This window comes from Rhipicephalus microplus, chromosome 7 (assembly GCF_043290135.1).
Source record: "Rhipicephalus microplus isolate Deutch F79 chromosome 7, USDA_Rmic, whole genome shotgun sequence".
Taxonomy (NCBI): Eukaryota; Metazoa; Arthropoda; class Arachnida; order Ixodida; family Ixodidae; genus Rhipicephalus; species Rhipicephalus microplus.
The window spans coordinates 98,376,367-98,437,314 of record NC_134706.1 but is presented as its reverse complement, the minus strand read 5'-3'; the positions used below and the strand labels follow the sequence as shown (position 1 = coordinate 98,437,314).

General features: G+C 43.7%; 1 long non-coding RNA gene across 2 annotated transcripts; it reads right to left on the bottom strand.

The window, feature by feature from the left end:
* Nucleotides 1–479: 479 nt before the first annotated feature.
* LOC142767021 (uncharacterized) lies at nt 480–27,941 on the bottom strand. Of its 2 annotated transcripts, XR_012884714.1 has the most exons (7): nt 27,653–27,941; nt 17,441–17,529; nt 15,069–15,175; nt 13,056–13,204; nt 5,545–5,616; nt 1,396–1,608; nt 480–889 (listed from the first exon to the last, which is right to left on the bottom strand). It is a non-coding gene; the product is annotated as an uncharacterized LOC142767021 (long non-coding RNA). The 2 variants fall into 2 exon arrangements; XR_012884713.1 differs by lacking the exon at nt 5,545–5,616.
* Nucleotides 27,942–60,948: the final 33,007 nt, after the last annotated feature.

The window sequence follows — 60,948 nt, the reverse complement described above, 5'->3', positions numbered from 1 at the left end:
CTTTGCTGTAAACGTTGAAGGCAGTTCTGGCTGCAGCACTATAGGCGCAGGCGATGACCAACTTTCGCAATAATGTGGAATTCTCGGTCTTCCGAGCATTCAGTGCAAGATGCTTTTCATTGTGCTCCGATTTGATGCAAAAAAATGGTTTTCTAATAAATGCCAACTTTTCAAACTTTCAAACTCGTTTTTCTCATTTTCATTTTTTTTCACAATTTCACATTTTCCGGGCAGCATCTCAGACACTTCTATTAATGTATAATAAAAAAAAACCTGGCACGCATATTTTTCAACACGTGAAGAATGTAAATATCTACCTGAAAGTTCAATGCCTACCAGAAATAGTTGTGAAAATATTAGGTTATTGTTTCAACTTAGATGGAAAATGATTAGTCATTCAATAAGACTTCTTTCCTTGGTTCCGAAATTTCTGTGATACAGATATTAGCGCTTTAAAATCTACGAAGGGTCAAATGAGATCAGAGACAATTGCTTTTATTGAAATTTAGGCAATTTCATGAAAGAGTACCCGCAAAACATGCAACTTTTTGCTACTGTGCATGGCGTAACCTGATCCCTATAGCAGAAACACAAAAAAATGTTTGCATATTTGAAATCTTCATGAAAACTTATATTAACAACAAAACTTTTATGTGTTTATATATGACAAAAAATAAAGAAAACGTTTTTTTCGCGAAGCGTTTTCCCCTAAGACATCATTTTCACTTCTGAGGGTAAAAACAATTAAAAATCATAAGCGCGTCAAGTTAGCAAATGCTTTCTTTGGCCCAAATGGCCAATCTCTGCGAAAAGATTGCGCAGAGATTTGCGGCTAAGCGCTATCTTCTTCGCCCCCTCGACTTGGCTATGGCAAGATTTTCGAAGACATCTGCAAGAATCAGAGAGTGACAAAAAATAAGTCAAACTGAGTACTGTTAAATTATGCACACTAGAGTTGTGCTAATTTGCAATTAGTCAGCTCAACTCACCCAAAGGTGTCAGCCAGCAGCTTATACATATTGTTGATAAGAAACTGTCTTCGATTTCACTGTGCAACTAAGGCCTTGCTGCTCTTAGGTTACAGTGAATTTGTCATTAAACTTTAAAATTTTCGACTTTCAATTTCCCTAATACTATTGTCAAAACAAGGCCCCGAATGCATTTATACAAACTCATTCAACTCTTATGCAATGTTTCATTGTTGAGAAAGTTAGTAAATTTCACCAGCAATATAATTGAAGAAGAAACCTAACCACATCTGCAAGAAAGTGTGGCTGCACAATTGTTATTTTCATTTTTTCCAATGTAATCCATTTAAAATATCAGACAATTAGGCTTAATTATGATGTATATTATTTCTGTATTATTTCTAATGAGAAAGAATATAAAGCATACACATTATTTCATATGCCTTCTCCGGCGTGACTTGAAGCTTCGCTACGCTGTCTGCCTGCCGTCGGCACGGCTGCCCCATCAGGCTCCTTAGCTGCATCTCTGCAGGCGTCCAGAAATATCTCGCCATCTCCCTTGCCACCTTCGTCTCATTGAGGCTCCGCATAATGAAGCGAAGCTTCGCGGCATTGACAAGAATGCCGGCCCAACGTGAACCTGGAGAATAAATTTTCAAGGCTTACTAAAATGTTAGTGGCAGTTCAGTAAACCATGCTTTATTTTTTCATTGGTTGTTGTGTAGAGTAACCTGCTCAAATAATATTTCTAAAATGCAATGCAGTCCTGCTATATTGTCTTAGTGAATGTAAGCATGCAAATTTCACTGAATTTGAATATACGTATCTCAGTTTACGAACACACCGCACGATTCACCAAGTTCCATTTTCTTACCATTGTGTTTATACGACGAATCTGGCACTGTGATCAGAATGCCATATATTTTTGTGATGGCGCATAAAATTTCGTCTATGTGGCTGATGCTGATTGCATTGATCAGGAGGTTAATGAACAATGCCCACTGTGTGTTCTACGAATTCAGTTTTATAATGCAAGAAAGAAATGTAGATTGTAATAGCATAGTTGCACCCTGTGCGCATCGTATTCTTGATTGCTATACTCAGATACAAGACAAAAACAAGGCAGCTTCTTGCTGTCTAAGGGTTCCTTTTCGAACCAATGGTGTTGTGGCCGCTTTGTAGAATCTCTTACGTGCTGCATTGTGATTCTTCTCTTGAGCACAGCGCAGTGTGCCTCTGATTTGCCATGACACGACGATGTCACTGGCTGAGGAGGGGTCCTTTCATGGCTAAGAAGTCGCACTGCTCCTAACTTGTATCTGAGTGTAGCTTGGCTATATTTCTCCGTAGACACTTAGGTGATGACGCAAGCAAAAGAATATCTGTGAGCGTGGAAATTGGCCCTTTCAAGCTAATGTATATTGCCGTATATAGGTTGACTTCTGAACCCCAAATCTGTAAACTAGAAACGCAAATAAATTATTTTGAATTACGAGCCACAATGATAAAAATAATTATTGCCTATAAATTACAAGTTTAAGCATTTATGTTGCAGTTGTGAGCACGCACTTAAAAGCTTTGCACCTCATGCTGCTGGCAGCCCACACGAAAAGTCACACACCGACTCTGGCAAAGTGTGCAAAGGTGCCCGCTTTGCATGCTTCACCAATGTCCGAGGCTCGTTGTCCTGCTCTATTTAGTATTTGTCAAGTGCCCTTACCTCATCCCTAAATGGCTAGTTAAGTGCCAAATTGAGTGGCTGCAGCACAGGAGACAAGCTGCCCGGGATGATCGCCAACTAGCAATCCGCACCGGCCACGGCTCTTTACACACGCTCCGTCATGTGGCCACAGAACGAGTCGAGCACTAGCATGCTCTGGGTGCTGCAGCCAGACGAGGCAGGACAAATCAAGTACCTTCTCAGTGAAAAAAAAAACCTCTTGTTCACGTGAATGATTACTTTCGGGGAGAATTTATTCCTAGGCATTGTGGTGGCAGTTTGTGGCCACCGGCGATGCAGCACATCATGGCATAAATTGGTTTTGCTCATTGCCCATTTTCTTCCGGTCGCTTACCACTGACGTTTAGCTGACATAGTCCATGCGGAGGGCATGTTGAACCAGACAGGTGTCTGATCAGCATCGACAATCTTGTCAAACGTGAAGGTGTCTTACACCTTCTGATCGCCAACGAATGCTTGAAAGGCCTTTTTCTATCATACTCTAGGGTGACTTTTGGCAAACAGTAGAACGCCAACTGAGACTTAGCCAATTTCCTCTCATAAAGCTTGTCACCAAGTTCTTCAAAATATTAGTCACTGTACGTGATTTCTGTTCGCAACACTACAAGCTTTCACCTGACTGTCCTCATAGGACACACTAAGGCCTTTGTCCCACAGTCTGTTAACCCGTTGGTGAGCTGCTTCTTTGATGACAAAGTAATGACTTTAAGTCCTAGAACAACTTTCGCCAGGCTGCGCACACGAAACGTTTATCCTTCAGTTGACGACACCTTCACACACATTTTTCCCGACATGCTGAATTGATGCTCTGCAGAATGCTGGCATATTGATTCGTCGTAAGAAGTCACTTTCTGTTTAAACATGACATTGTAGCTGTGCTGATGAGCTTGTGTCATTTTTGTGAGGTTCTGTCGACGATGGCAAAGCTTCTGAGAGATCTAGCAGAGCCCTTGATAAGCCCTTGCAGAATCAACGCGCACCAATGCACTCAATCACAATGCCACAGATTATGAACCTATCCACAGCCATATAGAAGCTCTTCATTTCCAGACTTTGAGCTTCGAGCGTGCAAGAGTGGATATCAGTAGGCTGCATTTGCTCTGCTGCTCCATTGTACGAATAAGCTGCACATCCAGAAACACTAGTTTTTTTACAAAGCTGCAGGGATGTTGCTCCAGCTCTATTCTGTCATGCACCACCTCAATAAAAATTTACAAATGGTGTTTTACAAGCAAGTGTACAAACAGCAGTGGCACTTAATTGATATTAGTTTATATATATGATTATTTGAAAAGAGTAAACACAAGATCCGCAGGATCAAAGCACAGGAAATGTAACCCTTCAGTGTAGTAGCAATGCTCTCTTCACAGCAATAATTTTATTCCTTGGCATTGAACACGTTCCGAAAAATCACAATATTATCTATCGACACCGCCAGGAGGGCTCTAAAAACTTCAATCATTTAGTGTTCTTAAACACGCTGCAACATCGCACACTACACGAGCCCTACCATTTTGCCTCCACACAAGTGCATACCCCACAACCGGGAGAAAACCCACGACCTTGGGCTCAGCATTCAAGCAACATAACTGCTACACCACTACAGAGAACCTTTTATCAGTAAATACTGAGGTATCAACAGTGCTTCAAATACTGACACTAGCATTTAGTGTATTACGCTATCATAATAGACATAAAACAAAAAAACAGAATATTATGAGGCCCAACTGCCACAGCATGAAGAGCTTATGAAACTTGGCTAGCTGAACCAATGCAATACTTTTTTCTACATGAAGGCATAAATCGGCAAAGGTAATACACTCAAACCTGATTACAACAAAGTTGCATCTTAAACAAAAATAAGTGTTTTTTCAGAAAATTTGTCATAAACACAGTTTTGAATAATATATATATTTATTTCAACCCTAATCTTCTTTGTATTTTGTTATATCTCACTTTATTATATCGAGGTTAGAGTGCAACTTAGAAAATTACCAAGCCAGAAGGATTACTCTGAACAGATGCACAAATTTTTTAAATGTGTTACGAAAACAACACTAAGAGGCGGCGCGGAGCAAAGGCACACACCTTTTCAATCCTTACACGTTTTCCAACTAAACTGTCAATGTATTCCAGTCACACACATAGACATGTTTGCATTCTATGACAGATGATTATTCAATAAATTCGCCGACTCTATTCGAACACTGGAAGTTTGGACATGCCAGTTTATTCGAACACCTTAGCAGCATTTACACTCGTCCCATTAAAGCAATGCAAACTGGCAACCGAAAAATTCAGATGCCTCATTGTGTGAAGTTTAATTTCTGGAATTCAGCTTGGCTGATCGAGTGCGGTGTCGAATGCTGTGACCTGGCCAAACATCAAGTCAGTGTAAATGTCAATGGAGATAGTGAAAATTGTGTGTTTGGCTACTACTAATGATTGCCTGACAACTACAATGACTGTGTTGGCAACAATATGACACTGACAATGGCGAGAAAAGCCGTAATTATTCGCCAGATAGAAGGCAGTCGACCTCAATAAGATGCTCCTCCAAAGGTCTCACCGAGTTAGGTGATGATGAGATTGTCAGTCCCCGAACTAGAGCACGTGAACAGTTACTTAGATAACGCACCGGCAACACTGCTGTTATCAAACGCAAATTTAGCAAAGGCTGTAACAGCGCTACAACCTAAAGTTCTGGCTAAACACTGCCTGAAATACAAGCCGATCTGGTGGTCTGTTTTTTTATTCCCCACAAACAATACGCATGTACATCATGGCTAAAGAAAGAATGAAAAGGACAAGAATGATTAGGCTTCATGAACTTACTTGCCCTGTCCACCCCATCTGGAGGAAACTGAGACAAAGGCGGCGATGGCCCAAGTAGCAAGGTGCTCTCATCTAAATTTATTACAAATATAAAAATATTGAGCACACAATTGTGACGCCAACCGTTACGAAGCAATCTTTCAGCATGTGAAGGTAACCAGCGAGCTGTTTACCAGCAAATTTATTACTTCAGTGGTTCTCGAATGGGGCGCACGCAGCTATTTCTATGATCCGCGAAACCCTCATTTTTTAAGTGTGACTGTGCCAAGAATTGATCAACTATCCAAAATGAAGCAATGTGGCACGTTTATTGATGACTTCGGTAGCAATAAAACGCCCCTGTTGCATGCTAAAGTTGTATGATTGACTTTTTTATCGAAAGAAAAGTGGTAGTGCAACCTTAAAAGACAAGAAAAGAGCAGAGTGAATAAGGAAGCAAACCGGGATTAGGGATGTCATAGTTGAAATGAAGAAGAGGAAATAGACATGGGCCGGGCATGAAGCACATAGACAGGATAACCGCTGGTCATTAAGGGTAACTAGCTGGATTCTTAGAGAAGGCAGGCGGGTTTGGCGAAGACAGAAAGTTAGGTAGGTAGATGAGGCCTAGAAGTTTGAAGGTATAAATTGGCAGCAGCAAGGACACGACAGAGTTGACTGGCGGAACATGGGAGAGGTCTCTGTCGTGCAGTGGACGTAGTCTGGCTGACGATGGCCCACTTACCCCCCCTCCCTCCCCTCCGCTGCAAGGGGTCCCCCGTCATTTCCACCAGTTCACAAGGGGTCCTCAAGACATGCATGGCTGAGAACCACTGCATTACTTCATATTTCATCACATCTAACTAGCATTACAAAAACACAAAAGTCATCTTTGCAGAAGCTGTATGTCACAGTTCAAGATTAACATTTTTTCTACTCTGTAATGAATACTATTCAAAGCTCAACTTAAGATACAATTATTTACACAAGCGTTTTTGCGAGGATATGATATAGTACCCAATATTTCTGCAATAAATAACTAATCCATACTTTTGCAGAATAGCAATAGTTATAACAGATGGATATAACAGAAAATATGAAAGTTTATTTGGAAAACGTTTGGCAAAACACAAATGCTTGCCCTGTTTTGCACAATAGCAGATACTGCTTATTGCCTCACCAACTATTAAATTCTGCACTTGGAATACAGTGACATCTCGGTAGAACGAACCCCAAAATAATGAATTTTTAAGATTAACGAACTTTTAAAAATCCCACACTGACTGCAAATAGTTTTAATGCAAAATTATTTCACTACTGTGTACTTCAGAATACCGAACATTTCAGAATCACGAGCGTTAGTTTAGTTCCACGTTATATTAACAACGCCTCAGTACTACGAACTTATGTTCTGAAATCCCTCGCGACCACCGGAGCGGTACGCAAGCAGACAACAAAGAGAACGGACGCTGCTTCTCAGAAGACGTGCGACAAGGTGGAGGGGAAAAAACAAAAGACGAATTCCTTTTCTTTCTTTTTGTGTAAACGCCGACGCTGCAGGTTTACAAGCTAGCGCAGAGGCAAGGGCAACACTGGAGGGCAAGGTCAGCGAGACAGAGTGGGAGTTGCGGAGCAGGAAGCATGGGCGCAGAAAACCTGAGACAGCGAGAGAGCAGAAAACAAAATGCGAAGAATTTTCTTTTTGAGCACTTTTTTTCATCGAGAAAGCGATAACATCCGTGATGCCTCGGGTTTTTTATTGGAGGCCTTGTTTTTTCAGTTGTGTTCGTCTCTTTTCGGTGATTACTCATCGGGTTCGCAGAGCAAGTCGGCGTTCGCGCTGTGGTGATACTACAAATGAGTTCATCTCTGCTTGCGAAGCAGTTTTCGCCAAGTAAGACAATAATACTCTTCAGCAGCTGGAAGGCAAAAAGCAGGCTGTTGTAACCAAAGAACCTAATCGCACCACAAGAATGTGGATCAGATGGAGGCCTTCGCACTACAAAGCTTGTGCTACTCGCGTCCAAAAGAAAAAGAAATCACAGATTTCTTTAGAGTAAACATGCATTTTTGGTGTTTACTTGTGCATTTGTTTTTTTTTTCTCGTGAAAAACAAGTTGAAGGACCCACCGTTGTAAAGGTAAGTTGTTTTGGTCAGTGAAAAATAAGTATTTAAGGTTAATTTTTGGGCTTTCACTATTACGACCTTTCAAAATAACAAGAAAACTTTTACGGTCCCCTGAAGTTCATTATACCAAGATTTCACTGTACTAAGCACCTTCTAAAAAACTATACACAGTAAAAAAACTTTCCTTTTTATTGCCTTCTGCCAGCACTTTATATTCTACTGGCTTAGCACCTGTGTAAAAGAAAGCAACTGGAATGAAAAAAGCACCACCCTGAAAACATTTGTCTGAATATAGTGCTGTATCTGCTCCGTCTCGTTATTAAGAATTTGAAAAAATTGGCACCTGAATATGCATGTAACAATGAGGTGAAAAACCAATATTGTGCTTTCGCAAGCTCAAATTACTATAAGAGATAATATTGCTGCTATTGTGACCACAGGGTATGGGCAGAAGTTGCCATGAAAGTTGGCATGACAATGTGCTGTATATTCTGAAAGAGACCCGGGAATACAAATTAAACATGCCCTTGTTAACCCTCCTTCAGGGCACGTGGAATGCTCCAATATTTTGTGCAAGACACATCGCCAGAAACAAACCTGTTGTAAGTTTACTTCAATGGAGAAACTACCTTGATTTCGAATGACAGCAACACACAACTGTTTTTGTGATTGTAAGGGTATCACCTGGCAGCGGCCACAATGGCTGCGCCGTTTGAGCACCATGACATGACAAGGTGCATGTGATACTCATATAATCCCAGCAGGAGTGCAACAACCAAAATTTAACTCGGAGCAATTTTCGGAGCAGCAAAATTTCACTTTTAGAGGACGAAAAGCAAGTTTGGAGTAGGTTATGAGAAATAAGTTATCTATTTTTGATGACGAAAGACCACATCTGGAACAAAGAAGGCTTACGTTTAGAAAAAAAGAGTATGATCAAGCAATTTGACACCTAAATCATGCAGAGTAAACATGAGCACTGCTGTCTCAAACTAGTATTTCGATTTACTCCACCAAGCAAACAATGATAAAATACACATTACCACTTGCAGCGACTGTCAAATCCTTTAAAAGAATCCGTGAAATAAAATGTACATCTGCCAAGCTGCGACCTTGAAATTTAAGCGATTCGTGAAACTGAAAAGTAAGGGCTGTTCGACGCGGTTCCCGCACAGCCACAACACAAGTTCCGGAACCCCTACCGCACGCAAGTGGGGACGAATAAGCCATTTGGTGACGCTGCGGAGGGTGAAAGAGCCTCGCTGATTGGCTTATTTGTGTCCCGCTTGCATTCGGTAGGGGTTTCGGCTCGTGCGTGGCGGCTGTGCGGGAAGCGTGGGGAACGACTCTAAGGGTATCGAAAAAAATTGGCAGATTCCACGTATTTTGGAATCAACTTTATGCGAAGCACGCGGAGGGAAGGTGGCCGTGTTGTATTTTTTTATTAAGAGACACGCCATTAAATGACGGTTAGTATATGTGGTAGTGTACACGCAGAGACATATGTTGAAGAGTTGCAGATAGTTATATAACCAGTTTTTCACTTGCACAACGATTTCAGCTGGAAATGTGTTTTAGCAACAACAGAAAGTGATATGAAGCTCTGATGCTCGCGAAGATGGTGACCCTTGAAACTGCTATATAAATCAATTTCAGTGCATGGCGCCTCACCACAATTGACATTAACCCGACGTGATGGCTGTATGAAAGGAGCACATATGTAATGTTTATAAAATTGGTTAGGGAACACTGCAACCACTATTGACATTTCACGAAGATTAACGTCTATTTGAAAAGTAGTTCTGAGACCTGACATAGCTCTGTGGTAGAATGGATGACTACCACGCAGAATGCTTGGGTCCGATTCCTGCTGGGACTTAGAAATTTATTATTTGCATTTCTCGGGTGGCAAACGTTGCTTGCGTCAGGTTTTTCTTAACACTGCCATTTCTTCTATGCCTTGGTTGGGTCAGTGCTACCGATGTCACCTATTGCTTAACGTTCACGCGTTAAATTGTCCATGTGTATTCTCGTCGTACTTTGGTAGGTACTAAGTGTCCATCGGCTGTGTTACATAACCGCTTACCAACGGCACATACCCGCCCGTGATTATGAGCCACTGTGTGATGGGAAGTCTTTGGCGATGTACGTGACATGACTGTGACATTATTCATGTCCTGACCAGCACGTCCTATTCGTCAAATCACCTTACCCTCTTATGCTAATATGGTTCACGCCAAGTTAACGGGGTGACCACGAAAGCACCCAAACGTAAGCAGCTGGATAGACAGACAGACAGACAGACAGACAGACAGACAGACAGACAGACAGACAGACAGACAGATAGATAGATAGATACGCTCAAAGTCAGCGAAGTTCGATAAGAAATGCTTCGCATTTAAAAAGTACTTGTGCACTTTTTGTGTGTTCTTTTTTAGGGTGGCACAAGTGTCACACCCTGCTCTAAATGATTGCCAGTAATTTTTCAGACGTCAGCAATCATGCTAGTCCTCACACATAAGTGGTAGTACACACGCATAAGTAATTGAACGAAATTTGCTGCCCAGTGAGCAGTGCTAACAGCTTCTTCCTAATCTTATTACGCTTTTTCATACGGCATGCATCAGTGTATTGCGGCAAAGGTTGCTTAAGCAGCGTTCTGCACCGGTTAGGATAAGGCCAATAAATTTTCGAACACCACTACGCCCCCACCCCTTCTTTTTTTCGATGGGGGTTAGGTTCAAGGCACAACATCTCGGCTTACTTGCAAGGCGTGTTCTACCACATAAAGCAACAGTGGCGCACGCCTGTTGAATGACGACAGCACCGGATATCTATCACCAAGACGACGCAACTAATGCAACTTCATAACAGAAAAATGTGTGTGCTGTGGCTACGGCAACCAACGTGGTCACTGGCAACGCTAACGTTCGCAGCACGTCGACTTTGTTCATGCGCAGAAAATGCGGTATGCGCTCCCTGCTGTAGATGATAACATGCCATAGCCGCTATCGCTGACTAGGAAGTTCATATTTCCCGCGAAGAGTTCATTGCTATAGGCTGATATTTTCGTCTGATGTTGTGTTGTCCCGCCTATAGGTATCCATCGTGATCAGCGGACCGATGGGCGCACGACTTGGTTATTTCATCTGGTCAATGACATCTTGCGAGTGTCCTGACCTAATGGGATTAAGGTTAGCAGGGTTAGGTTACTGCGGTTTAAGGTTAGAGTCTGCACACTTGGATTGACTGATGACTCAAACCGGAGGTGGGCAACGTACGTGGCCTCCATTTCTCGCTGAAATTAGTTCAACTGAGAAAACTTTGAGGCTGTTCGGGCATTTTGGGGCATAAGGCGCAACTTCAGCAAATCTGATGGTTGCACAACTCAGCGCAAAAGTGGGTAATTATATCAAATTTGCGCAGCTGTTGCACCCATTGGTCCCAACTAGGCCACACTATTCCATGCTAAAAATTATATAATGCAATTTTTACACTTCAAGGAAAGTCTCTTTTTCAAGACAAAAACTTGAAAACTGTTGCGACATGATGCGCTTGTGCAATAGCCACCAAGACTTTCAGACATTTGGGCAATGATTGCAACCAGCCTTTGATATCTGTGGTAGAATTAAATGTGAAAAATAGTATGTTTTTCTTATTCAGCGGAGTTGTGAAGTTTTCAGACTAGTATCAATTATTCCTGTGCACCAAGTTGCTAATTCTTCATGCATTCATCTCACTATTCAACCGTACACAGTCCAGTGCTGTAAATGCAGACGAAAAACTCTGCAGAGCCGCTTTAAGATAAAACAGGCGACGTTGCGCACTGAGCTGAGAGTAATGAAACTGCTCCATGTGCTCTAGATATTCCAAAGACTTATTCCAAAGTCAGGCACTAAGACTGCATCGACATAAGTCCCCATCCATTTTGTTTAAAGTACTCAGACTACTCTTCTAAGCAACACAAAATATCAAAACCATCAGTCTTTCAAAAAGACAGCGTGCAAATAGAGACATAAAAAAGAACTTGACACCACAAACACCACAACATTTATTTCAGAATGAAAAATTACAAGCCAGCCTAGCTCTTTTTTATTCTAAGCAGCATCATATTGCACTAAGGGCATGCTACATTCTATGGTTGAAGAATAACACATTAAACTATACAAAGCATTTGTCTATGCACGACCGGGCTAGACTGCACCTGTGCGCGCTTCTTTCCTTACAACTTTTTCACCCATCACGAAAGAAATACGAGAGTTTCTGAATATGTTTCGCCAACTATCGGCGATAGGGGCGCTGCGACCCTTACCTCGCATTTTCTGCACCACACGCATGGCGTAAGAGTGTTGCTCGAAGTGAAACCGCAGTATGGTGGTTCTCGACGGAGAGGGATTATTCAAAAAGTCCGGGGTAGGGACAGCCTTTCAAAAAAGACTAATGTTATCAGACTTCTCGCCGCCTAATGTAGGTATCCATGTACTCATGAATAATACCAGCTGAAGCTCAGCAAAAAAAAGAATAGGCTAGCGTGGCACAATGCAGGAGGCATAAAGCACTGGCAACAGAGACATCAACAATCCTGCACCTTTTCTGTCGAAAGAGAGCGCCAAATACCTTTAGCCCTTGGTCTCATTGGATAACAAGGCTGAAATTAAGAGAGGCCACTTACAAAAATAACAAGCAGGCATTCACAATGCTACCTATTTTCTATTTATTTATTTTCTTAAGTATGTTTGGAGTGGTTTCCAGGGCTAAAATCTGCAGTTTGCAACATGACGGCTTTTTGAAACACATACGTCAGTTTTATCATTAATGGTCACCAATGACTGCGTAAAGAGAGAGATAAAGTAAAAAAATAGAAAGCACTCTTGCTGCTGAATAACCCTTATGGACAGCATGCCGAGATTGGTGGTGTGTATTGTCATTGTCGAGAGTGGTGGTGTGCATGACCGCTGCGGCGGGGCGTGTCATCCTTTTGTGTATGTGCTCTTTGCGTAACATGAGATGTGCTGCCTTATGCTGTAGTGTGAACCAAAGATACGTATATTCTTATTTGGCACTTCTGTATAATTGGTTCCAGTTCATTTTGAGTAAAGGTATGTTTTTTTTCTTTCAGATGGAATCGGAGTTGGCATAACATGTGGAATTGGCCTAAAACTACGTCCCATTGCCAAAGTTTTTAATCGTTTCTACTGAAAGTTTGGCAGGACCAAACTGATTCATCATGGAATGCAGGTCAGCACAAAACCTGGGAACGTATAAGCACTGTTCCACTGTAAACTACTGCAACGGTTTTTGAGTAGATAAGGCCACTAAGCTATTTCAAAGCATAACTACTATTTTCAGTGCAAATTAAAATAACACCAGAAACGTTTGCATGAAGTGCCAACAACAAGCTTACCTAATGCCAATCAAAGTAGCAGCACCTTCAAAAGTACAAATGTAACAACACAATCCAATCTTGAGAAGAGACTTCTGGCACTTGTAGCTGAGCCACAAGATTCTCGCCTTGACGAGGCTTTGTGCAGGTGCAGGCAGTGCGAGCTACTTCTGTGAAAAAAAATAGACAACATTAAGTACATTTTTGTACAATGACAAAATGTTAAACACGAATGCCACATATCCCCATTATATTTTTATTATTATGAGCAGGATGATTCATTTTTACTACACACATTTCACATCCCTTTAAAGATTTCAATACTTATTTGTTTACCCACCATAGAGGGCACTATATTAGGACTTCTATAATCTCGGTTACTATAATCACTGTCCCCATCTGCTTTTCCATGAAATGGTGCTCTTTGGCCGTCAAACGACCTATGTGCCATAAAACACCACACATCATCATTAAATCAAACGGCAAATATTAAAGATAAGAAACAATAGTGCTACAAAATGAACCCCCTCAAGTATCACTTGGTGTAGCCTTTTGAAATTGCAACTAATGCTTCATTTATCATCATACAAGGTCAAGTAAAGAATACAAAATATAAGTTTTTTTGTTGAATTAAAATATTGGTGAAATGGAATCGGACAAAAAACTAGCATTATCCACAGGATGTCTGCACACTATGACACTAGTGTTTGCTGCAATGTACAAAAACTCAACTAATATCTAAACTATTGAAGATCCCTCTTTCATTGCACTCATAGTTCTAAAACATGATCACAAGACAACACACTACATTATATGCCTGTACTGACCAATTTATCAAGAAGTACATCGCACAATCTTGAATTGCGCTGCCGCTCTTCCTCAAACTGCTTCTCTAGCTCTTCCACTTTCTTCCTATAGCTGTCCAGCAGCTTATCAGTGGTGCCTCTCGCTTCGCCCTCCTTTGTAATAGGTGCAGATAGCTCTGCAGTCAATTTTGAGAGGCTTTCCTTGCTTGTCCCATAAGATTGGCCTTCCCCATCAGCATAGCCTTCTCTATTAGAATGACCTTCTCTATTAGAATGACCTTCTCTATCAGAATGACCTTCTCTATCAGAATGACCTTCTCTATCAGAACGACCTTCTCTATCAGAACGACCTTCTCTATCAGAACGACCTTCTCTATCAGAGTGACCTTCTCTATCAGAGTGACCTGCTCTATCAGAGTGACCTTCGCCTTCAAAATTGTAGTCTTCGTCGTCTTCTAAAGGCTGGTCCTTGAGCTGCAAATAGTTCAAGCTTCCTTCTAAATCTACGCGAAGTTATTGTATGCATACTAACGAGTGCCTCTCATTACTGAACACTTATTTATTTCATCTTTACGTACCTGAAAGCTGCCCATAAAGCACCATTGAGGCCTCACTAGCAAAAAGAATGAAGCATTCCAATAACATAGGCTATGCGCCACCAGGCAATAAGAAATGTAAATACTAGGTCCACAAAATAAGATCCCAATATTTTTCAGGGTAATGCTGATGTTTTAAGCAAAATCACAAACTGGAGTAATGAGAAAATATTGCACAAATACTGTTGCTGTAGCCAAATGGTTTCATTAAACGGGTATTTTTTTCATTGGGGCAACTGCGTTACTTAGCTGTATTCTGATTTCTACATAGCTCACTCCCACATATCCACTGCAGCAGGAAGACTAACATATTCTATGGGAAACGGTGAGCAAACTATGACAAGGCTGGCACTGCCAATGTCATGTCTACTTTTTTTATACCAGCGACCTTGCACTGTGAAACAGATGACACTGCCATTGCTCAAAAATCAACTGACTTAAGCTTGTTGTAAAATTGTATCTGTACATTTGCTCTTTTATTCATTCACTGTCAAGTAAGGTAATGTCAATTATTGCAGCCCCCATGGTGGCTTCCAACCACATGATGCTGAGATACGCACATGAGTAGTTTGGCACCTTGCTGAAAAATATAGAGACAAATTACAAAATTCTGTAACAGAGGCAATACATACGAGGTTACTGTCCTTGCCAGTCTTAAGGGCTTTCAGTATCTGCCCAAGACTGTCCCTCTCTGCTTGCCGCTTCTGCTTCATCTTTATCCTGGCAGTTTTTTAGGGACCTTGGAAATGCACAGAGACACAAAACACAGCCCACGCTAATGAATGCCTAACTTCTCCACATAAACATACCTCAAGTTGATAAAAAATGGTTAAACGAGGAATTTGACTGGAGGCAACATTCTGACAAGAGAACTTGCCTTCGTAGGGACACCACTGTTCAACAATTTTTAATCACTTCAAGCATCTCATCTTTCAGCAGGCTTGTGTTTTGCTTGCTACACTATTCGATTTATCAACTTTTTTCCTGCTAATGACTGCAACCAGATAACATTTGCGCTGCCCATTTTGTTGAATCTGATTTTCATACGTCTCCCATTTTATACTGCAAATGTATGTTTTAGTTCAAAACCTGTCGAATTAGATTCACAATGACCAGCTTTTATAAAAATAAGGTTCCCTTTTGACAGCAAATGTCAGCTTTCAATTGATGTGGTCGAAATGTGGTGTGCCTAGTTGTTAAGGCAGTAATCATTGTTACAACATGTGTGCCAAATTACTACCGTCCTGCAATTTCTTGCTTCAAGAACTTTTTTTAGTGAGAAAAATATTCAACTTGAAGGGCACATAAAGGAGCCAACAACTGCCAGTACTTGCAATTACATCTTGGCGAAAAAGTACGAGCATAAATTATAGTGCCAGATTCAAGCATCCGTTTTGCGATATAAGCAAAGTTTATATTTTCGAATCACGTCCAAAAGTCATAAAACAAGATCAAAACGACGGTCATGGAACCTTGCAGAAGGGCCTTCAATCTGGATTATGGAGTCACCCACTTAGGTGTACGTGATCTGAAGCAGTCTGTTCCACCAAAATTTCTAGCCACTATTGGGGTATGTGTATTATTATTTAACTCTATTCTATTCTGTGCTGCTTTCAAGGTGAAAAATTCAGCATGAGGCGGACGCAGTTCTCCTTTCGCGTTAGCTAGTGTAACATGAGCTGCGGCACATGTACCATGTAGCGGCGCATGTAGAAATCTACCACACACAAACGTGAAGCACTCTTGGGCATAAATACCGCTGTCCGCAGCATGTGTTGCATGTATACAACTTTGTTTTTCACAGAGAGAAAACTGCTCATAAATGTTTCATTGCCCTTTCTGCATTAGGAGACAGTCTGGAGGAATGAGAAACTAGTGGAATGAGACAACGCATCTATCTCTACTGCTGGTATTTCATATATGTCAGCCAAAAACTAATGAAATGGTGTTGAACAAACAAAATGCATGGCTGTAAGTGCTGGTGTCTTCAGCGGATCGAGCTTTCTGTAACTGTTAATTGCAGTTTTCGCACCTCCGAAGTAAAGCTTTTCTATCAGAATTGTAACGCTCTCACACTCAAACCACTTCCTAGATGCCAATATTAAGTTTTTTCTGAAAACACACATAAGCACTATACTTTATAAAAAAGCATTACGAGTTAAAACACACATAAGGACTGTACTTTATCAAAGAAAAGCATTATGAGTGAACTTGTTCCAATGAAACTTGTTTAACTTGGTGAACATAGTTTGGGAGGATTACGACAGTTAGAAAAAGAACAGGACACTGTGCAATTATTCTCTATCCTACAACCATGCCACATCACACATTGCAAAAAAATAAAGTCCCTACATATGCTCTGCGGTAGCATACGATTTAAGAATGCACACATGTAGCATGACAGTTCTAAAACGGGAGCGCAGTAGCGCCAATACTGCCACCACACCCATCCAATAAAGACGTAGCATTTGCTGAAAGATTAGTTCACTTTAAGTGAAGGCACACTGTTCATTGTTGCCTTTGGCGAGTTTGAGAAGACTTGTCTTGTTTAGATAATGACTGGCGTGAACTACCGTCCCACTCCTTACAAGTGATGTTCCATTCCACCCTCAGAGTCGGGTGAAAAGAGACGTATTTCCACCATGACATTTTATTTTTTTACAGCTGCACCAGTTGTAGGAACCAGAGCATCACAGAAGTTTTGCAGCCGATTTAGACCTGTATCATAATCAATCAAACATTGTTCACATTCAAGGTGACTAAAAGTATAGAGAAAATTGTCATTATCTTCCGACTTCCCCCTATTGTTCGGACATTACACAATAACCGATAAGCTTTTCATTGTGCTGAAGCAAAGAGGTACCACAAAAATACATTGTCGGTCTTTTAAAACCTTCTGGGTAAACATAATGCAAATATTCATGACAGCATACACCACTCATGCATTTGACGTATACAAGAAAGGTATTTTTCGTTATATGAAAAGCTGTTGAAAAATTCTTACAAAGTCATTCCTGGAGATCTTTCCCAGGATGAGTCTAGGAACGGGGGACCTTGATGTCCTGAAAGTCGCCAACAGCTGTTCGATCCAGTCTGATGGGTGTAGAAAAAAAAAAGAAAGTCCACATAAAGCCTTCAACAAGCATATTTCATACCATTGTTGAATTTTAAGCGCAATATTATTGTGCTTGACCATATCTATTCACGTCGGAATTCAGTGTTCAACGTACTGTAACAAAGCACACACACTGTAAGATACCACATTCGTTCATTTCGACACTGTTGTTGTTTGACCTGTACCAATTAGTGCAATTAGCTCTATCTACTCTGGTCAATGAGCAGACTGACACATTCTCTGTAAGCCAAACACGTGCTTGCAGAGCATGTCTGGCTCAAGCACGCTAAGTGAACTTGTCACAGCTACATGCTAGGCAAGCTCCAGGTGCTATAACGACAAAATAAAGTGTATACCTTAGCCACTATTGGATCTAAAAGAAGTGTGTACAGCATAGTGTCCTAACAATGTTTAGTGCATATCTGCATGCAAGTCAAATTGGTATGCGACTGTGCAGTTCTGATAAGCATGCTTGCTGAAAAGAAGGATCTACCCACGCATAGAGACTCTGCGACCAAAGAGATAAAAACATTTCTTGCTAACAAATAACCTCACAGACCCTGGTAGTATGGGCTCGGTCGACCGGGGCCTGTTGGTACACTAGGCGAGAGCAGGACAATATTACCTCCACTTTGTTGTGGCTGGCCGATATGAAATAAAGTGGCTGTCTGAGGACATAATTTACATTACGGGTTGTACACAGAAGAATGCAACATGGTCAATACACATCGTTCCTCTGCTGCTCCTTCCACAGCGCAACTTTTCGCTCACTAGAACGATCCCCAGCACCTTAAACAGCAACACATTCGGCTTAGTAGATGCAATACACCAAGGCTGATCCAAACTCAAATAAGGCCGCTGAGGTCGCGTGGCGACAATTACAATATTCTGAATGAGTAATCATACTTTTCAAATGCAATGCAACGGAAGGTCACCTGGCGACCACTATTTCTGAAATGCATGCGTTCCATTTTTTAGCAGCGTATGCATCGATATTTTCATTGCCAAAGATAGCTACATAGAAATGAAAAAGAAATAGCGTGACGCAAGCAGAATATCGAAGCATGCATGTGAAGCGTCCATTTGTTCTTTGTTCGTTCTGAATAAAGTACAGCTCTAGCACAGGACGGAGACGAGACGACACGAACACGGCGCTCCGTCCTGGGCACCAGTCCTGTTCCAGCACTACGTACCAACTAGCCTCAGTCGAAACGCTAATACAGTGATCTACTCACCTGCGAGTGCCGTCATTTCTGCAGTATAGAAGTTTTCGAATTCTCCGTTCTCGTCGACCCGGTACGCAGAATACTCGCGATGTTTCTGGTCATCGCCAAAGCTTTTCGCTTTCAAACCAATGAATAATTTTACGGACAGAGGAGCTCGCTCGTCTTCTTGCATATACCTAACGCACGTGTACATGGCCCCGAGGTTGTCGCATGTGCACACATGAAGACAAGGCGCAGCAGAAATACGCGTGTAGTACGAAGAGCACCATGAGCGATGCTGGTGTAGCCAAAGTTATTCAATTATGTGATTTGTGAAACTCCCCATAGGCTTGATGTATCAAAATTTGGACACATCGATCGCGAAATAACAATGTGTCACGCCACCTCTTTGTTAAAAGACATTCATAAATAAATTCACCACTAATTTTCTGTATTTTACTTCCTAGATGGTGCGACAGTCGGCTAACTTCGAAAATTGGACGAACTGCGTGTTTGGATTTTGGAACGTAGTTATGCGGTAGTATGACTGATGCGAGTGCTGCCAGGAGAATTATCACAGCAAAGGGCGCTGCTATTCCGTTACTACTTTGATTGTCATGACATCATATTTTGTAAAAAATATCGTTCATGGAAATGCAATTTTCTGCACATTCGTTTTATTACTGGCACCTAAGTGCGAAGTTTGCATTCGCAGGCATGCCACGCTAGGCCACAGCCGCTTGTGGCCTGCAAACTAAAGTCGACATTATCTCTGATTTACCACAATAAAACAGTGAGCAGAGCAAAATATAACTGAGGTTGGTTTGTAAATGTGTCCTTCGCAATAGTTTATGTATCTCACTAAGAGAATAAAAACCATAATCAAACATATTGGCCTATGAAAAACGATGCAAGTTTCATGTACGTTCCCACAAAGTAGACGCAATGAATTTGTCGGGCTGGTCTCGAACTGTCTGATCTGTTAGAGTCAGATCCCAGCCTTCTCCCCACCACTGATAGAAGGAATTCACAGCGATTTAGGCAAATGTTTTTCGCCTTGTGGTATTGTTTCCATGGCACCCAGTTTCGAGTAAAAAACATCATGCAATCTCTAGGTCACTGACAGTCAATTCGTGGTGTACTTGGACGAGGTTCGTGTAAAACACAGGAACATATCGTTTGAAGTTAATTTCAACATCGTACTGGTTTGGTCGGCCGATCTCGGTCCCTGCATACCAGCGGCAAGTTGAACGTTTTTGTCTATGAAACAGCACAAGAAATGTTCCGTGTATACCCCCTTTCTTATCGGCTAAGTTTTAATATTGCTACGAAATTCAGAGACATCCGAGGTGAAATCCATCGCCTTCGACAGCCGACAATATCAGTATACAAACGCCGCAGAATAAACCTTTACATTAATTGCGATCGAGACGTGAACAAATTAACTATATTCTCTCGAACATGTCATTTCTTTGCAACTTTCAATCGTTGCACTAAGAAACTCTAAATATGCAAATCAGCCCTTATTTGCACGCCTGCCCAGCATGTAGCTGGATTTACCATGAGATATGAGAGAATGGTTCACTTTTCGTGCCGGTCGAAATGTTTGAAATTAGCGTACTTTATATCAATGACACACATACAAATGCTCACGCGAACATATATAAAATGTGTTTGAATCGGTGCCACCTCGACAAGTGGCTTCGAAAAGAGGAAAAGGGAAGAAAAAAGCGCAGTCCTGTTACTGCCTCTCTTAATCCAGGTCACCTCCACAGTTATGCGCAGGGAAGGGGGAAAAGGAATTAAAGGCACAGAAGAGAAGAGGTAAGGGTAGTGTGGTGAAAAGCATTCGATCACTCGTATCGCGCACGCGCGCAAGAACCAAACGCGGCAGGCGCAATATACAGAAAGACCCGTCGAGAAGGCGGGGGTGAGGAGATGCGCCCGTCAAGGGGAAGGGGAGAAAAAAAAGATTGAAAAATAAAAGAAACCACTTGACTAGTGGAAAGAAGTTAGTGTGCTCCCGAACAGATAGTGAAGGGGAGAGAGCGTCTGCTGCAAATGCTGAGTGCGCCCATGTAGAATAGGAAAGGAAAAAAGAAAAAAACAAAACAAAAAGAAAATAAGAAAAAGCCATCAGGCAGCTCGGAGCAGCCCACGTAAACAAGGACGCGTGGAACTCGGAGCTGGAAGAAGGCGTGGCACGCTGCGCGATGTAGCATAAGGAAAGATAAAAAATAGAAAGAGCGGCATAGGCGTACGTGCGAAAGTGTGCGACACGCAGTCGACTGGGACTTACCACCAAGAAGGCCAGCGGCACAGTGATGTGCACGACTTATAACGGGCAGGAGCAGGCTTCTTGATAACCAGGGGAATTTTACAGGTTGATGCCAAACTGTTGGGCACGAGCCTCGAAGGTGAGGAGGGCCACAGAAGCGAGATTGAGATCATGGCAATCTGGCAGGGCCCTGAGCACCACTCGAAGTTCTGCAGCAAGAGCGGTCAGGAGCTCATTCCTTTTTTGGATCTCAGGTTGCTGTGAGGTTGCAGTAGCGGGCTCCGTCGTCGTGCTCCTGCTGACGTTGACGGGAACTAGTGGTTGCTAAAAAGTGCGCGGTGTCTGCATTACTGTCGAGTGCTTTTCGACAACAGTAGGGGCAGGCTGAGCTGTGGACGAGAGCGGGGCTGTCGTCGTTGTGGTGGCGACGACAGGCGCACTTGTTGCAGGACAAGGGGCGGCTCCCGAGGTCGCGTCGCCGGTACCGGCGAGCGCATCCCGGAAGGAGCGACCCTTGATGATGAAGGCGTTGCTGCCAGGGGTCCTAGCGTGCTGCCGGGCTTGGCGGCGAGTCACGATGCCGTCAGTTGAGGCCATGATGACCGCGGCCCTGCGATAAAGTTGACAGCCTGGACAGCGGGGCTTGGTTGCAGGGTGCTTCCCGCTTCAGTTTAGGCAACGAGGGTGTACTGCACACAATCCTGGGCCGTGCTTGAGGCTGCAGCGCCCGTTCATCCCGTTAGCAGGTGGCGCTTGCGCGCCCAAAGCGGCCGCAACTGGAGCACTGCAGAGGCCGGGGCTGGCGAGGTCGAACTGGGCGCCTTTGCTTATAGAGCAGTATACCGGGCAGGACGGTAGTCCCAGCAAAGGTGAGGGTGAAGCAGTTGTTTCTGCGTAGACCGGACACGATGGGCGCAGGTGAAGCAATGTTGTCGGCGAAGTGCTCGGGGGTCCACTGCAAAAACCATGCCAACACAGGTGTTCAAGTCGAGTTGGTTGGCTCGAACCTTGGTTGCAGAGATCGTTCCAACCCGCAATAGGGCAGTGAGAAGGCGGTGGGGTAGCTGTCCACAGCAACAAGGATGCGCTGAAAATTCACCCGCACTCTCGTGGTGGCTGGGAACCTCGAAAGGAAGACGGCAATCGCATCCCTCGAAGCAGACAGGAAGTTTGCCTTCTCGACAGGCAGAAAGATGATGGTGGCCGCACATTCAATCGGAGGAAAGTCGCCAAAACCGTGGAAACCGTCAGAACAGGATACGTGCTTGGGGGCACGCCGCGCTCGCTGGAGGCGGACGCCGTTTGCTGGGAGGCTGAAGTAGTTGGAGATGAGGAGTAGGTGGTGCTGCAAGGGGGGTATATCTCGCGGATAGCCATGACCGTGGCAGTCGACGAGCAAGTTCCGGTGTGCGCGTTCACTTTTCTCGAAGCCGGGGAGACGGCAGCAGTGTGATTGCTGCGGAATTTCTGTGGCTGGGCTTTTTTATTTTGAGCGCGCTGGCTTGGCTTGGGCCTGCTGCTGCTGCATAGGTTGGCACCGATGATGATGCTGAGGCTGCCAGGACGGCATCCTGCTGCGTTGTTTTTTTTTTCGGGTGCCTCGCTGAGGTGCCAAATGTAGCCCTTAAAAGGGCTGCGCGCGATCAGCACGGAGGGAAGATCGGGGTAAGGATGGGAGCGCAAAAGCACGCATCCTTCTTGTTTGAAATCTCATCCGTCTTTTTTCCAGTGTCACCTCGCTCACGCTATTGCATACCGTCTCGTATGTTTTAAACTGGGAAACCGAGCTGTATGGCAGCCTCTATTGGAAAACTCCCGAATTTTTCTCGAATTTAGTTGAAGCCTGAAAACCTGCGTGCCCTAAAAATTTCGCCAACATGATCGAGTAGCGTATGGCACCATGTAAAGGAGACGGCCAAAAGCAGAAGCAGCACATTCTGCGTGGTACGCTCTTCACTGCAAATCATTATGCCAGGTTTTATGATTACAAGTTGTACCGATTCTCTCTTTATGATACGCCACAACCAGGGGCCACCGAACAGTGATCGTTTTATTTTCAAGTGCGTACATTTTAGAGCCAGACGTGATGTCATACAGGCGACAATATCTGTGCTGGCAGTATGCAATGCACGTTATCACATTCTTTCCTCTCACTTTTTGTAAGATTCTATTGCACGGTCTTTGTGCTAGAAATGATGCAGTGGTTTGCGGGTTCGTATGCGGCGCCGTAACGGTTGACTTACCGCTGACGGCGAAGCTGACCGTGCCTCCGTTTGTGACGTCGGAGCTGCTAGCTCTGGCGGGCAGTCCACGTTGACAGGTGGGATAGGCTGTTGAACAGGAGGCGTCGGATCAGTAGCCGCCTGTTTACCTGGAACGAACGTTCTGGCTGAGTTTCCTGCGGCCGGTGATTTCTTCTCTGGGAGGTCGCTGTGGGGCGTTAAAGGGTGTCCAAGTCCGGACTTAGGACTATGGCTAGGTGTCAGGTCAGCATGGCGTGGTCGCATGTGATCGGCATGCGTAAACTGGAGTTCGCGCACTTTCACTTCGTATATCAAAACACTCACAAGCTGATGCACCACACCTTCCTCCCAAGAGGCAAGCTCACCACGCACAGTTTTCATGAACACTTTATCACCAACGTCAAACAAACGCTCACGCCCGCGACGCACATCCCTCTGTTCTTTGAGTTTCTGCTGCTTCGTGTGCATCGATCTCGAAAGGTCTTGTTTCAACAATGCAAGAAAAAGCTCGGCAGGTGTCTTTCCCGTCATGCTAGTTGGTGCGTTGCAGTATGTCATCAAGAAACTATACATATTTTCCTGGAATGAATGACGCGAACCTAACAATTTGCTTTCCAACAGTTGCTTCGTCTGTACGGTCGACCGTGAACCGTACAGACGTTTCACAGTCTGTACGGTTCGTTCAGCCGCACCATTCGATGATGCATGGTAGGGTGTAGTGTGAATATGTTTCACGCCGTTGGCGGCCATGTAATCCACGAACTCGGCCGAAATAAATTGAGGCCCATTGTCGCTTACTGGTGCTTCTGGGAATCATTAAGCGGCAAAAGCACCTCAAAGCTTTTCAATTGTTTTTGCTGTTGAAGTAGAGAGCGTGGGCCACACTTCGACTCACTTGGAATTGGCATCCATAAGGACAAGAACACATTTGCACTTGTCTGCGCAAAGTCTATATGGACGCGTGACCAGCATCTTGCTGGATAAGTCCAGGGTTTAAGTGGTGCTAACGGAGCTGCAGGTTGCACTGCTTGGCATATCTTGCACTTTTTTACATAATGTTCTATGGCTAGGTCGATTCCTGGCCACCACACAAAACTGCAGGCTAGTATTTTCATGCTGCTTGCCCCAGGATGTTCAGCGGGCAGAATATCAAGCACGCGATGTCTCCGTACTTCAGGAATTACAACGCAAACTCCCCGTGTTAAGCACCCCTGCTCCGGTGACAGTTCGTCGCTGCGTACGTGATACGACCTCAGGTCTTCCGGGCATTCGCCAGCCCAACCACTAAGAGTGAAATCAGCTATACGACTTTAAGTCAGACATTGCCTTGACGCTTTGGCGATTTCATCGGCTGTCAGTGGAGGACACTGAAACACTGACAGGAACTCGGCTGATTCTACTCCAGCTGTCACTGCTCGAGGCAATCTGAATAAGGCGTCAGCTACATCCATGTTCTTGCTCTTACAGTACTTACGGCGGTACCTGTATGCTGCTAAAGTCATTGCCCAACGTTGCATGCGCGCTGCGGCCAACGTTGTTATAGGTTTTCCTTCACCTAAAATGCCAAGTATTGGCTGGTGGTCTGTGTAAATTGTGAAGTCTACACCATTAGGAGAGCGGTGAAACTTTTTAAGACCAAATATCAGCGCAAACGCTTTGCGTTCACACTGTGCGTACTTTTTTCCGCTGCCATAAGGGTTCGCGAAGCGAACGCGATAGGCCTTTCTTCTCCGCCAGTTTCTTTGAATATTACCGTGTCTAGGCTTCTCTACCAGTTTCTCGGAATACTACCGTGCCTAGGCCGTAGGAAGACGCGTCACAAAGCACTCTTATCGGTTTGTCAACGTCATAGAAGGTGAGGACTTTGCTGCTAACGAGCAGCTTTTTTTTGTATCCGCGAAAGCATCGCTACATTCCTTTGTCCACGACCAGTTCTTATCTTTCTTTAGCAGCTGATACAGTGACTCAGCAACGGTCACACAGTTTCCCAAAAGCTTTGATTAAAAATTCAGCATGCCCAAATACGTTTTTAGTTCAGACACGTTAGTGGGCTCAGGCACGTCTACAATCGCCCCGAGTTTCGCTTTCGTGGATTAGATCTTTGCTGCTGTAACTGTGTGGCCCAAATACATTACCAATTGTTGAAAAAAACGGCATTTGTGGTTGTTCAAAGTAATGTTGTAGTCCAATAGCATTTCAAAGACCTTCTCTAGCGTTTTTTGGCATGAACCCAGATCAGATCCAGCCACGATCACATCACCGATATAGCACCCTACATGTGGAATGCCCTTTAGCACTTCGACTATCAAGGACTGGAAGATTGAGGGTGCTCTAGCCACACCATATGGAAGGCGCTGAAATCGGAACAACACCAAACTGTTGTTGACCGTCAAAAAAGATCGTGACTTGGGGCTCAGTGGTACCTGCTGATACGCCGCCAAGAGGTCAAGAAGGCAGAACACCCTACCCCCTGTAATTGCTTAATATAGGTCTTCTGGCCTGGGCAGGGGGTAATGGTCTGTTTGAAAAACCGGATTAATTGCTGGGAAGAAAGATGTTGATCTCAGTATACAAGTATACTGAGATCAACTCAGTATACTTGTATACTGAGTTGATTTTTTTCTGTGAACAATGATACTTAAACAGAATCGTTTGATACCAAAATTGTTTCCTGTTTATGTAAAACATATTCTGAATGTATATCATGTAGAAATAAGCTATGTAACTAAATAAGATATGTATAATGTCACTTATTTGTATATGTATGTTACTGATGTGTGAATATGTGTAATATGGCACTGATGCAGACTGTATCAGGAGGTCAAGACCTCGTCAGGCTATTTAGCCTTTAGTCTTTGCCTCCCGCAGGGAAGTTTTTGTATTTTTTTTTCCTGCAAACTTTGAATTGTAACTTTGTAGTAACCGCAAAGCATAAGGGCGCCATCTTTTTTTTTTGGATTACGACCAGTGCTGTCGCCCAGTCGCTATGCGATACCTCCTGTAGCATGCGCGTTTTTACCATCCCACGGAGCTGTTCTTCCACTTTTTCTTGAATTGCAAATGGAACATACCTAACTCAATAGATTAATGGCGTAGCATCTGCATTGAAAAATAATTTTGCCTCAAAACTCTTTACGGCGCATAATGTCTGTGAAAAAACTGCAGCGTACTTCTTCATCATTGACATGGCTCTGTCCTCGGCGGTTACTTCACCTAATGAGCTCCAGTCAAGCTTGAGACGCTCAAGCCAATTCCGGCCAAGCGATGCTGGCAGTCTCCTTCCGTTATCCTTAACTACTACTACTGGAAGAATTATGCTCTGCCCTCTCTACACAACTGAAACCTCGCACTTTCCCTTAAGTGGCTTTTGTTCGCCGGTGTACGTGCGAAGTGTCACTTTGGTGGGCTTACATGTAACATGAGCGAAATGTGAATCATAAACATACCACGGCACTACAGTAACAGCTGCTTCTTTGTCCATCTGCATGTTCAGGGGTTTGCCTTCTACTTGAATGTTGACATCGTACGAAGAGCGCGTCACATTTTTTAAATGGTATATTTCGTGCTCAAAGTCCTTGTCCGAACATTCTAAGGCATTTTTTCTTTTTGTCTGAGCAGCTGTGCACATTTTTCTCAAGTGTCCTACTTTCGAGCAATTACGGCACACAGAGTTTTTATACCAGCATACGCTTGAAGAACGCCCTCTGCCGCGTCTTTCACGTCGCTCTTTCTTGGTAACGGGGCTCTTTTGAGCCGTCTCCATTCCCTTCATCGGCTGACTCCTAACCGCATTTAATGACTCCTCTTTGTTCTTTTCTTTCATTAGCGCTGCCTCTCTTGCCGCCATTTCTCAGTCCAAGGCAATCTTGCAGGCGCTGTCAAAGGTTAGGCTTTCTTCCGCGAATAAGGCTCGCTGCGTCTCCTTATTGCGTACACCTGCTACTAGCCTGTCGCGAAGTGCATCTTTTAAAAAGTCAGCGTAGTTACATTTCCTGGCAAAGTGCTTCAGCTCGACTATAAAATTTTCTACGCTTTCCCCTTCGTGCTGTCTGTGCTGAGTCCGACTGTTGTACCTCCAGCGCTCAGTGATTACTGAGCTCCATGGGCTGTAATGTTCTGTCAACATCCGCTTTGCTTCCTCGTAAGTTTTCTCACGTAGGAAAGTCGGCACTACAAGGACTAAGACCTCATAAGCTTCTGCCTCTATTACAGTAAAAACAACCGCTAGCTTCTTTTCCTTTTTTTTTTGTCGTTCGCGTGCACAAACAGTTCAAAGCGCTCCAGGTAAGACTCAAATATCTGTGACTTAGGATCAAACTCAGCGATCTTCCCTAAGCGCGATATTCCTGTCTGCGAGTAGAAAACGTTGACTCACTTCTGTGCGGTCTTTTTTCGTCCTTGACTCAGGTTGGTCTCGGTAACCCTTCAGCCTGAAGCTCCGCTCGCTGTCACCACGTCAATGCTGTCGGTGCTTGTGTGGGGCGTTGCTCGAGGGGCGTTGCTGTCTGCTCCACGTTGCAGGCTGCGGTGTCGTGCTCCGAGAGCATGTTACATGAACCAATGGCTTTTTAAGTCGCCGAAATGCGCCTACGTTTGCGCCATGTAGTTCCTTTGCTGCGCCTACCTACGGCGTTCGAGCTACCTCGTCACCAGTCATAAGCCAGTGGCCACCAAACAGTAATCCCTTTGTTCTCGAGCGCGTACATTTTATAGCCAGACGTAACTTCATACAGGCGATAACATCTGCACTGGCAGCATGCGGTGCACGTTATCACACTTTATTGCGTTACTTTTTTTCTAGAGCGTATCTATGTCTTGTAGAGCAGATCAGCTAGCGATTTTTTCTTTTTGAGCTTGTTCTGTCAACATATATAAGGTAGCCTGGCTTCTTCAGTAGAACTATTACCGACATTCAAGCTAGAGCATCAAGTATTCTAGTCTAGAAGCTTAATTTCAATGCTTTTATTATGACAGATTTACACTAATCTAATTGTTACAACCAGGAGAATGAAATGGATCTGTATTTCGTGCAAAGCAATCCTTAAATGGGTGAGCAAAAAAATTGTTGACGCACCAAAGCGCGTGTTTAGTTGTGTGACATTCCCCCGGCCAGCATGCGTATGCCACAGGCTCATGGATCTACTCCACTCTAGTGGAGCATGAACTCTGTTGCACCCAATGAATTTTGAATAGCAAGCGAATATTTTTGGTAGATTGAAATTTTATCAAATGTAACATTGGTATATCAGAGAATTGATTGTCTTCACCAGTAATCCAAATTTTCTATCTATTCGCACTAATAGCGAGCCAACCTACAAACCACAACAGCTAGCCCATCAGCTCACTTTAAGTTTGCTCATGTGCATTGTGCGGTGCGAAGTTTTAGAGAGCCATGCCACGTATCACTATCACACAATTGCACCAATGTTCTTTTTGGTTTCCCAGGGTAATAATTTAGGTTAGCGTACTTATACTCAGTTCATTTACCCACGAGCATACCCATGATCATCACCATGAGTCACTTTTCTCCCAATACTTCAAGCCTGAATACCAACATAATCCTCCACGGTGGATGGAAAGGACCTTTTCTTTCTCCGTGCAATCATCTATGGACCCTAACTTGGATAGAGATCATGGAAGATGAAATAGGCTCCATGCCCATGGCAGACCTAGTTGAGACTTCAGGCGAATAGTATTGCGAGCATCACTTATGGTGAAAAACCAACCAAAAAGACTGCGCAAAGAATATTTGCACCATTTTCGCAGATTTGCCCTCCCAAAGTCTACTTACTGTGCCGCCCAAGAAAGCGGTGAAGCTGACGCGACCGAGGCAACGGCTTCAACCAGTGGGTTTTCATCAGCCGACGGAGGCGAGAGACGATCGCCTGCCGTCAAGAACGACGTTGATACACGACCGCTTCTTGCCGATGATGACATCGACGAAGCACTCTTGATCGAGGGAAGGTGCGATTTTGACGAAAGTGGTGCAGAAAACACTGCCCACAAAGAACTGCGCAGCGAGAGTAAGATAGATGACCCTCAGGATGAACCCACCCTGGAGGATGTTGTACAAGGCGTCACCGAAGCAGAAATAGTGGCACTTTCATTTTCCAATATGAGCGGCAAAAAGCTTCCAAATATCGGCACATCTCATGTCGGGGCCGTTAACATGGCACTGTCGTTTGCCATTACTCACGTGCTTACGTGGCCCGCATTGGGTGATCTCGCCGGCCCAATAAATAACATTGTGAGAGTCGATGTGCTGCCACGAAGCGAACATGTATTTCGCAAACTGTGAATGGATAAAAGAAATGATATGACAAAATATTGGTTTTTGTGATGGCTGCGTCAGACTTATCAGCATGTCGAACGATCGTGGCTACTGCATTGTATGCAAAAGGCAAAAGAACAAAAAGAAGCTGCTGTGTCAGGGTTGCTTTGTTGTCACAATGGATATGAAGACGCAGATCCGCGCAATAATTAAGCGCAACAAAGATGCGCTCGAGGAAGGGCTTGCGCGACGAAACTAAAAGAGCGGTGATGTAACGGACATCACCACTGCTGCATGTGTTCAAGAACTGCATGAAGAAGAGAACCTTCAACATGAAGATTTGACCCTCACTCTAAATACGGACGGTAGTCCTGTGTTTAAATCATCTAAAACGTCTGTGCGGCCCTGGCAGTTCACTCTAAATGCCCTTCCCTCAAATGTACGTTTCAGGCAGCCCATTTTGTCGGCGCTTTGGTTTTGCGGGAGACACCCAAACATGCAGACCTTTCTTGGGCGTTTTGTGCAACAGATGGCAAGCGTGTGGCTGAGTATGTGGAAAAATGTAACTATGGTGCACAAGTCGCTTGTGTTTGTGTTGTGTTGCGCTGTTGATGCGCCTGCCCGGGCATCTGTTCTTAACATGGTGCTGTTAAATGGAATCCATGGATGACCATGGTGCCTAATTTCTGCTCAATATGTCGAGGGTAGGCAGCAAAGGTTGCACTGTTTTCCTATTTGATTAGCCATTTGCTTTATGTGCACTGAACTCACTGTATAATTCACGTATGCTGCTGCCATGTTGCACCAGCGAGGTGGTCCAGACATTTTAGAAAGAAAATGTGGATTGGCCACCACAAGTGTACTAAGAGAAAAATATTTGTAAGCCCAAATGCTGCAGAAGCGAAAAACCCTAGCAAGCAAAATAAGAACAAAATACTTTCCAGATTACATTAGCATGTGTGCTTAAGCACTGCAAAGCTAAAATACAGGTCTCTCGAAAGATTACCCTCTAAAGCTGTGTGTCATGCTTTTTTGTTGTGCTGCCATCAATGTAAAAACAATAATGTTTCAGTGAGGATAGTAGCTACATATCACTGTAGCTAGCGAGCTATTGCAGTTCAGACAAATTCACCTTTATTTGCCTAAAAACATCACTATTCAGACATTTAGTATCAATTTTACTTTTTCGATGAGCACACATGCTAACTAATGGGTATCCTTTTTCACGGCAGCGCACTTTTATTTAGATTATGAATGGGGCGATACCAACACTTGAATTTGTACGGCAATAAAGACGCACAAAATTGAATCTGGAAATGTATTTTCAGTAAATATGTGAGGTAGTATTCAGTAATCTGCAAGCTACTGCTGAAATTTTCAGGCAGCATGCGGTAACTTGGACAGGGACTCCCAAGAACACATAGCGAAGTCTACTCAGATATGCACCTTGCCTATGCTCGCGATGACATGGTGAATGACATTAAGAGTCCCTCTGCCTTAATGAGTCTCGAAGTTGAACAACAATAAGTCCAGAGCCACCATTTCATTCTAGCATGTTGAAAGATTGAATAAATGAATGAAGAGCTCTTTAGTCATTGATATATATCACCCACCGTGGTTCTTCAGCAGCCGATTTGTTGTGCAACTAAGCGCGACAATTTTACATTCATTCGAAGGATAATGAAATAAAAAACACCCATGAGCATTCATTCAAATGTATTTTAACCATTTCGGTATTATAAATCTTGGCCAGGAATCATAAAATTTTTTGCAGATAATTCTTCTTTGCCCAACTGATTTTATTTATTTAATTTATTTACAGAATATTCACATCAACATATAGGCAATATATAGGGGGGGAGAAAAAACAATCGGTACAATGTGATGCATAGCAAAATCTTTAAACACATTTCTGAAACATCACCTTCTCATTTATCAGAGCATAAGTCTGGATCACAAAATACTTTTTCAATACACGGAGTACAGACATAATGCAATAACAATTTCACAGCATAGATAAATACAAATCATTATTTACTATGTCGTCAGTTAAGCTGTTTGACTTTCTTATTGTTTTTAGGAAGACTGAGTAGAAAAAAGTTAGATCTGCACTTGCATCTAGAAATCTTTTTGCTAGTATCGCATTGAGTAGATGTGTAGGGAGTTGTAACAAGGTAAATATTAAGATTGATTTTTGTGTTAGAGGGATGTATCTGGTGCTGCAGTTTAGTCGTAGTTTCTGGCTACGTACATGAAGCACTACCCATCCCAAAGAGGCCTTCCTTTGTAAAACGTTGGTTTACGGGCTATAAATATTTAAAACAAACCTTGCCACTTATTACTGAAGATTTAAAATTTTATTTATGAGGTTGTCTTGGTGGGGGTCCAATACCATGCATGCATAATGAAGTATAGACCTGACCTGCAAATGATAACAAGTTTCCTTGATATTACGTGTCGCCTGTTTGAAGTTTCTGCGAATAAATAAACATCCTACCAGCTTTTGCTATGGCCGTATCAATGTATGTCAAGATAACTAAAGTAACAAAAAGCCACTTTATTGCAAGACACCTGCAGAAACATTTTCTTTATTACGCAAAGAATTGACTTGTTTGTGCTACAAAAATGCCCCCTATAAAGTTGAATGAAGAGCAGAATTAATAAAGAAATCTTCTTTCCTTTACCTCTGTCAGCATCCATTGTCGATACGCCGAGATGTGGTTATCATCCAAATATAATGATTAGAAGAAAATGCGCTGCTGTATGCTGTCAAGGCCGCATTCAGAGGAGAAAAGGAATTACTTTTCACTCTCTAGATCCTACCGTGCTTCGAAGAGCAAGTGTCTCTTATCTATTTTTTTGTTTCTGTGTGCAGCTTTTGCAAGTACATACACTCATGCAGCCTCAGAAAGATGCCATTTTCAAATCTGGATTTCAGAACTAAGTCATTGTTTAAGTGATATGTGTATGTTCAGAAAAATCTAAATCTTTTATGAAACCATGTGTCAAGGCAAAACACAGCTCGGAGAAAGGAATCAGGGTACCTTGATTGCAGCACTGCAAGACACTTATTTTTAGTGTGGTTGAGCCAAGCCGTTTTTTTTAAGCGGTACGAACCACGTAGAAAAGCTTAGTTTGCATGTGATAGAAGAAAACATTACAGAGCCCCACGTGGTCAGACACCGAGTTTACACTATAGTATGCCTCATATTAATAGTAAAGTTGTGGCTAGTGAGATTGCAGATTATAATTTATTGCATTGAAATAATCACTGGAGCAATAAAATGGTTCTGTATGCTTGCTAAAAAAGAGAGAAAATAGTTTAGAAAGACCTCCTTGTCTTATTTTTTTGTTATTGATTTTGTGCTAGTTTCTTGTTTAGATTTCAACTTAGACAAAATTTTTGCTGCCTCTCGCCCTTTTCCAAGACCAGTCATCAAAAAGAGATAGTGAAAATTATTATAATTTTTTTTTGCCTTTGTAGGCTTTAATCTGGTGAATCGAATCAACATGGACTACATGCGTTGTCTGTTACTTGGAGTGGCCAGGCAAATTAACGACATGCTTTTCAACACATATGGAACTGTACTGACAGATATTATGTTAGTATGTATTTTTGTTGCGAAATAACACTATAGATTTTGATCTACAAAATACTGCAGCACTTTTTTTGGTTACTCACTGTGTGTGACATCGGTACATCAAATAATAAAGGGCTCTTCACGAAGTCTGAGCATTTTGAGCTTACAAGCACAATGCAAACGCTGGGTTTTCAAGATCACGTCTTACAAAATTTGCAATGCTACGCGCCATAGAAATCAGTCAAGTTTCAAGCTGCATGCTGCTAGTCCTTGTTCTAATCTCACAGTGAAGCTGGATGGGCCCCTTGTTGCCACTTTTTGTAGCATGTAAAAGTATATCCACCGTAAACGAACAACAGTATGAAAATACGAGGGAAGGAAAGAATTGATAAACATGAGCACTGACTCACAACTAAAATTTTATTGCTAATCAAATGAATAATCAGAGAATGCAAGAGGGCTGGTAATGTAAAATAATCTTATGGGGTCAGAGTAGCAAAATAACATAAAAGTGGCATATGGGTATTCAACACATGGCTGACTTATTGACTATTCTGCAAAAACTTGAGTATGCAAACTCTGTCTGTAACGTGACTAGGCTATTGAAGACCAACTGGTAGACGTACGTGTCTCTTTCTGGTGTTCCTTGTCTTTATATGCTGTTTTTCATCCAAGATAATCCACACCGACTCTAAGTTCTGATGACTACTATAGGTGGTGCGTGACATGACAACAGCTGAATGGTGAACTCTTTTACGGAGTTTATGATTCATGGAGTTCAATGGATTTTGTGGGTGCGCTGTGACAGGGGCTCTACTCTTCAGTTTTATCTGCTCAGTCACTTGCATCAAATACAACTAATTTATGGGTTGCAGTGAAATTATCATGCATTTATTTTCTGTGTAGGTGCTCCTTCATGCCTGCGAAAGGTTACTGATCACCTTAAGAGCATTCAGCCACCGCATTGCATCACACGCCTACCTCATCGCATCGGTGACAGATGGCGTCAGAAGTCTTCAGAATGGAAGCACTGGTTTCTTTAATGTGCTTTTCCAGGTCTGGTTGGTCCGTTGCCTCAAGAGTATTGGCGACATCTGACAAAATTTTTGAAGGAGTGCATATTCTCTTAAGAGAAACATTATCTGCTCAGGATGTGCACAATGCAGGTACTGTTCTGTTGTGCTGGCTACATTTCGCAGATTGAATGCACGTTAGGACTGTATATTTCAAGGGCACATGAGCTACTTTGATAGTCTTTGATGTTATTAACTGAAGAAATTGTATTTTGAAGAAGGTACTCAGCAATATTTGAAATAGGTCAAGCGAAGAAAAACATTCAAGAGAAGAGCGTGGTATCTGCTTGCTTGTATGTTTATAGAATTTCTTCAGTTATGCTATGGATGAAGTTTTAATGATGTACTCATGTGAAGGGTGTTGGTTTGTGAAACACACTGATTAAAACGCACTCTCATCTCCACCGAATTGATTCTTAACTTAAGGTGCACATTACACAGCACCTCGTTAGCAGGGAGTAAAAATCCGTTGTTGTGCTAGTGAGTTTTTTAGAGCCTATGTAAATTTAACTTCATGAATATGTTTGTCAAGGAAGAAAACTTTAAACTCTCAAAGTTCGCTAAAAAAGGCTGTATATGATAAATAAAAAACTAAAAGCAGGTGTGAAACTATCATCTTTAATTACAAAAAAGACTATTTTGGTGATTTTCTTTTTAACAACCACAGTATCAAAAAAACAACTTAGGTTTTATGATAATGCATCTGCTGAAGATGAAATTGCTGTAAGTTGAAAAAGGTACATTTTGTTAGCTTGAAGAAGTACTAACACGACTTTGATATTTGGCAGAAGAGACATTTTTTGTTTTTTTATAAGCAGTGTTAAAGCTCTCCACACACGAGTCAGTCAACTTGTACAAAATATTTATTTTAATATCAAAGTTTTTGTTGCTGAGCATCAGAAAAGCTGGCTCCACCACAGTGAGCATCATCCCGACGAATCAACTTAGTTCCACTGAATTTGCCAACTCTGCGTCTTGAATGCAACCTGAATCACAGAACTCTCTATCAGGGTTACTGGTGACGATGCACGCATCGTTGTTTACATTTACCACGAGCCGATGGCAGATGTGCTGCTACTACACCATGAACTGGTCTTGCCATGCCCTCACACTGTCATAGCATGTCACAAAGAAGCCGCCTCCAGAATATCAGAACAGAAACTTTCTTTTTAAGGTAGTGGTACTAAAAATATATGTGATGCTTTCCCAGGCACTGGAGTTTTTTTGTAGATTCTTGAAATCGTTGTCTATATTTAAAGCAACAATCTCAAAATACTTAAAGTTCACGTTTGTACTCCTTTGAAAGCTGCTTCACATGCGGTGATTGCAGCGAACAAATGTTTCTTTCCTTCACTAATGGCAGCTTCATTTCACAACTCTGCAATGCTTTTTCTTTGACATGCAGCGCACCAGGTGGCTTGCTGTCTTTGTGTTGCAGACTGGCAGACTCTGCATAACTTTATGATCACGTTAGACTGGAATCACGTTAGAACAAGAACAAGAAGTCTCTGTTTTGTAATGTAAAAAAACTTATCAAAGTAAGTAAATTTCGAAGTGTGCAACAGTGGTGCCTACAGCTCGATTTCGGGATACTAGAAGACTTTGCGGAACTTCACAACTGTTTCCATATGCTGCTTAGCCATGCAGAATTACTGTATGTTCAGAACGTACAGTGACGATTCAGAAGATGGAACACAATGAGGATGTGAAACATAGTTGGCATCTATTAACAATATATAATCCCGTAAATATATACTAAATTGTCATAAAAGATCGTGAGCCAAATGTTTGTGTTATCATAGCCCTCTTGTTACTCTGAGTAGATTTTCGAGTTCATTTACAAGTTTACACTGCTGAAGGCTTTTTTCCGTGTTCGACATGCACCGGGTGCTTTTCTGAAGCAAAATAACTGCCATAGTTCTTAACGTCATCCAGGAAAAAAAGAGTAAGGTTGAAACTTTTCATAAACAATGTTGCTTGAAAAATTGTGCCATTGCAAAAAGATGATGATATAATTTAGTGACAAATTGCAAGAATTGAAATTAGGTATTTTTCTCTTGCGCTGAAAGAGAGTTTTAAGAAAAGAAGTATTTATTCTGGCTCAAATAGGCGAATGAATGGGGTAGATAAGCACATGTTCGGCAACACTTTCAAATTTTTCGAGGTGCACAGATGAAGATGTTATTTGTGCATTAATTGTATCTGCAGTGCTCGAGCTGAGATTTATTATAGATGATCAGTAAGTAACAAAGTTGTAGATAACAAACAGAAACATAACTAACATGAAGTTGTAAGAATCTAGAATAGAAATAGCCATAGTACTAACATATACACCTTGTGATAAAAGAGAAGGCTTAAAATATGCAATTGTATAATTTGTGCATAAACCAACTCACCACTTAAAGTATTTTATAAATAATACATCTTTGTGACTTCCACCGAAACTCCAAACATTTACTAAGGATGCTCACATTATGTATAAGTAAAACCATTTGATTTTTCTTTGAGGTTGTCCTCCATCTTTCTTCCGCCCCTTAAAATTTTACCTTTACATTTACATTCATGCCCTACCACAGTTATGTGACTTACGGTGTTACACTTTACTTGACACTGGCAAGCATAAAGTGAACGCTGCAAATGTCACTTTTTCTTAACGCTCTCGCACTTGACTTGCTGTGGATAATGTGTCACACAAGTCCTTTTGGACAAAACCACGATTCGTTGGCCTGAAAACATTTTTAATGGGTTACTTTTTTTTCTTTTGCAGAAAACATGCTGTCTTCTTTTGTTACAAGGTGTGTGAATTTGTATGGCGTGGCCGCGGCAACAATTATTGCTCACCAAATCCAGCACCTGGCTGAAAATGTTCGGCAGCTAGAACCTCTGTGGGCTAATTTCACCTTTGTTTTTGAGGGTGGCAACAGTAAACTGGTGAAATATGTGACAGCTGCCCATGAGCTGCCACGCCATATAGTGGACCGGATTGTGGTGGAACAGTGCTTCAACAATTTATTCTTCTCAGCACAAGTCACAAAGCAGGAGCAGACATTCTTCCAGAAATTCTTGGGCCACAACGACATCCTGTATGCCATGGAAGAAGATGGTGTCGCTCTTCTTGGACGAGCCAGGCGTGCTAGCCTCACTGGCACAGAAGTCAATACACTGAGGAACAGCAGCTATGATGTAAGAGAGGTAGAATGCTATGAAAGGTTTGTCTTTAAAAACCAAGTTTATCATAGTGTTCTTTATAAGAAACCAAGCAAGAGTGACCCAACTTTTGTAGAGGCCAAGCATGGCTTTTTTTGAATTGAAAAAGTACTGCATCTTTTTTGTAGCACGAAGTCCCTTCTACTGTGCAGAAAAATTGTTTTTCTCTATAGTTCATTTTTTTCTGAGCACATAAAGCCTTGTATTTTTGTCTGCAACCGGTGAATTAGCAATAATTACGGCATAAGATGTGACAAGAAGCTGTGTGTTTATTGAATTCTCTGGAACAAAAGGCTTTTCTTGCCATCAATCTAAACTTGATCAAGCGACACTGAGAACTTCTGCCATTTAAAGGCTATGAAATAAGAAGGTATTTGCGAATTTTGTATTTGATTGCCTCTAGTAGAATTGTTTTTCCTTCTTTAACTGCATTAAACTTTAAATAGTGTAAATAGCTGAGCAATTTCCAATATAGGTACGCAAAAACTACTCTTTGCCATGCTAAAGAGTTGTATAGATAGTATTCATTTATGCAAAGTTTTTTATTTATTATTTATATAAATATATTTCTGCAATAGAACATGATTGTCGTGGTGCTTGCATCCAAAAGTTGGCAGATCGTACGTACAATGGGAATCGATGATATTCAAAGCACTGATGAGGAAAGTTGACATGCCACTTTAAAGTTAGCACAACATTGCAAAGCGGGCGTAAGTTATGCTGTACATGACTTTCATGTCAAGATGATTATGTTTGGATGTGTCATTAACCTTCGCCGTCTTTTCACATCAGGTAATACCAGATTTGGTATATGTGGAGCTAGCAAAATGACCACGAGCATATCATGAGCGTGGAGTGAAACTATGAATAACATAACATGCATGTCATAATTTCTACATTAGGGCCACTCACTTATGTTCACCACGCAGTCATGTCATAAAATGCTAGTTTAGCAATATATCATGTCAACAAAACCACCCCAAGAGCAGCGAGAGCACGAAACGTAAATCATGACTTTTGTGACTGACATACATATGTCAAAATTTTCATGTTATGACCAGCCACTTATGCTTGTTATGTCAACATGTTATTCCATAGCAATTTTTGTTTCGATGCCATCATAGAAACAGCCAGGAGAGCTAAAAGTCGTAGGTGGCTAGATAGATAGATAGATACGCTTTAAGTTCCCGAAGTTCACTAAAAAATTTCTTCGCATTTAAAATTGACGTTTCAAGGCTTTACCAGATTAGGTCTATAGTTTACGTGCTAAATTTTATGACGACATCTTTTAGTTCAGAATTTGTGCAAACGCAGCGTGGAACAAAACAGTCTGGAGTGTATAAAACTCTATCAAAGAGAAAACGAAGGGAACATCAAAGGCAAAGAAGCACACGCATGTGGGCAGCGCAACAGTTCGCCCATAGCGTTAGCGATAAAAATGACGTCTCTCTTCAATGTTTTGAGAAACAGAAATTTTGCAATATTTTGTGGCGTTCAACCTGAGACTGCCCCTCGAGAGACACCTGCATGTCATGGCCATGGCAATCTAAGGCCTGCTACGCAAGAATTGTGGTATTCTAAGTACAAGCGTCAACCGCGCCCTAACACAATTAACCCGCTATAGCAAACGGATCGTGGCCTCTCTGATGTCAACATGCAACTGAGCTATCGAAAGGACAAGCAGCCAGCATTATCAAAACTTGATGTTATTCTTGCTGTCATGAATGAAGTCAGATTGTGGCACTGTGCAGAAACCGCACAGGTTTGCAACAAGACCAGCCCTGCTGCAGCAAGTGCAATGTTATAGCCGCAAGATCATTGGCAGTCTACGAGAACACGTCCAGAAGCTTTTTGACCTGGATCAAACAGCCTTCACCTTCTGGATCCCAACAGCACCCAGATTTTACGGGATGATGCTATGGCTGTTGTTGTTTGACCTATCTCCAGTATGGTGCCTTGTGTCACTGGGGTCGATGGGACCCATTTGCGAACCTTAGAGATTAACCACCACCTGTTTGGATTAGACAAAGATATATACAAGTGAGGCAGTTGTCATCAGGTTGACAATAACATCACCGGCGACAAAAAATTAGAAAATTTGAGATGGCAGGCTACCAGGTTAACGACAGTCTTGACCATGCACATCGTTAACATCGGCGGCAGCATAGTGGTGATGCACCATGCGCAACTTGTCATAACCCGGGCACGTTTTCCTCAAGTAAATGAGAATGTCAAGCTTGACATTTTTAGCAAAGTACAATCACTGTCAAGGACGTCAAGGGTCAAAGCTCCTCTGCTGCATCAGCATCGGTTTTGATGATGGGAAGGGGTAAGGCAGCTAACTTCAAATCAATGACCATAGTGCACAGGGACAGCCAAAAGCAAAGCAAGCAGCATTCATGTGGTCTTGTGCTGTCCACTATGTGCGAAAGCCTGTTCGAATGCGTTTCGACCACACTGCACTCAGCTAATGCAAAGAGTACAACAGTTTCTTGAAAAAATGTGACCACCCTCTAAAGAGAGAATTTAACGTGGAGCTCTAATTACAGATATTGGATTGGGCACTAGTAACAAGTTTTCTGCGAAAAGCGTGGGGAACGAATACCTATTATTTAAAATTCACTACAAATCAAAATTGGAAGTATTGTGACACACAGACCAATTGAGCCCATGATAAAAAGGTAGTGGCCGTATCTACTTGCAATCCTCTAATGTTCATGGATGAAGTCAAGAAACATGAAAGAGGTAGCTTTTATTTTGTACTTGAGTAACTACAAGTTTACATTCCCTGCAACTATGTTTACATTCACAGTGTCATCAGACCAAAAAAAAATTTATTCAAACTGTAAATGACACTGTGGGGGAATCAACAGGAAGGATTCAGAGACTAATATAACCTCTGCAGACTAAAAGTTATCTCTGGGTCTTGAATGCACCACAGAGTTGTTTTTTCATTGATTTTGCTTGACTACGAGGCGTAACATAGTGGGAATAGAGAGAGAGAGAGAAGAAATTTAGGAAAGGTAGGGAGGTTAACTAGACTATGCGCCCCGTTTGCTACCCTACACATGGGGAAGGAAAGAGGGGAGTAAATAAAAGAGAGAGAAGAATGGACACATGTCGCATCACACACACAATGCCGAGTTTCACAGGCGGTCCCTCAATGAAGTTGCTGTCAAGTATTTCACAAGGGCTCTTGTGGCTTTCTGTGCTGATGTGCTGCGCAACTAGACTCCTAAGATCCTTGCTTCATTAAATGGCCGGTCATCGAGTCTATTCAAGGCACACTGGAGAATCCGGCGATCTTCATCACATTAGGCGCAGTGGCACAAGAGATGATTATTAGTCTCTATACAATTGCAGCTTTCACACAAGGATGTATCTGCCATGCCAATGCGATGGCTTAATGGCTTAGTAAACGCTACCCCAGTCCACAGCCAGCACAGCATTGTAGCGTCACGTCGAGAAATCTTGGATGGCAGTTTCTGGAGTGATGATTTAAGGCTCTTATGGCGATGATTGGAGATAAGTGCAGATATTCCGGTGCGCAAGTGTGGCATTATGCGCGATGTGACAAGGTGCTCTAGCAGCGTCCACTCTTGACAAGGGTATTAAGAGTGTGGGCGCTCCTTCGTGGGCACATCGGGCAGCGTCGTTGGCGAGGTGGTTACCGCTGATGCCACAGTGGCCCGGCAACCAATGTAAAACAAGGTCCTGTTCTTCATCAGCGGCGAGATGTCAAATTTCATTAGTACTATACACCATCTGGTGGTAGTTTCCACGTCGTACACTTCGCACGCATTGAAGTGCTGCCTTGGAGTTGCAGAATATGGCAATCTACTATGGGATTCTTGCTTAACAGACTCCACAGTAGATGTCATGACATGTGATGTCGAATTTGACGGTGATTGATCGAGATGGTATGACAAAGGCACCTGTTGAACTTTCCGAGACCGAACCATCCGTGTAAACATGAATTCGGTTAGCATACAATAAATTGAAAAGGTCCAGTGAGATCTGCTTGAGGGCTGATGATGACAGGCTTGCCTTTTTAGATATCCTCGGCACTTCAAGGTGCATACTGGGTCTTTTCATGCACCACTCTGGAGATAGTGGTATGGTTGCGGGCGAGAATTTCCACGAGATGTAATTCTGGTTAGCCACAACAACTTTGTGAAAAACGCTGCCTTTGGTCCTTCTAGTGGCAAGCTAGCAAGGTGGTGGTTAGGCACTCTGTATATGTGACGGATATGTGTCAGGAGTGCGTTGACACTTATATATGTCGTGTTCGGAAGGTCTTTAGCAATACCCATTGTTGCTAACGTATTAGCGCACCGAGATAGCCCCAAGCATGTGCAGAGAACTTGGCCTTAAATGCTTTGCAGGACCCTCACGTTAGTTTTTCCGGCGTTGGAAAGCACGGGTGTGCTATACCACAAATATTCCATGAAGAGCGTTCTGTACAGCTGAAGCATAGATGACACTGATGTGTCCCATGTTTTACCAGCGAGAAATCTCATCACGTGTGTGATAGAGCTGATCCTCTTCTTCAAGTGCGAGATGTGAGCACTCCACGAGAGATCTCTGTCAATAATGACGCCCAAGAATCAGTGACGTCTCGTTTACGGAAGGTTCACGTTGCCGATGGAAACAGGATAATAGATCACGGAGCTGCGGGTAAAAGGGACTAAGCTGCACTTCTCAGTGAAAATTGTGAGGCCTCGAGCATGGAGGTACGTCGACGTTGTTCTCGCTGCTTTTTGGAGTCATGCGCGTACCTGGGGTCATGTCACTGCTGAAGCCCAGATACATATATCGTCAGCGTACGTAGAGAGATTGACCGATCACGGTAGACTTTGTACAAGGTAATGATCGTGAGGTTAAACAGCGTAGGGCTGAGAACCCCGCCTTGTGGAACGCCACGAGCGGTGTAATGATCAACGGTGTGGCCTTCCGCAGTAAACACAAAGAATGATCTCCTCTGTAGGTATCTCCGAATCCATCGAACTATTTCTCCACCGATTCGATTGTTAGTCACGACATCTAGGATGACACCGTGCGTTACGTTGTCGTATGCACCTTTCACATCTAGGAACATTCCAACCGAGATTCGCTTGAGGTATTTCTGTTGTTGCACAGAGGTTACGAGGTCGATGACATTATCAATAGAAGAGCGGCCTCTTCGAAAACCAGTCATGGCCTCTGGATAAATATATAGCGTTCAAGGTACCACTCAAGGCGTGTCAGAACCAATATTTCCTTTATTTTCCCCACTACTTTTCCCCAATATTCCCGTTATTTTCACTTGTATCTTTGCTTAAGTTTATATATATATATATATATATATATATATATATATATATATATATATATATATATAGATATATATATACATATATATATATATATATATTCAATAAAAAGCATAACGCCATTCGCACCACTCATCAAGCAATAATAAGAAGTTAACATACGTGTTATTGAAATGCTTCTTGTCTTTCGTTGGCTGTGTAAATGCCTTGTTTAAGAGCAGCATGCTCTTTATTATATTAGCAGCATGCGGATATTAGTTTTTGTTGTCATATGTTGTGGACACTTGCGACGTGCTGATTGAATACGTACAAGAGTCAACACACCAAATATATGTACAGCCAAATAATGCCCCTAATTTAGCCCTTCTGGCACATGCAGTTACTGAATGTGTAGGTTGGCCGTGCTAGAGCATTAAGACATTAAGCATTTTTGCTGTGCAAATGCTCGTTCTGAATAGGGGCACAGGTATGCAAGCCATTCATCAATTACAGTAGACAGTGTTATCAAAGTCGTTTATTTCGTGAATTACTTTCACTTACAGTTTCCTGTTGTGTATGTAAAAGGCGCTCATTCATGACTGTCACCAAAGTGAAGAAACTGGAGAACATGGGGGAGCAAAACAAATGGCTTGTTGAATACCTGCACCTTATAAACTCACAGTCACGTCGTACATGAGCAATTTGGGCTGGGTGCTAACAATAAACGAAGTTTTTGGCGTTTTCGTACGCCTGTCTTCGCTATACATAGAGTATAGTAGTACGTAGACACGTACGTCCACGCAGTGGCGTTTAAACTCGCGTGAGGGCGAACGGTCGAATCTTTCAACCGGTCACTTGCATAAGATGGCGCTAATCGTACGTCCGAACGCGTTTTTTAGTCTAACATTGCCACGCGCAAACATTATTGACACGATCTGAACACACAAAACGCAGGGTTTTTCACGTCGAAGCAAGTGTGCCTGCACGGCGGTGGCTCGTAACTTGCACACGTAAGTCAGTAAATTGTCTGGCGATACGAGAGCAACTTTCACCAACCTAAACACCGAACCATTGTTACCTCGTCTGCAAGTATTTAAGGGAGGAGCAGAAAGCCATGCTGAATCGGCTGGGCGATAGCGTTTTTGTCTTGGTCTGCAAAAAAGATTAACCGCATTTTTCGGAAAAAAAGAGAACTTTATTTCCGACGTTTTCCCTCATCTTAGAATGTTAACAGCTAGTTTGCAGCCACGCGGAAGGCAACCGCGTCGTAGACTGTGCGATAATTCTGGTACAGGTCGACAGGCATTTCATTAGAAGTGCTAGCGCTGCCATTTTCATTTTGACGCGGCCAGTGCCAGGGGCCAGTGCAGCGTGCAATAACAGCGTCCAGTGACAGCGTGCAGCGTGCAGTAACAACGTACAGTGTGGCGCAGAGCACGCTGTCCCAGCGTGTAGCGTCCAACCCAGTGTGTGCCACGCTGTTTCAGCGTCACCCAGTGCCACATATCCTAGTGCGTTACCCAGTGCGCTGCGGAGTGCTTAGCAGAGCCACATATCCAGCACTGCAAAGGGATGTCGCATTGCTTTGAATTGTGGCTTGTGGACTTGCAGCAACGGAAGCGAATATGATGATTAGTGAGGCAATCCGTCCTTTCGTCGAAGCTTTGGTTGGTGAACGCACGGCAACCCTCGAAGGAATGTGTGTGTGTGTGTGTGTGTGTGTGTGTGTGTGTGTTTGTGTGTGTGTGTGTGGATAGAACGGACACCACTTCTCCAAGCTCTGTTGACGCCCGACGGCACTGAATTAGTCTTTTCGAGAACGCCATCTTCGTTTCATTTTTCTTATTGATGCCGTTGCTCCACCGCAGGAGCTTCTCGGAACCTGTTTGCCTTTTTTCGTATAGTGATCCAGCAAGGCATCGTTCGTACGTATGAGGAAGCTGGGGTCGTTGCTCACCTCAGCCTCGTCCCTCACGAACTTCGAGAAGACAACGGTGGGAACGCCGTGCTGTTCTCTTTCTTGTACCTCGAGCCTGCGACGATCCACTTCTCCTGGAGACCTGGCGGGACCTTTGAGACGATGCCTTTTTTGCCTCGCGTACTGTCGAAGCATGTCAGCCCTGCAAAATAGGGGTCCGCTTTTACTGCTATCATTTCGAGCAGCAAGTTGTTGAGTTCTCGAAGTCTCACAATGTCTCTTCGTGATAACCTTGGGAAACCCTCTAAGCATTCCATACGCGCCGACCTTGGCCCTCTCTAGCTTCATAGCTGCCTCCTTGCGACCAAAGTGAACCCTTCTTTTGTAAGCTTCTGCTTCCGCATGAGCTTCTACAGCAGCCAGGCTGATCCCTTGAAAAAACGACGGCAACTCTGGACGGCAGCGTCCATGGTAAAGGAAGAAACAACCACCAAACGCAGCGTCCACCGGGCTCCGTTCTTGTATATTCTGTCTTTATTATGGCAGCGGCATCCCACGCAATTCTACGCTGAATTTGAAGCTTAGGTCGTAGGAGTGCTCTGTCATCAACGTGCTTTGATAAAACTCAACTAGCTTGCCTTCGTTTAGGGTGCAAGACAAAAAATATTACTTTCCAACCCAATTGTGAGAAATACAATCGCGAGGGATGCCGCTGCCATAACAAAAACAGAATAGACGAGAACAGAGCACGGCGGACGCACACTTTTTGTATTTGTTCCTTTCTTTATCAAGGACGACGCCGCCCAATGTTGCCGTCACTTTGCAAGGGGTCTTGAGGAACCGGTGAGCCTTGATGACGAAGAGCGCGTGAAGGGGACTGCGAAGGAACGCCTCGATGCGGTATCGTCTCTGACGCATATATCCTGACTTTGCTCTTTCAGGCTGTTCGTGACAAGAACGCGATGCTCCTCTTCAATTTGTCTTCGTTTATCCAGCTCTTGTCGACTCTTGGAGCAGTTCATCTCAAGCAAGAAGGCTTCGTACCTGGCGAATACGTTTTTGTACTGCTCGAAACTATCGCGCAGCGTATTCTTGGCCACATGAACTTCTTTCTTACCCGTGCCGGAAGGCTCCCGCATAGCGTATTCCACTTTCTTCCTAGCTGCGTCTAGTTCTCTGCAGTATTTCTCACGATTGGCCTCGTAGATCTTTTTAGCCCTTGAAGAAAGAGGAGCAGCTCGCCGCGGTCGAGTGCCGGTCTTTGTGTTTATAACATCACCAGCGCCTGCTGCCTCGGGCGTTGGTTTCGTGTTCATGTTGGGCCCACTGGTTATTGATTACATGCTTGGTGAAAACAAGTAATGTCTCGCCGTCCTGCACCTAGATTTACAAAGCGGATTCATACTTTCTGCAACTTAAATTACTTCTAATAGCAGTTTACTCGTAGTAATCTAATGCTCCAAATTGAAAAGACATCACCACCGTATGGCTGAAGTGTCGGTACACAGCCGGCTCGAAAAGAAGCAATCGTCGCCATGCGTGGGTGGCGGAGCAGGCGAGTCCACGCCGTGACGTCACTTCGCCGTGACTGCAGCGAAGCCAGTGTTCATTCTCGGGCGAATAGGTAGCAGCACTGTCCTCGCAAATGTGGGGATGAGAGGTCGGCGGCACGTATACAAGTACACGCAGCGGTGCTTGATTGCGTGTCATCGAGCCGATTGTCGGCGAATTAAATGCGTTGACTACAGTTCACTGTTAATATCTCTGCTCTTCTCTACTCAATCGATGCACGACTTCTATGCAACGTTAACATTACCCTCAAGTAAAGCGCATTCTGCCTTCCCAAGAAATGCTCGCACTCGGTGACTATCTTCCCGCTTCCGCACTCAATTACGCCTTTTCGGTGTTTTTTGTCCGTGGTTAGCTTGTGTTCTGCCTGCTGGGCACTGCAGTAGCGTAACTAAAATACATATTTACATTTTTGTCATATGCATACTACAAAAAATTGGGAAGACAGGTCGTAGAAATCTCGCCATTCTGTGTGATTAGTTTAGTACCACTGCTTGCATCTTATACAAAAAAGATTAATTTTTCTCTCAATCTGCTGGCCTTAAACTGTGAGATAGTCAGTGAGTCTAGTCAGGAAAGCTTACTAACTGACAGCGCTTCACGCCGCACTGAGTTTACAAAGTGTACCCTCAATTTCGCCAGTAAATATATAAGAGTATTGTATAAGAGTTCAAGAGTTCAGCAGAAAGCTTTCATCGATGGATTAGATGAACTGCAGTGTTACAGCAAAGGCGTGGTAATGGCACAATAATTTTTTTCAGGCAAAAATGGCCACTGCTTTTCGTCGGTTACTAACAATGCCACATAAACGTTGAGAGCAATGTAAAGAAGATATAATTTTTGAGTAAATATACGGCATTATATGAGAAGGATTGTCATCTGAAATAATTGTTGTGTTCGGGTTCTTTAGATTGTTCCTAAATTTAAGCACACGGTTGCGCACGATAACTCCGCTTGAAGTACAGTTTACCTGCCGATGTGTCACAGTTTATGTGAGTGATGTTTCCATGTAGTCGTATCACGGCCTGATAAACACAACAAAGGCTTCTCGCAAGTCACTAAAGTGCCATAGTTTTACACTTATCAACCGTGCGCAAGTGCACGCCTACAGCGGTTTTTTCACAACCTAGAAGCTATAAAACGCTGAAATCACACACCATTTATTAGTGCTCTTCTCTGGGAGGATACCAAGAGCATTTGGCGATGTGCATGAGACAGAAAGTGGCACACACTCTGAAATTTTTCTGGGGAACAGAGGGTAAGACGACAATAAACAGCTCTGTGAAAAGTTGCACTCACCGATCTTATTACAATGCAGTAGCAGCCGAGCAAGACAAAATGTTTTCGTGGGCCGTTTCAGGCATACTTAGAAATAGTTACACTCGCACTGACATGACCGAACAAACCACATTTTGAGAATATGCATGACGTGCGCGCACATAAAAACACAACGTGGCTTGCAGACGACGCACGGAGCAAGCCACACTTCGCCACTTCGGCCACTTGCCGCCAGGCGGCCACTCTGGTCGATCTCGCGGCCAATAAAAGACTGGCGCATCTAGCGGCGGATGGCTTTCTTGTCCACGTTGTGTACATGCGTTGTAAATGTAAACGCTTTGTTTCCTTCTGGCTGCTTTTTGGTTTGCCACTGCCTGGATTTTACTGCAGCTGGCCGTGGCGACCTGCAGCGCGTTTTTTTTTTGCTGGCGCTTGTTTAGCGCGTGTGCGTAAAAGTTGATGAAACTGAGCACAATGTGCGTCACAGCCTTGTGTATTCAACTGACCAAGCCACCCATGCATCAACGTCGCTGCTTTACTTGGCACCGCGAAACCGAAACCAAAAATGGTCTACATAATAGGAGCAATAATAAATTATTTTGCGAAAACATACGAATTTTGGTGCATGTATCTTGCTTTCTAGAGCTGAAGGAAGCGCTTACAGCAAAAAATTACGCATGCCACAAATTCGGCGGCACCACCCCTTTAATGAACCGGACACGGAAAGCAGGAGAGTACACTCTAAAAAAAGGAAGAGGGAGAATGAAGAAACGGCCTTTGTTTCTCCTTTGGCGCAGTGGCTCTCTCCCTTTCCAGCGCTTTACCCGTGGTGCCCTTTCGCGGCAACAACCAAAGGAGTAATGTTTCTCCTTCAGTATTCAAGTTTCTCCTCTAACAAGGGGGTCTTGCCCGCGCGCATGCACACGCTGAGCCTAGCTGGCCGCGGCCAGTCCCGAGCGATTACCTTTACCTAAAATTGATGCAAGCAATGAAGGGGTGAAGTTTATTCTTTTTCTTTTATTGGTGTAGAGTCAAAGCCCCTATTTTTTATCGCCAGGCACTCGCACCATGCTCCACCCCTAATTTTTATCGCCAGGCACTCGCACGATGCTACACACACTTCTGTGTGTGTCTGGTGTTGTTTCATACTACTAATTTGTCCCGAATACAAGGAGCTGTGCTTCTCTAAACAGTCTTGCTTTATCGATTACCTTACACTTTACAAATATAACGCATTTTTTTATCAACATACTTGGTAAGCTTACGCATTTTTCAGTTTTGCACGGCACCAATAGCACTCATCAATTTAACGAGGCGCATAAAAAAGCATTACACCTAATTTTTCAACATTCTAGAAAACGTGATACCACTGTACAGTCCCTGCATGAAAGCATGATCATATACAATTGGTGGAGTTATACGTGCCGCTACCAACATATAGGTGTCTTTTGCATTTTCCGCCCATTCCATTACGGCCGCCCGCGCCGGAAGTCGTACCTGCATCTTCCAGCATAGTCAGACGGCACCCAATGAGGCTATGTTACCACAGGTGAAAGAACAAAGGGTAACAGGCTGCGAAATTTCACCGAGCGTTTACTTGTCAGGCTGGGTCACAATCATCGCAAGCGTTTTGAACATCATCATAACTACACTTTTGTGAAAAGTAAACCCATGACTTCTATCACTTAAACCAAATCCTCAATCGCATGCGTGTTGCATTGCCAACGCCAGCACTGAGAGGTAGGACGTAATTCTGCACGCGTGCAGTATGCCTTTCTCGTCCACATTATTCTTCTTTGTCGTCAGAAATGCAACACAAAATTCACTTCTAGTAACAGCTGTAGACAGCAGGTAAGTACTAACAGTCTCACTCACCTTGGGCAAAAGAGTATTCCAAATCCACAGTAACAGTAACCACCGCAACCAAAGTGCTGACAACACAATTGTGGCACGCACAGTGACCGCAAGTTAGCACGCAAGGCAATCGCGAGACGCATCAGAAGCAGAGAAGTATGTAGGCACAGCATGCTGTAACGTTATAGTGAATTTGTGCACTACAGCACTAGTTCCTCCACTAAGTAATCGAGCTGCTGCGACACCAACAGCTACGGCCATCGCTCATGAAAGAGCACCGTCGGGTTCAAGGTCATCTCTTATTTCTCTCGCACTACCTGCGTTGTAACGTACGTATACACTTCTAAGACACTCGTTATCTCAACAAAAACATTGTCATTGAATGGCCAGCAGTGTACTGTATCCATGGATAACGATCACACTTGTGGGAAACACGTAAAAAGAATATAAGCAAACCTTAACACGAAAACACTAAACAAGGTCAACGCGACCACAGAACACCTACCACGACGGAAACCAAGTCTGGCCTGCATGCTGCACCCTCTCCGAGCTAGAAGTGAAAGAATAAAAAAAGACGTGACCTCCGAAATGGCAAGTGCCCGGCAAGCGTTTGCCCTCTCGGAGACTTCAAGAAAAAAAAAGTTGCCTGTGGTAGTGATCGAGAGATGCTGCTCCTTTCGGAATGCCGTTGGCATTCTATGAATGGCTTGGGGTAATCGTTTTCGTGAAAACCTGATAAGGTCTAGTAATTATTCCGTTAATCATTGTGCAACTATTCATAAACTTTCGATTGTCTAAGAATTACATAACAGATATTTATGTGTGCACATGTTGTGGTGTGGCCACAAAACGTAAAAACGTTGACCAAAGCTTACTCATCATTTGTGCTACTATGGTCAGTCGAAATTCATTGCTATATAAGCTTGTGCGCTTTCATAGTGTAGTGTGAGCAAACACGTCTTAGTGTGTGTCGCTGTGGAGAATTTTCGAACGTACTCCTGTTTGTTGAGTTTACTCTAAATGAGTAATATGTGTACATGTGTATCTATATGCATTGCATCAGCAGATATTAGGCGGCCGGTGTTTTTGTGCGCATGTGTAGCTATATGCATCGCATCAGCATATATTAGGCGTCTGGTGTCACTGGTTATTCTTGCAGGGGCACCTGTAAATGTTGTTAACGAGATCTGATGGTAGCGCCAGAACACACAGCCTGGCGAGTAGGCGAAGCAAAACCGAGTCTTCCAATGCGTTGCCTAGCAAGTAGGCGCCGCGAAACCGGACTTGCACGTGCATATTTTTTTCTTTTTTAGATGTGAGCAGGGTGTCGTGACTGATTATGTAAGCTACCAGGAAGCGTCCTTTGAAAACGTGCCAAAAAGAGAACTGACACTTCAGCGTGTCTCTTTATTCAGCGCCCGTTTCATTTTCTTAGTGTCCCTGGCGGTCGGTACGAACAATGCTGAGTTAGCCGAAAATAGAGTTATTGTATATGCTACCTTTAGGTAGCAGAGTTGCGCAACTGTTTTCCGGGCGCCGCTCACTCTACGTACAGGAGTTCAGCGCCCCTATTCGGCGAAAGCTATCACGTGGTCATAGGTGATTCATTTGAACTGCCGAGAAGTCAACGCTAAGCAGATTCCGGGCAGATCAGGCGGGGTTTGCAATGGCTGTCACTGTTTTCGCCACGCTTCTTCGATAATGTAGCGATGCTGCCTGTTGGTCAAGAAAAATGCGGAAGCAAATGTATTCTGTGTTGAATTGTACTATGTAAAGCCGGGTGCGGCGATGGCGTAGTGGTTAGAGCATCCGCCTCGCATGCAAGAGGTCCGTGGCTCAAATCCCGGTGCCACGCAGTTCCCAACCGGATTTTAAAAAAATCCGCGTGTTGATGGAACTGCATTAAGAGGCCTGGGGTGTGGCCTCACCGGTAACGACCGCCGAAACCGCACTCCCTCACCAGAGAAGGATTGGCCACCTTGGTGCAGTATCTGGCCACTACCTCCCACATGCATACGTCAAATAACTCACGACCCTCAGTACCCAGCAGCTGCGAAGCAACTGACCACGGCGGCGGTCAGATCTGCAACGCAGCAGAAGGTGCTAAGAATCTCTGGATCCGGACAGGCCTCCATTGGAACCTGAACTTGGCAACAATTAATGCTAGAACCTTATCTAGTGAGGGAAGTCTAGCTGTCCTATTCGAGGAGCTAGAGGGTGTTAAATGGGATAAAATAGTGCTTATTGAGGTTAGGAGGACAGATGAGGCCTATACTGTGCTACAGAATGAGCACGTCCTTTGCTATCGGGGCTTGGCAGACAGAAGAGAACTGGGTTTGGGTTCCTAATTCACAGAAACATAGCTGGCAACATAGAGGAATACTATAGCTATAATGAAAGGGTGGTAGGTATTGTTACTAAACTGAATAAAAGATACAAGATACGCGCCTACATCCAGATATGATGACGCTTCAGTTGAAAGCTTCTATGAAGACGTGGAATAGGCAATGAGTAAGAAAAAAACACAGTATACTATAGTGATGGGCGACATTAATGCAAAGGTAGGGAAGAAGCAGGCTGGAGACCAGGCAGTAGGAGATTATGGCATCGGTACTAGAAACGCCAGAGGAGAGCTACTAGTAGAATTCGCAGAACGCAATGATTTACGGATTTTGAATACCTTCTACCGAAAACGAGAAAACCGCAAGTGGACATGGAGGAGCCCTAATGGCGAAAATAAGAACGAAATAGACTTTATAATGAGTGCACACCCTGGAATCGTTAAGGATGTGAAAGTGATTGGCAAGGTACGATGCGGTGACCATAGAATGGTACGGTCTCGAATACGCCTAGACTTGAAGAAGGAACGACAGAAACTGATACGCAAGAACCAATCAATGAGCTAGCACTGAGAGGCAAAGTACAAGAATTCAGAGTGTCGCTGCAGAACAGGTACTCGGCTCTTAGTGAGCAAACCAACCTTCGCGTAGATACAATGAATGGTAATCTGACGAGTATCATTACGGAGTGTGCAGTGGAAGTTGGAGGCAGGGTAGTTAGACAGGACACTGGCAAGCTTTGCCAGGAAACGAAGAACCTAATTAAGAAGCGTCAAATAATGAAAGTCTCAAGTACAACAGACAAAATAGAAATGGCAGAGCTTTCGAAGTTGATTAATAGGCGTAAGGTATGCGATGTAAGAAGGTATAACATGGAGAGAATTGAACACGCTCTGAAAAACGGAGGAAGCGTCAAAGCAGTGAAGAGGAAACTTGGGATAGGCAAAAGTCGGATGTATGAACTAAGGGACAAAAAAGGCAAAATAACTACCAATATGAATAGGATAGTTAAAATAGCAGAGGAGTTTTACAGAGATCTGTACAGTAGCCGAGACAACCTTGACCTTAATACTATAAGAACTAGCAGTAACCCAGATGACACCCCACCAGTAATGATAGAAGAAGTCAGAAAAGCTTTGGAGAGCATGCAAAGAGGCAAAGCTGCTGGTGGGGATCAGGTAACATCAGACCTGCTGAAAGATGGAGGACAGATTGTGTATAAAAACTAGCCACCCTGTTTACGAGGTGTCTTTTGACGGGAAGGGTACCAGAGTCTTGGAAGAACGCTAAATCATCTTAAAACATAAGAAAGGAGATGACAAGGACTTGAAGAATTACAGGCCGATCAGCTTGCTTTCTGTACTATACAAGCTATTTACAAAGGTAATTGCTAACAGAGTAAAGAAAACATTAGAATTCAATCAACCAAAAGAACAAGCAGAATTTAGAACAGGCTACTCAACAATTGACCACATTAATACTATCAATCAGGTAATAGAGAAATGCTCAGAGTATAACCAACCACTACACATAGCCTTCATAGATTACGAGAAGGCGTTTGATTCAGTAAAAATATCAGCCGTCATGCAGACACTGCGGAACCAGGGCGTAGATGAAGTATATATAAACATTCTGGAAGAAATCTAGAGGGGATCAACTGCTTCCATCGTGCTTCATAAAGAAAGCAACAGAATACCAATCAAGAAGGGTGTAAGGGAGGGGGACACAATCTCCCCAATGCTATTTACCGCGTGCTTACAGGAGGTTTTCAGAAGCCTAGAATGGGAACAGTTAGGGATAAGAGTTAATGGAGAATACCTCAGTAGCTTGTGCTTTGCCGATTACATTGCATTGCTGAGTAACTCAGGGGACGAATTGCCACTCATGATTACGGAGTTAGACAAGGAGAGCAGAAAGGTGGGTCTTAAAATTAATCTGCAGAAATCGAAAGTAATGTACAACAACCTTGAAAAGGAGCAGCGCTTCGAGATAGGTAATAGTGCACTTGAAGTTGTAAAAGACTATGTCTACTTAGGGCAGGTAATAATCGCAGAGCCTAACCACGAGATTGAAGTAACTAGAAGAATAAGAATGGGGTGGAGCACATTCGGCAAGCACACTCAAATTATGACAGGTAGATTGCCACTATCCCTCAAAAGGAAGGCATATAACAGCTGTACCTTGCCGGTACTTAGCTACGGAGCAGAAACCTGGAGATTTACAAAGAGGGTACAGCTGAAATTGAGGACGACGCAGCGAGCAATGGAAAGAAAAATGGTAGGTGTAACCTTAAGAGACAAGAAGAGAGCAGAGTGGGTTAGGGGAAAAACGGGGGTTAAGGATATCATAGTTGAAATAAAGACGAGGAAATGGACATGGGCCGGGCATGTAGCGCGTAGACAGGATAACCACTGGACATTAATGGTAACTAACTGGATTCCCAGAGAAGGGAAGCGGGTTAGGGGGAGACAGAAGGTTAGGTGGGCATATGAGATTAAGAAGTTTGCGGGTATAAATTGGCAGCAGCAAGCACAGGACCGGATTAACTGGCGGTACATGGGAGATGCCTTTGTCCTGGAGTGGACGTAGTCAGGCTGATGATGATGATGATGTAGAGCCAATGTGAGTAGACGCGGGCGCAGCAGATGTTGCTGTAGAAAGATTAGTGTTCAGTCGGAACGCTTGGCCACGGTCGTCAGCAGGATTTTTTCTTGGGAGGTGCAAAACATTGTTGCATCCTGACTTAGGGAGAACGACACCACTGGTCTAGCTTGCGTGAGAGCATGTGCTGTTGTAGCTAGAGAGGGGAAAGTTCCCCTTTTCCACGCTTTTGCTGACGCCCACGCACTTCGCTTTTTTTATCTATTCAGGGCACTACAAAAAATATCTATTTGTAATAACTACAGATGCAGTAGCGAACACGTTACACATGCAGAGTTGGTAAGCGTGTGTCATCTGCACACGTCCAAATTGGTCTGGTGGCTTAAGCGCAAAAATTAAAGGTAGAATTCAAACTCTAACTATTGAAATCGGCAAGGTGTTGCTGCTTGCGCGTGCATTGAATTTAGCTGTAAGCGCAAAAGAAGTCGAACCTAATGTGTGGCCTACTATAAATATATTATGCATCACTGGTTCAAGGAGCTGATGCCTTTTTTTTTCATTATGCCAAAAACGTAATCATAAAATCAAGCCTTCCAGGCGTGACCAGAGCAACTGAGTTTTTTCGTACCTTCATAAAAAAAGAAGGTGAAAAAATAAATAAAGCAACGCTAGTACTCTGAAGCGCAAGCACTGCTCCTACGCGGCTAGTGAGCGGCTTTCCCGGAAGGATTTTGAACCCAAGATGGCGTACTTTGGCTCAACTCTGCTACCTAAAGGTAGCATATAGAGTAACTCTAGCCAAAAAAGCTTCGTCACGCCCTCTGGTTCACGGTCGGGTGCCTATTGGCTGACTCGCCAACTATACACAAGGGATGACAGCGGTGGGTGTGACAACGTACATCGCTAAAGGCAACTTTTCTTAGTATTGTTCAGTCCCTCCAGATGGCGCCAGCGCCCGGCTACTTCAATTCGGGCTGTCACGGTGAATAGACGTGTTTTTTGAGCGCTCCGGATCGACTGCGCAGATAAGTGTTTTTGCATGTTTTGAGCTTGTCTTTATAATTATAAGGCAGCGGTTGAAATCTTCGTAGCACTTATCTTATGGTACGGCTTTTTCGGGGGCCAGTCACCAGGTATTTATTAGTTAGTGCGGGTGTGTGTGTGTTTGAATTATTTTGTTTTTTTTGCCACCTCATGGGGGAGGTTCACGTACATTGAACACGCAAATTTTTGAAGTAGAGCTTACCCTTTCTTTTTTTTTCGTAGTGCAGGGCTCGGGTTCAGTAATTATCGAGTATAGGGACAATTGGTGTCAGAAAGACATGATTAAAAAGACTGTAAAGTGTTCAGGATGTGGAGTGGGTTTGAAAGTGGACCGAAGCGTAGAAGCGGATGGAAAAGAGGCTGACGTGAAGTGTAGGCAATGTGAGGTCGAGGAAAAAATGGAGAAATTGATGGTTGCCCAGAGTGAACTGCTGATGAGAATCGCCGAGCTCGAGACTGAGTTGGTGACAGAACAAGACAAAACGAAAGAAATGGGAGAAAAACTGAAGTCCGCCGAAGAAGCACTAGCGAAGCTGAAAAAAGAAGCGGCCTACGGAGAGAACAGTAGGGAACCGGCAACCAAAACGGTTGAGAAGGAAGAGCAAGCAAGTTTGAAAAAAAAAACAGGTTTAGCTGGTTCAACTGTCGCAAGACCCAGCTTCAGCGAGGTAGTGGTGGGGTTGGGAGGGGACAAAGCTGCCAGCGTCACAGGTGCAAGTAGCCCCCAGGTGCAAGACGCTCCAGCTGAAAAGTCACAGCATGTGATAATCGCCGGGGACTCGAATATAATTCGATGCACAGAAGCCATCAAAGAGAGGGTAAGAGGTGACAAGAGGGTTGCAGTAGGGGCGTTCCCAGGAAGCAAGCTTGAAGCAGTCATGAGGCAAGCGATCGCAAAACTCAAAACTACAGCTGATAGACGAAACCTCGTGATAAGTTCAGGCGGTTTAAACGATGTCTTATATGAAGATACAGCAGGACTAGCAACCACACTGGCGAAAGGCATCGATGACATGCGCGCCGCTTCTCCTAAGGTACAGGTAGTAATATGCACAATACCGGAGGTATCGGTGCGTGATAGCAACCTGCAAAGAGCGGTTGTCAACACAAACCAAGAGATATGGCGGATGAGTCGAGAGAAAGGCTTTGAGGTGGTGGAAATAAACAGAGAGGTGCATAGGTGGGGTGGTTTTCAACGAGACAGAATTCACTTCGATGGGCGGCTAGGTCATCAGGTGGGTTGGCGACTTGCAGGATGCGCAGTAGCTTTTTGGGGGGCAAGCGAGCCCTTCGGGGTGCAGGATAGCAAGTAACGAGGAAAACAACCAGGGAGCCTTTTCGACAGGGGTATGAACAGATACGATTCCAAAGTGGCACCAATATCTAAGATAGGTAGAGTCCGGGGCATAAATAGACGTAGACACAAGCGCCGAGCCAATTCAGACATAGGGTATATTACATGCAGGGTGGTAGAAACAGGCTGAAGTGGGAAGAGATAGAAGAACAGCTAAGGGAAGAGAGGCCGATGGTATACGGTTTTGTGGAAACACATCTCAGGGACATGGAACAACCTCCAAACAATCCGGACTACGCGTGGGAATATTGTAATAGAACAGAAGGCAACAGAAAGGGGGATGGTATTGGGGCATTCATTCATAAAAGTACAGACTGGCAAAGGGTCAAACAGGAGTGAATGGAACATTCATGGCTAAAAGAGAAAGTGGCAGGTGAAATGACACTCTTTGGGTTCGTGTACTTGTGGACGGGAGCAAAGGCCAGAGAGGAAAACCAGGCAATGGTAGAGAGTATATCAAAGGACATTCAGGAGTTAGGAAGATAGTGTGAGATAATTATACTAAGAGACATGAATGCGCACATAGAAGATATAGATGGGTATACCGACCCGACAGGCCAAAATGATCATGGATATGTGTGAATGGCTTGATTTGATCATTTGCAACAGTACCGAGAAGTGTGAAGGGCAAATAACATGGGAGGTAGGAAGGCTGCAGTCGACGATAGATTATGCTCTGATGTCACATAGGATGAATGATAAGCTCAGAGGAATGCACATAGATGAAGGTGGCTCCAGAAAACTTGGTAGTGATCACAAGCGTATCAAGCTGAGTTTTGGAAGAGCAGTGAAAGTGGAAAGAAGACATGATGAGCAACTACGGGAAAAGTTTTATCCAGAAAGGCAAATTGAAATAGCCACTAAACAAATTGAAAAGTAATCACGGAGGACAATAAGACAGTGTGGACATACACAAATCTAATATCAGACTTTTTGAGCTAGAGATTGTTAAGGCCCGTGACAAGCCACTCCGGAAAAGAAGACACAAACCCAAAAGTTGGTGGGTTGAGGAAGTTAAGAGAGCCATAGCAAAACGTCAGAAAGCCTCTAGGGACCACAGACATGCCAAGCAGCGGGGTGAACCGACAGATGTTGTGGAAAGAAAATGGGAAACCTTTCTAAGCTGTAGAAGGGTTGCATTCCTTCTGATCAGTGAAAAGATTAGGAGCAAGGAAGCTCAGAGGCTGGCAGAAGTTTATAAAAAAGATAGAAAGGCAGCTGCGAAATTTTGGAACCATCTAAACTCCCTAAAAATTGAGACGAGCCTAGAACAGAGTTTTATAACTACAACCCAAGGTGCTAGGCTAGAAGGGGACAAAGCTGTTGAATATATAAGAACAAGGGTGACAGAAAAATTTCAACAAAGAAGTACTTTACGCACAACAATAGACAAGGACGAATCAAGTGGTGCAATGGCTCCATTTTCTCAACGAGAGTGGGAAAGAGCTGCGAAAAGAGTTCCTAGTAGTACATCAACAGGCCCAGATGGCATTCCAATTAGGCTGATAAAGACATTAGGTCCGAAGTCTAAGCAGGCTTTGAGAGAGGCAGTGAGTGAAATAACAATCGATGGTGAAGTTCCCGATGGATGGAAACTTAGCAGAATGAGCATGATCTATAAAGAAAAGGGGGACAAAGCTGACATAAACAACTATCGTCCTATAACAGTGTCATCAGTGGTCTACAGGCTGGCGATGCAGATTATAAAGGAAAGACTGCAGGCATAGATAGAGGATGAGGGGGTGCAGGGGGAACTGCAGAATGGGTTTTGGAAACACAGGAGGTTGTAAGACAATTTGTTCTCACTGACGCAGTGCATCGAAATAGCAGAAAAGGAACACAGGCCTCTGGGGCTAGCATTTTTGGATATTAAGGGAGCGTACGATAGCATGGTTCAAGACAAATTGTGGTGAATACTGAACACACTAGGCGTGGAGCATGTAGTCACGAATCTTTTAAAGGGTATCTATAAAGGTAACAAGGTTGTTGTAAAGCGGGAAAAACAGGTATCCAAGCCTGCAGAGGTAAAACGGGGGCTTAGGCAGGGGTGCCCCCTGTTACCCTTATTATTCATGATGTACCTACAAGGATTAGAGGCCAAATTAGAGGGAAGTGGACTGGGCTTCAACCACTCTTTAGTCAAACGAAGAAAACTTATTGATCAGGCACTACCGGCATTTATGTACGCAGATGACATAGTGCTAATGGCCAACAACAAGGAAGATTCGCAGAGATTGTTGGACATCTGCGGTAATGAGGGAGATTAGATGAGGGAAGTTAGATTTTAGATTCAGTAAGGAAAAATCAGCAGTCATGATTTTCAATGACAACGAAGGTAGTGAGCTTAGAATACAGGAGGTCACGCTAGAGATAACAGATAAATACAAATATCTGGGTGTATGGATAAGCAATGGGAACGAGTACCTGAAGGACACGAAATATACGTGACGACTAAAGGTAACAGGTATGCAGCAGTGATGACAAATCGGGCACTGTGAAATTACAGTAGGTATGATGTGAGAGGAATATGGAAAGGCGTCATGGTTCCTGAGCTGACGTTCAGCAATGCGGTCTTGTGCATGAGATCAGAAGTTCAAGCAAGATTAAAAATTAGGCAACGTGGAATAGGTAGGCTTGCTTTAGGAGCTCACGGGAATACACCAAATCCGGGAGTACAAGGTGATATGGGATGGACATCATTTGAGGGCAGAGAAGCTAGCAGCGAGATAAAATTTGAGAAGCGATTGAGAGAAATGGGGAGGAGCTTTGGGCAAGGAAGGTTTTCAGCTACTTGTACATGAAGAATGTCGATACAAAATGGAGGAAGCAAACCAGGAAGTTGACTGGTAAATACTTAGAAAACAGCAGGTGGCCAATATAATGGAATGAAACAACTTTATTTCAGTCCTGCAGGACTGGCTTGGCGCGTAGCAGGCGTCTCCCACGTAGGGCCCGACAGGGAGTACCTGGCGGCCGCTTCGTGGGCCTGCTGGACGGCCCATTGCTGGTCGGCGAGAAGTGAGCTCCTGAGGGACCTCTCTCACTTGCTTGAGGTAGAGTCGGGAGGAGTTGTTCTACACTCCCAGTGCATGTGTGCGAGTGTCGCTGTGTGTCCACATGATGGGCATGTGTCGCTGGGGTATGCATCGGGATAATAAACGTGAAGCGTGGCAAGGTTTGGGTACGTGTGTGTCTATAATAGGCGTAGGGTTAATGCCAGCGGTTGCTTAAGTTTCTGATGTGGGGGTGGACAAATTCGGCGTTGCAGATAAAAGTGCTTTGTAATTTCATTGTACGTGATTGGTGCATCCCGATTGGTATCTAACCCAGCAAGATGTGGTTGCCCTGCGGCAGTGTGGTCGGTAAGTGTGCGCGCTGCATCATGGGCAATCTCGTTGAGGTTAGATAGGGCACCCGGCACTTGGCCGAGATGGGCGGGAAACCAGATGACAGTGGGGTGCTTCAGGGCACTCGGGTCCGCATTGCGCAGGATACGTAACGCCTAGTCGGAGATGACTCCGCGTTCCAAGGCTTTGATGGCCGGCCTGGAGTCGCTGTAGATGAATTCCCGTTTGCTGTCGAGCATAGCTATAGCTATAGCTACTTGCTCTACTACTTCAGGGTTTCGGTTGAGGATTGTGGCTGAGTTAAGAGTCTGCGGCGCGGATGATACCGCGAGCATGGCGAAGGCTTAGTTGTTGCGATAGGCAGCGGCGTCCACGAACGAGACATTGTCCGCTTCCATGTCTATGCGCTTGAGAATGGCGGTCGCCCGCGCAAGGCTCCTGCCTCTGTTGTATTCGGGGTGTACGTTTCGTGGTATGGGAGCGAACGTGATAAGGTCGCGGATTTCACGGGGAATTAGAGTCAACTCTGGGGGATCCCTCGCCCTCGAGAAGAAGAAGACGAGCTCGCGCAGAATATGGCGGCCCACCTTGGTGGTAGTGAGTGGGGTCAATTGCACGCGTTCCTGAGCTTTGGCGATCTCTTCTAGCGTGTTATGTACGCCAAGCTCGAGGAGTTTGTACGTTGGAGTGGTGATAGGGAGGCCAAAGGCTCGTTTGACCACCTTGCGAATAAGCGCATTGAGTTCATCGCGCTCAGCACGTAGCCACTTGTGTATAGCGGCAACGTAGGTAAGATGGCACAAAACAAAGGCGTGTACGAGACGCAGCAGGTTGTCTTTTTTGAAGACATGGTGCCTGTTGGCTACTCTACGTACGAGTCGTATGGCAATCCCAGTCTTAGTCCTGAGCTTGTGTACTGTTTGCGTGTTGGTTCCGCGGGACTC